Here is a 72,089-nt window from a genome sequence, read left to right on the forward strand (position 1 = left end):
AAATTAAACATTAATAATATAGTGAGATTTTATTTCCCCAAATATCTCCTTGCAAACAATCCATTTAAAAACTGGTTAAAATTAAAATGGAGAGAGTTTTCCAAATTTAACAATGACCATATAGAAAACAGTGAATTATTCTGGGAGACATTTAAGGCAGTAGTAAGAGGAGAAATAAAAGCTTACTTAATCCAAAACAAACGCAGAATGAAAACCAGAGATTTAACACTAGCTCAGCGCCTCCACAATTCCTACAATTTATTTATAAGTGACGCTTCACATAAAAAGCTTTGGGAAAAATATATGGAGAGCAAAAAGGAAAGGGAAGTGTTTTTAACACAAAAAAATGGCTCAGGAAGAATTGAGGACTAGAGCCTTTTTTCAGATATGGGGGAAAAGCAGGGAAATCGCTGGCAAATCTAGTAAAGATTAAAAGAAAAAGACAAATTATTGAATCTCTTAATATCAACAGAGAAAAGTGTACTAATGCCCAGGAAATGAGGAACTATTTAAAAGGCGAGATTAATCAGCAAGCAAAAATGAATTTCTGGGCAAGAATTCAAATCCCTAAGATCTCTAGAGAACAGCTAAATAACATAAATGCAGACACAACACAGAAAGAAATTACTCAAGCAATTAAGTCCTCAGCATTAGATAAGGCATCATGTCCAGATCAGCTGCCCATCGAATTATATAAAATACTCACTGAAGAAATTGTTCCAACGTTACAACACTTGTTTAATAAATACTATATACAAAATAACATGCAATCACATTATTTTAATGCCTCACTAATATCTCTAATTTAAAAAAAAAGATAAAGACCCTTCAGATATAAACGCATATAGACCAATTTCACTATTGAATAGTGACTATAAAATACTTAAGACTATTATTGCACAAAGAATAAAAAGTATTCTGGATCCTTTGATTCATAAGGACCAGGTTGGGTTTATGCAGAAAAGAAATGTAACTTTTAATGTAAGGAGACTACAGTTAATTATTAATTATTATTGGACGAAACTTCAGGAAAAGAATTACAAGATGAATACTGATTTTGCTATAATAACAGTTGACACAGAAAAAGCGTTTGATTCTGTGACGTTGGACCATCTATTCATGACCTTAGCTAAGTTTGGATTTCAGGGAAATATTAATAACTTTATAAATTTGATCTATACAAACCCATCACTATCAATACTAGTGAATGGGATCCCTACTCCAAATTTTTCACTCCAAAAGGGTTCTAGACAAGTGTGTCCATTATCCCCATATTTATTTAACTTAGCTATAGAACCACTAGCAATAGCTTTGAGGAAAGAGCTAGAGGGTATATGGATAGGCCAGAGGAAAAGTACACTACTACTATATGCAGATGACTTATTAGTTTTCATTCGAGATTCAGAAAGAAGTTTTCCAATTTTAAATAATGTTATGGAGGAATTTAGTACTTTTTCGAGGTACAAACCAAATCCTACTAAGTCACAAATTCTATGGTTATATAAAACGAGAAATAGTGTGAAACATACCCATTTTAGAAAGTAAATACAAGTTTTAAATATCTGGGTATTGTACTATCTAAAAATCCCAATGATTGGTACAACATGAATTACCCCCAAGGGTTTGCTAAAATATATAGCGACCTATCACATTGGTCCAAATTCCAGTTGTCTCTCTCGGGCAAGATACATTTGATAAAAAATTTCCCAAAGCTTCTTTATATGATGCAAAACTTACCTTTCTTTATTAAAAACAGGGACCTAACAGAATTTAAAAAATGCCGTTTACAATTTATATGGGGACAGAAAAGGAAAGCAATTGCATATAAAGAGTTGTTTTTCTTAAGATCTGATGGAGGCTTGTCACTGCCAGATATCGAACTTTACAATATTGTCTGTCTAGGGAAAATAGCTTTAGATTGGATAAATGATGAGTACTATACTTCCCCTAGACTAGAAAATCAAATAGTAGCTCCCTATTCATTAAAAGCCCTACTCCATTGCCCAATAAATGAATTGCCTATGAGGGTTTAATACTTACCTGTTTTGAGCAATGTAATAAAGGCCTGGCAAAAAATAATAAAAATGTTGAAACTAAATTTAGCTTTTTCTAAATATCTACCAATCATCGGAAATCCTAATTTTACACCAACTCTCAACTCTAAAAATTTGTATGCGATGGAATCAGTAGGGCTTGATTTATATTCAACAGCTGAAAGAGAAAGATGAGCATAGATGCAATGTCTTTGCAGAATTAAAAAGGGACTTTAATTTGTTAGATAAAGACTTTTTTGGATACCTGCAGATACGCCATCTAATGGGTGAAATTAAGTCCAATTGAGACAGGCTGGGTAGGGATAGAACCAGTGATTAATATATATAAAGCAGGTAATTTCTCTATCTCTTTACTATATAAAACTATGAAGGCATTTCAGGGTCAAGAGAATATTGACCATAGCGGCAAATTGGAAAAATTCCACTAACACGATTCATAAGAGTTTCAAGCTGGCAGAGGAAGCCACAATAGCAACTTGATTAAGAGAATCGCATTTTAAAATAATAAATAAAGCTTACATTACACCATATCTGAAATCAAAATGTAATAACAATGGCAGTTTATATGATAAATGTAGATCTTTATCATTGCCTGTGGAACTGCCCCAAAATTAAAAAAATTCTGGAACAAAACAAAGAATTTTGGATGAATAAAATACTGCAAAGTCGGGGGGGGCGGAGCCAGTGCTCAAAGCAACAAGACATGTTTCTCCTGAGCTCTTGATTCCTGATCAAATAAAATGCCAATTATGAGCAAATTCTAACAAACTTCTGCACGAAATCCCTTTGAGATATGCTCTGGGATAAAGGAGGCATTAAGCCGTATTGACTGCCAAAGCTGATTAGGACGATCTGACAGCTAGATGTGATCTCTACAGGGCGCTACTCGCCATTTTTGAAAACTAAGCCGTCTATCATGGAAATGCACGGAGACTACTTCTCTTCTTAGCCGTTATACTACAGGATAGGCTGTCTATTAAATAGGCTGTATTTTAAGATACATCTGGTCCTACACTGCTTTCCGGGGTGTCAAGCAATCAACAAAGTTGAAAGTGAACTTGGACGCTTAATCGGGAGGCGGCCATCTTAGCCTATAATATGGAGGGGCAGATTGCTAACATGCTTAGCAATTTGCTTTCTACTTTTGATAGCCAGCACAGAGAGCTTGTTGGGGAGCTAAAAGCAGCTACAGACTCTACACACCACAACTCGGCAGCGTATGAAACTGAGAGCATTCCTGTTTCCATAAGCGTACCTCGGCAGGGAAGAGATGTGGCACAAGAAGTAAAAGACCCCTGCATTTTCACCAGCCACGAGAAGGAGAATGGCGCAGACCACAACACTCCTACTAAAGTGAAGAAGACCTCAAAAGCGCCAAGTGCAGAGTTAGCAGGCATTCAGCCTGATCGAAAGTATGGTGCTGATAATTTTGGCGCATCTGCATCCAAATTAGGGAACCAAGTTGGCAATCTAGTGAGCCTGTACGGGCAAGGTAGGCCTGGTTTGTATTCGGCAGTAACGAGCTTGCTGCTGGCTCTGCAACCGCTTGCAAGATTTCACTACGTGGGGAGTGGTATTGGCCGTTTCTGCTGCTCCCCTGCATCTGAGTTCAAACGCTTAAGGATGAAGATGACATTGTATTGCTGGACACTCAGGAACCCAGTTGGAGTGGGCTGAAGTTACAGTGGGACTTAACAAAAGTGTCAGCAAACCCCCGGTAACCTGACTACACAGCTTGCAAAGACTAATTTTTTATCCTGTAGTCATATTTTGTTTTCCACCTATCCTTCATAATTTTGGCTTGACAAGCATATATGTGTTCCTAACTTATGGTTTGTTTAATTTACATGCTGTTACATGCTGGTTAAATCTATCTTAAAGCAGCTATATGCAGTTTCACATTATATACTATGTCACTTGCTATTTTATATCCCTTGTCTGGATGCACTATTCTGGCAGAGCTTTAAAACTACACTTCACGCACGTCCAGTTTAAATTAAAGTTAATACAATTATTAGTGTGTAAGGTTTAACATGCTTGCTAGATTAGCTATGTAAACTGTCTTACAAATATCTGCCGAACATCAACATATTTTTTCTCACTTGGAGCCCTATAGCTCATATGCAGCACTGCCACACTTTGTGGCTGGGTAGCAGGTATACTCTAGACGCAGTTTTTGGATACTCTTATGCTGCTTAAGTTAGCCTTCATTATGGTAGCGTGAGAGTTGTCTCTATGTATAACTATTACGGTTTAAATCGTCCTTACTTTATGTAATAGATACTGCTAAGAAAATTTATTGTATATGTCATTTAGCAGAGACTAGACAGTTATTGGTTTTCTGGTGTTATAGTGTTATGTGATATACCTGTTATAGTAGTACCCTAGGACATATTTGCCTATAGCTTTATTTGGTGTCAATGTTTATGCAAAGTATGGGCTCCCAAGTTATATTTTTATATATCTCTGAGACAGGTTTCGATGTTTACCTATTTATGCATTAGAATAAGCAGACTAAATGATTACTGTCACCTTACATATGGGTATATATCAGTATGTGCCTATTTGTACATGCAGGAGTGCTCAGCTATGTCTCTCTAATCTGACCTACCCAATATCCATCCAAATAGTGTGTAACTATACCACAGAATTCAGAGATACTGGTAGACAAGTCTATTATTGTCTCACTTTCGGGTACTGTGTGTTCAACTATAAGTTTAATGATAAAACTATATATGCTCGGAGTATGGGTTTGATGTGTGATGTCTTATATAGTCATCCATTCAGAGATGTTTAGTCCCTGAGAATCAGTTAGGACTATTTTTCAGTTAAATATGCTTTCATATGCTATTATATATATCTCTATTTCCTAGCCAATAAGCTAGCTATATATATGCCACTATGGTTACCCCTTAAGGTTACCCTACACTATCTCCCTATATTGCACGAGCGGACTGTCAGCGGCCGAGACAGTTTGCTATAGCTTTGGCAGGAACTATTTATGAACAACTCACTGTGGAGCTAGTTACTGACACCCTCCCTACAGAGGCTCTATAGTCTGGGTTCTATTGACATAGTGACTTAACTACTCAACACATACTACATCCATTTACTTGTAATAAAAATTTAGATTTAGGTATTAGCTAACTCCACAGCTCATTCAGCCTGCACAGTTAATATTATTATTATGAATAGACACCCTTGCAGTTAATATTATACACCATTATGTGTTAGTGCTTGTTAACCTTGCTCAATGTACATCTCTCTACGATCAGTAGGTTTATATTTTGTACGCTCACCTTTGTAACCGAGGGGACTAGCATATAATAAAGTTTCTATAGGTTTTATGTTAAATACACGAAGCAATGTCTACTTGCAGAATGGTTATATTAGTTAAGCAGAGGCTCCCAAGTGGCAGATATATGCCACATGTTCACATGACTAATAATTCATAGCTGGGTAACTAGATATATTAGCCCATTTACTTTGCTACATTACCAAGATTAATAGGCCCCTCCAAGTCTCCTACTATACTCCTATATTCCAATGGCTCCGCCCTCCACTCTCTCCCTAATATACATAGCGGTGCTTATCCGCTGAATATCCCCCTTCCCCCACTTATTATGCACGTATTCATGCTCCTTTTGAAGCTTTTAAAAAATTAGTTTTCTGGACATCAGTTATCTATTATTTCCTATACTCTAGGTCCATTGGGCCTAAAACAAAGCTCCTCATAGGCCAGCTACACATGATATACTTTGAAGTTCCTAGCGAGCTAGACTCCTGACCATCAGATAACTATTATTATTCATATCTTTGGCCCATAGGGCCTGAATCTTTGTTCCTAACAGGTCAGTCACATGTGATATATTATTGAAAAATCGAGGTTTCATTAGCCTTTCACCAAGCTATTGTATGATTTCCGAAATTTTTCGGGTAACTATGTTTGTATTTTGTATTTTGTTCCTTTTACAAAATGGTGTATTGTGTTTTATGTACATTCTACGCAAAAACCTCAATAAAAAATTATTAAAAAAAAAAAAAATACTGCAAAGTCCTTTAAAAATTCAGGATATTCATGTCTTTTTTTGATGGAGGATTTCCAAAAACCAATAAATAAAAGATTTGTAAATGAGGTTATACTCAATGGACGGACTTTAATATTAAAATATTGGAAATCTAAAAAAGTTCCTATGCTAGCTGAGCTTATACAGAAAATAAACAGCCAGTTAATTTTCGAGCAATTCGAAATAACTTGATAATGAAAGCAAAATTAAATGCGTTTTTAATAAATGGAAAAGCTTGATCCTCTCGTATCCAAGAGCAACGCAGATACAAGTGATCTCCCCCTTTAAGGGTTCGGTATTTCTAGAAACAGCAATGGAGCGAAAATAATTTCCCTTTTTTTTGTTTTTTTTGTTTTCTTCCCCCCACTTGTTTGTGTGTTGATATTTTAGTTTTAGGTCAAATACACCAAAAGTATAATAAGGAATTATGTGATGTTTATAGTGCATTAAGCATTGACTTAAGAAGACTGAAATGTACCTGTTATTATGTGAACGGAAATAGCAAAACACCCTGCGAGGTGTATTGTAAGCTTAAATGAGATGTCGTGTATCTATAATTTTGGAATATAAATAAAGAAATATAAAAGTAAAAGAAATTATCAAGTTAAAAAGCTGGGAGAAAATTAACAAGCAGTCCAAGCAAGGGTCATTCAATTCTTATTTACAGTGCATTCATCACTGATTAATTTAATGTCCCCTATATAAATAATCAATAAATTACAGCAAGACTAAAATCTTATATTTTTATTTCCATCTTTAAATTATTAAAAAAGTAAGAAACTCAAATACGATTTTGTACTTGTCTTTATTAAGGTTTGGCAGTATTTATGCACAGAAAAAAACCCATTACATAGAAAATGTAAGAAAATCCATGATATCTTCCATTTATTGAAAAATTAGAAATTTTGGAACATTGCAAAAAGATTATAATAAAATAAAGGTAGGAATGATTGTAAGAACATATATAAAAAGTTGAATTGAATTTACAATTATAGATATGCTATTAATCTGGGTAACTATACAGTTATATCTGCAGTTGCTGCCGTCTCATCAATTTTACACTGCTGAGCATTACGCTTAACTCTTCCATAACCTCCTTCTCCCCATTCCTTTCCCCAGCTGTAAAATAAAAACAAGTTAATTTGTATAAATAGAACCAAACCTAGTAGCTAAAGTGTCATAATTATTAAATTATATATATAAATAATAATTATAAATGATAATTTATATTATCTATCTATCTATCTTTCTATCTATCTGTCTATCTGTCTGTTAATATATTTATAAACATTCGGCAAGTCTCACTCTCTGGATTTAAAGCACAACAACGTAGTTTAATGTGAAAGTTTTCGGGGAATTGCGTGAAAACATTCAAATTAAACTGAGTTGCTATGCTTCAAATCCAGAGAGTGTGACTTGCCTAATGTTTATATATATTTATATATTTATTAATATTAATATATATGGCTCCATTTCTTAAGCTCCGATATGAGATTACGAGCGCAGTCAGCTGCAGGATCACAGAGAGTTAAGAAGCAGCATTCATCACTTCTTAACTTAGTTCGCCACCTGGTATGTGGCGTATCTCAATCCCTCAATCCCTCAATCCCTCCCTCATCCCCTGCTTGCACGCGATTTGCTGCTATCTGTAGTGTGCAATTATAAATACGCTGCCCACTAGACGCGATGCTGGGTCTATCTGGGCCTATAGAGTATAAAAGTCTTGGGGATATTGGGGTATTGTAATTTTAGCAGATAGAAAAATAATAACTTACCTATTCCTTATTATCCAATATTCTTCATTTTTAGCCTCATCTTCCCCTTCCTCAGTTCCATAACCAACAATAATTATTGCATGGTTTACTTCTTCAGCACACTTGCCATCATAAATTCCTGAAATAAAAAGTATAATGTTTGTGTCAACATTTTTGAATATATCATTGTTTTAAAAAAATATTTGCAAAATTTTAAAAAAGGCTACTGCCTAGGCTTTCAGAGGTTGGTCAAGTATTACAAAAGTGCAGAACACTTTTTATGATCTTACATTCTGTTTTCTTGATTACCAAATGCATAAAATTACAAACTGTACTAGTTTATGAAGCAACTATATGTGAACTGGCAATGCTAAGCACATTTCATTATAATTTTTTTTTGCTAAAAATTTCTCCAACAGTGGTATAGCTACTCTCTATGATAAGCTTACAACTGAAAGGAAATTAGCTTTTAGGATTATTTTGATCAATTTCAAAAAAATAGAATGATACATATTGTAAAGATTTACTCTATCTGTATTAGTTATGCACATTAATAAAATAAATTTTTATCAATAATTATTGCAGAAATATATTTCAGTCACTAGATGGCGCCATATGTGCAGGTAATCAAATACTAGGTGTTCTGCTGCAGTTATCATTACAGTTTGGTGTAATGTTTTTAGAAGCTATCAGACACCCCAAAAAGTTTATATCAAGTTTTTAAATGCAGCTTTAACTTTCCATGCACACTCTATCAAATACAGTTGTAGAGAAAACATGTGACATATTTAACAACTTTTTAAAGGGATAGAAAGGTAAAAAATGAAATGAGAATAGGTGCATTTCAATTTGAAATATAAACATTTGTGCACTATACTTTCATTAGCAAAAATACTTCTAATAGAAGTTATTACTGTGCACATATGCTGCTAGGGCCTGTGCACCAGTATGCAAGCACAACACAACAGCAGTGGCTTGTATGATACAAATTACGCATTCAGAAGTAATACAAGCCACTGCCAGTTCTCTAAGATGGTGTGGTGTTTGGATTCTGGTGCATGGGTCTTCAAAAGAAAAACTGTAATAATCATTTTTAATAGAAACATTTTTGCTAATGGAAGTATATTGCAATAATGTTTATGTTTCAAATTAAAATGCATCCATGCACATTTAATGTTTGACCTTTCTATCCATTTAAGATTCTCCAATCTTCAGAAAGAAATTACAGGAAAATGGGAAAAATTTAAATAATGAAAGTATAATGAAAATATTTTTTAGCTACATATAATTTAACAGTTACAGTACAATTTCAAAGTGCTTATTGGCATCAAAACTTCAATATAAATAGAAATATCATCTTTCATGGCAAATAAGTAATATAATACACCTTGTTTCTTTCCCTTTTCCATATTTCCTCAAACAAGCCTTATGCATAATCCAAGCATTCTCCCTGCTACCTATGTAGAAATCTGTTCCACAAAATCAACCTCTCTAAAGGAAATGTTTAACCTGCTCACCTTTAAAGTGAATGTCAATTTTGATGATAAAGTGCCCGGTTTTTAAAAATTTGATTAAAAACAGGGACACTTTAATTCATCAAAATTTACATTTCACTCCTGTTGTGAAAAAAACTTACCTTTTACTCTTGACAGCAGCACCAGCTTCTTCCGGTCGTCGCAAGCGATTTCTGTCGTCAGAAATGATGGATAGGTCATCCCCAATCACGGCTTCCCCCCCGGGGGAATCAGTGTCTGATTCAACGCCGTGATTGGAGGAAGCCAGATTCCTAATTTTAGACCCAGGAAGAGGCTTTGCGACGGGTGGAGGAAGCTGGAGCGGCTGTCAAGATTAAAGGTAAGTTTTTTTTTACAACAGGAGTGAAATGTAAATTTTTATGAATTAAAGTGCCCCTGTTTTGAATTGAATTTTTAAAAACCGGGCACTTTAGCATCAAAATTGACATTCACTTTAACTTGACATTATGATACCTAATTCTGGTGTTGATCTCTTCATGCTTTATTACTACTACTACTTTATTACTACTTAATTATACTTGTATTAATTCCCTAAACAAGCTTGGGGCTTTCTACCATATCCACTATGAACATATATTAAGAATGACAAAAAGTCTCCATTGTTTCATTCAAATGACATATATAAAGGTGGTAGTGCATTAAAAAAATGTTGCTCCAAACACAACATAAGTACATTCAAAATTACAGTTACACTCATAAACACTGTCTGATAAAAATGATTCATATAGAAAAAAAGTTATAAGAGCTCAAATGTATATGGTATATGACAAGGTATTTGACTGCAAAGGGCTATTTTGTATATATACATATACATGTCCAAATATGTGTATTTATGTATATGTATACATGTGTGTATTGATGTATTTAAGTGTTTATGTGTTTTACTGTATATGTACTGTACATATTTAACGTTCTAATATTCTTCAGAATGTTCTATATATACAATATTCCTATACCTGTATATATATTCCTGTAGATATATAGGTATAGATATCTCTTTTTATATATATATATATATATATATATATATATATATATATATATATATATATATATACAGTTTTCATAGGTTTAGGTAAATAAAAAAACAGAGGATCTATTTCTGTTTAAACTGGGTGATGGCAAAAATGTCAAAAATGCCCTGGAACTTGGGGCAAAATTTGCACAAAACACTCTGGTTCTTAAATCCATTATTTTTAGAACATCTTAATATCTGAAAAACCAGCAAAAAAATGTAGATGAAATTTTGCATGACATTTGTGATGAATTAGAATAGGCCCCTATGTTTAGTATTGCCAATGTATTGATAAGCAAAGCCCAAAGGAAGTAGAGAAATAGTGTCTCTCTTATTTAAAATGAAGGTGCACATGTATAATAAATGTATGGCATTGCCCATTTTAACTTACCATCACTGTATAACATAAAGTCTTCATGAACAGCAAATAAGGCAGTAACGGGTCCTTCAGTTGACAGAGATATTGCCATATTTTTTTCTCCAGGGAGAACATAGTATTTGGTCACATTCAGTTTTAATGCTTGATTATCGTTATACAGACAAGCTGATTTCTGAAGAACAAATTATTATCACACATTAAACATACTAAAAACCTCATTGTTGTATACTACAGGATTATATCTTTTTAAACAATAACAATTTTAGTGTAGACTGTCCCTTTAAAGCTTGAATGCTGTCTGACACGAGATTTTCAGTGAGCCCTAAAACAAGCGTGGATGTCATACGATGTTATCACGCCTTAGAAGTGCAAAAATAAAAGGGCATTGATTAAACTTGAACAATGTTAGATGTTTAACTCCACTTGTAATCTAACCCATTGTGTGTGCTTTGTTGATAAGCAAAACTGCAATGCAAAACCTTTTTAACTCCCCATGGACTCTAAGTGCACAGGCTTCACAGTGGGTGATTCATGTAATAAACTTCAATTAGAGGTGACAATGACAAACACTGTGGGGGACTTCAATAAGGCTATCCTATAGTAACACAGTAACATAGTAGATGAGGTTGAAAAAAGATAGAAGTCCATTGAGTTATCTATGAACTTGATAAGTTTACACTTTAAGAACATTTTTGGACAGATTTGTGGGGCCTCTGGTTCTTCTCTGCTGTCCATATCTATGTTTCTAGGCTGCCCATACTCACAGGTTATTTTTTAATTCTTGACAACCAGCCAATAGGAAGCTTAACATTGAAAATAGCAGGGTGTGCTCCTGTGCATTTGCCATACACACAACTCTAATGGGATCTTGCCCTACAACTTTGAATTAATTGGGCAGTAAAGCTTTTGGCTGGTTAAATTGTCCTGTTTGTGAAAAAAAAGAAAAAAAAAAAGAAAAGAAAGAAAGCTATACATGGGGGGTTTGCTCATCTACAGGTAATACGCAATGTGCTAACAAAATGTAGCATTTATTGACAATCAAAAGAGGAAGAGGCAAAAACTGAGAGAGATCGGAGCACTTAAAGAACAAATATATCATGCCACCTCTATAAAGGAACAAATATATCATGCCACCTCTATAAAGGAACAAATATATCATGCCACCTCTATAAAGGAACAAATATATCCTGCCACCTCTATAAAGGAACAAATATATCATGCCACCTCTATAAAGGAACAAATATATCATGCCACCTCTATAAAGGAACAAATATATCATGCCACCTCTATAAAGGAACAAATATATCATGCCACCTCTATAAAGGAACAAATGTATCATGCCACCTCTATAAAGGAACAAATATATCATGCCACCTCTATAAAGGAACAAATATATCATGCCACCTCTATAAAGGAACAAATGTATCATGCCACCTCTATAAAGGAACAAATATATCATGCCACCTCTATAAAGGAACAAATATATCATGCCACCTCTAAAAAGGAACAAAAAGAAATAATGAATAAACACAGTGATGTAACTAGTACTAAGCTTATACCACTATAAGGAATACTAGAAAATAAATCATTTCATTATATGGCAAAACACAACACAGTACTAACAATGGTAACTAATTTATGCAGGAATTATTATTTCAGAAGATTAGGTTACACAATACAAATTGCAGAATTTCTGGTTGCATATTAATCATTAGAAAAAGAATAGGCCATAGCAACAATAATATCTTTGGTAAGATTTACATTATATTTACAGGAATGTAGCATAGTTTCTAAAGTACATTTCAACATATTTAGACCTTGGTACATTTATCTTAAAAGGACATGAGAAAAAAAAATAAACTTTTATAATTTAGGTAGAATATACAGGTTCAGATTACAAGTGGCGAGCTAATGATAGCATGTGCGCAATAACTAATATCGATTGACCAGGCTACCATTAGCATGCAACTTTGATATTAAAAGTCCATGGTAAAGCACGCTAACCCGATAATGGTTAGCGAGCCCGACCATGCTAGAGTGCAAGCTATACTTTGAATGGATATCGCCATCTCTCTAACTTGTGCTGATATTACAATTTGAAAGTTATAGTTGGCGCTTGAGAACAAGCTAAAACTGCGCTAGAATATTTAGTGCAGTTTGAGACCTGAAATCTAAGGGTTTAAAAAAAAACTTGCACAAAACGCATAAAAAACACACTAAGGTAAAGTATTACACACATACAGTACATACACTTTAAAATAAAAATATATAATTTAAATATATAAATATAGATGTGTGTGTATATATATATATATATATATATATATATATATATATATATAAATCAAGAACAATCAAAGAAAAACAATAGCTGATATATCATTAGGGGACTTTAAACACTTGTGGACTCCTACTAGTATTGAATCTGACTGTTAACTCTAGATTGTTATTTAAGTATAGAAGCAAGTAAATTCGTACTGTGTACTCCAAACTCTATATATAGAGTGTGGATCTTAACATATCAGATGATAGAAAAAATATCAAAAGATTTTTTTGTATAAAAATATGTATATCAAATATGGAGCTGTCCACATTAAGTCCAGAAAATTAAATATTCAGTCCCAATATATTGCGCTAGTATGTGTGTAATCACAGCGCTATGGAAAGTTCCAAGGTGATGGACCGTAGTGTGAATAAAGTTCCCTTAATGCAACCTCAGGGCCAAGGCACAATCCAGGTGTGCTAAGTAAATAAGCCGTAAGGTACCTTCAGAATTAGCGGACCAAACCAGTTCTTTAGGTAGACATACAGTACTAAACAACTTCCTCCGAAGATCCCAGTTGGGCAAAAGCTCACCAGTTCCGACGGGGGGAGTATGTACCGTCTGTGTCCACGTCTCTCGTCGTCCTCAATGGTCAAGAGCTCTGACGTCAGAATGATGTGCCGCATCGCACATCAGGTACGCTGAGCAGTGTCAGACGTGAGGAATACGTGCAGCGTCGCACGGAAGGTCCGCAGGAACGTACCAGGCGTCCACTGGGTCCCAAAGGTAGAAGGCTCCTAGGTCTGGATGCGGGTTCCAAGTAGCTAACGGTCAAAGCGGTATCTCATCCACTGTATATAAGAAGCAAGAAATCCCCAAAGGAGGGAAACATTGAGGCCGAAGCTACATCCAAGGTCAGTTCAAAGGTCAGTTCAAAACCAGTTTATTGGCAGAGTGCAGGTACAAAGGTGAAGCCAGGACATAAACACCTGACGCGTTTCGCGCATGCTGAAGCGCATGTGTGCATGCGCGAAACGCGTCAGGTGTTTATGTCCTGGCTTCACCTTTGTACCTGCACTCTGCCAATAAACTGGTTTTGAACTGACCTTGGATGTAGCTTCGGCCTCAATGTTTCCCTCCTTTGGGGATTTCTTGCTTCTTATATATATATATATATATATATATATATATATATATATATATATATATATATATATATATATATATATATATATATATATATATATATATATATATATATATATATACAGTATAAATATATATATATATATATATATATACACATACACTTTTGAGTCCTTCCCAGGCATATACCTTGAAACAAATATCACTCTATATATCCTTATCTTTATATATTTATATAGATATAGAAGTAAAGATATATTTTACAAAACATAAAAATAATTCAAGCTCACTGTAGCAATAAACAGCCACTTGTAATGGCTGGTTACTTATCGTGTGCCTGTAAATAGGCAAAATTTGCACGCAATAAATTAACGTTCAACTTGTAATCTAGCCCATAGTGTTCCAATCATGCAATACTCTTCAACCTTCCACAGTATGCTGTCATGGCAAAGGAGATTCATTTAAGAAAATAAATAAACTTGAAGCTTTCTATTTGAATCATGAAAGTTTATCTGTATTATAAATTATTACATTCATTAAAAAAAAAATACAGAAAATGGATATAGGATAAAAGCGTTACATATTTTGCCTTGATCACACTGCAGTTGAAATTAAACAACTGATCAACTGGTAGTACTAGCAATTTCAATAAAGTTTACAAAGATGTTTGTTGTTGTTGCCAGTTATATAGTTTAATACTGCAATATGATCTAACCTTGTATGTTGCATAACAAAATGATAATTGCTTTCACATCAAGACACAGGATAAACAGAAGAATACTGGATAGGAAAGGTGGTACCTTTTCAGTGTACTTATAATTCTTGCCCCTCATGATACCTTTATGGGATACATACTCTAGCGCATTTACAGGTAACCCTCCACAGCAACCATCACTTTTGCCATCACAGTCTATAAGCTGCTGTTCACTCATGCCAAGAAGTTTACCCTTCTTAATGCAATAACGAGATTCAAGCACTCCCACCTGAAAAAAAGTTATCATATTAGTTTTTAAGAACAGACATTTTTTCCCTTTTTTGTATATAATTAAAAAAAAAAATTATAAGAGGTTTAGCAATAGATGAAATACAAGTGACTAATACAGTAATGTATATACTTTTTATGCTGCCCTGGGCACTGGGAAATCTGCTTCCACCCAACATCCTACTACCAAAAAATTATAGTTAAAGGGACACTGTACCCAAAAATTTTCTTTTGTGATTTAGATTGAGCATGAAATTTTAACCAACTTTCTAATTTACTCCTATTATCACATTTTCTTCATTCTCTTGGTATCTTTATTTGAAATGCAAGAATGTAAGTTTAGATGCCGGCCCATTTTTGGTGAACAACCTGGGTTGTCCTTGCTGACTGGTGGATAAATCCATCCACCAATAAAAAAGTGCTGTCCAGAGTACTAAAACAAAAAAAAAGCTTAGATGCCTTCTTTTTCAAATAATGATAGCAAGAGAACGAAGAAAAATTGATAATAGGAGTAAATTAGAAAGTTGCTTAAAATTGCATGCTCTTTCTGAATTACAAAAGAAAAAAATTGGGTACAGTGTCCCTTTAATATTTGCCTCCTATATATTTCATAACTTGACCCCATTTATGCATGCAGGGGTTTATGCAGACCTACTAGACAACCAGGGCTCAGTTATATAGAGAAGTGAAGCTATCATATCCTTAACCCAAAAAAACCTTTTGTCCTAGGCCTAGCTTTCCTAGGACAAAATATGCCCCTGGATTAATCCAAAGATGTTGTTTATGGTAATGTTTCAGAAGTACTCATTAGGTTTGTAATTGTCATTGGTAAAAAAAAAAAGCATCAAATAACCGTTACCGTTGCAAAAGCCCAGCATGATCCACAATAAACTCCTTGGTTTTTTACTTGACTCAGACAGCTTGACTTTCTCCAGTCAACCTCAGCACGGAGATGAGAATTTGTACTGTAACTGTGCACTGGAGCATTTACTGCTGTGAAGGATTTTTCTACTGGACTTGCACAGCTTTTGCGTTTCCTTTCTTCTGAGGTCTGAAACAAGAAAACAATACACAAAATAACATATGATTTTGGGGTAGATTTATTAAGCAGCGGATGCTGCAATTTACCCCCTGTAGTTTCTGGCTCGCCGGAAACAGAAGTGAAATAGAAGAGGTCGTAAGACCGCTGCTCCTTAACTTCTTTGCCACCTCTGAGGTGGCGGACTGCAAACATTCTGATCAGATACGATCGGGATGATTGACACCCCCCGCAAATGTGCAGGGAGCAGCATTGCACAAGCATTTCACTAGAAATGCTTGTGGAATGTTAAATACCGACAGCAATTTAGCGATGTTGGGCGGACATGATTCACTGTAGCGCTCCCAAGTTGTTAAATCGGCCCCATAGTATATTCTCTTATATCTATATTATTACTTTGTGTTTTTGTTTATATGAGCCTATGCATTGCCCGCTACTATACATTTTCTAAAGTAGTGGCTGGTTAATTGATATATGGGGAAGCAAAACAAGAATCTGCATATATTCATATTACACATTAGTGCCTGAGGTTATATAGAATTAATTGAACAATTTGTTAAGTATTTGGTCATCAAAGTTTTAAGAAATAAATCTGCTGCAATTTCGCTAGTCTGTACAAAGCATCAGAACTCACTAGATACAATTATATTTTACATGGATAAACATTTGCTTTTTTGTACTGAGTATACCGCGTATTTCTTAATCTTTCCCTGGTTCAAGGGGTTGTAGGAATATAACTGACTGGCTTCCTGCAGCAGCAGCATGACCCCAAGCTTTGAGAGACATCTGGCATCTTCTAAAGATTTCAGAGCATCTGGACATTTAGGGCTAGATTACAAGCTCGAGGTAGCAATAAGCGCTTATAAAATTAACCAGAGATCCGATCTCTGATTAGTTTTATAAATCTGCCCCAAAAATGGCCCCAAAATACAGTGTAGTGTAGTTTATAAAAAAATAAAGATGGCAGCATCTTTAATTGTTTAATAAAATAACTGCACAAGGCAATATTTGGGGTTAAAGTTGGTGGGGTTAAAAAAAACGGTACTGAAGAGTGCCTTTAAATTGCAGTCTATGGGAACTGTATGTTCCGGTAAATATATATGCTCATATACATAAATATTTATGTGTTAATATGTGTATACACACACATTATATATATTAACACATACATATATACAGGAGGTATGTATATCAGCATGAACATAAATAATTATATTTGCTGCCATCGCTGCGCTAATTACCCCCTTTGCTGGCACTGAAGTTCTGATGCGTTCTCCCATAGGAGCCTGTGGAAGCAAGCTCTTGTGAGTGCAATGCTTCCCAGCGATGCAAACGTGAGGTCGCGTTCACATTGCTGAATACTTGTAATACCAGCGCACATTATCATCAAATCAATATTTAGCGCTCCACTTGTAATCTGGCCCTTATACATTTATACAAATCAACGCATTCCTTACAGTCCAGGACCATGTAACACATATACTCATCTATATAGTCCTTAACTAGCTGGGAATAATTTTTTTTAAATAAAATTTGACAATATACCATATTTTATTAAAGGGACAGTAAAGTCAAAATTATACTTACATGATTTGGAAAGAGCATGTAATTTTAAACCACTTTACAAATTGCTTCTATTATCAAATTTACTTTGTTCCCTAAGTATTTTTTGTTGAAAAGAAAATTTATGTGGGCTCATAGGGCATCTGGAGAGTGCATGTGCCTTTAGCAGTCTATGGCAGCAGTATTTGTATCTTTTTAAAACATTTTTTTTTAAAAATGTTGCAAACACTACTTCCATAGACTTCTAAAGAATCTTAAACAAATAATACCAAGAGAACAAAGAAAATTTGATAAAAGAAGTAAATTGTAAAGTTGTTACATGCTCCATCTAGACCATGAAAGTTAAATTTTGACTTTACTGTCCCTTTAACTTTAATACAGTTGAGCAATACAAACAATGCATATACAATGTATAAAAATAATAACATGAAATCTTATCAAAATTCACATTATTATTATGATCATTATTATTTTATTATTATTATTATTATTAATAGTATTAAAATTAGTAGTATTACTAGCAGTAGTAGTGGTAGTAATAGTGGCTGCATATTAAGCAACACATATAGGCTACTCACTTGTAATTAAACATTTGTTTTCTGAACATATGTTCTATTAAAGGGACATGCAAGTCAAGATGAAACTTTTTCATGATTCAGATATACAACATGGCTTCCATGTAATAAGCAGCAGTAGCTGCTTTGGAGCTCTTGAGTTGCAGGCTTATTCATGTGAGTACGTTTACCTCAAGTTACAAAGCACCGGTGACACCTCTGCTGTTTTTTTTTTTTTTTTTACCTCTCATCTACCATCTAAGATGACAGAGATAAATCACCTCAAATTTGCATGTTCATTGTTCAGGTGTTTGGCATGTGCTACTCTTGCATGATTGGTCATGTGAGATAAACTGCTTAATTTATATATACTGTATATAGTTTATATACTTTTAAACAATAATGTAATTATTAATTAATTGCTATATTATTATTTATCACTACAGAATTAAATGTATTTTACATTCCTATTTATAAACACCTTTTACAAATGGTTTTATATACATTTTAAGTTTTACATTGTTTTTTTTGTTTTGTTAGAAGTTTATTTTAAATAAAGTTGTGCATTTTTTTTTTTATTTGAGATCTACATTTTCTCTTGCCAAAAAGGGTAATTTTGACCCTTTCCACCTAGTAGAGGAAACCAATAACCTTTAATGTCACCATTCTACAAACAGAATGTGATTTAAGGGCTCAGTGTAAGCTGTGCACAAATTCTATATTTGTATATATTTTGTTTGCCAGACAGTGCTGCCTATAATGGTCTAGATACATGTGTGCCCTTGAGCCTACCTCAGTATGCTTTCATGCAAAGACAGTTTTCTACAAAGGATACCAATAAAAATGGGAACTTTGCTAATATATATATATTAAATTGACACTGTATCTAATTCATAAATGTTTAATTTTGACTCACATTTCCCTTTAAACTCCAAAAGCAAAGACAGAAAATAATTCTGAATCAATACTGAGTGATGCAAAAAGTATAAATTGTATGTTTTTTTGTATCTAATCAAACATCTTGGATAATGTGTCAGCAATCTACTAGTTTACCATATCAGCAAAGTGATTCATGGCCAGTCGGTACTTTTTGAGACCTTGGTCAGCCAGCTGGTTGTGTTTCTGCACCTTGTCCCAAGTGGCTTCCCAAGCCTTCCTCCTAAACAGCTCATCATCCAAGCTTACATATGTTTTACCTGAAACAAATACAATTAGGCATTAATGACTGTAAAACTGCGCTTCTCTGTATACACACTATCCTTTAAGCTTACATATGTTTTACCTGAAACAAATACAATTAGGCATTAATGACTGTAAAACTGCGCTTCTCTGTATACACACTATCCTTTAAGCTTACATATGTTTTACCTGAAACAAATACAATTAGGCATTAATTACTGTAAAACTGCGCTTCTCTGTATACACACTATCCTTTAAGCTTACATATGTTTTACCTGAAACAAATACAATTAGGCATTAATGGCTGTAAAACTGCGCTTCTCTGTATACACACTATCCTTTAAGCTTACATATGTTTTACCTGAAACAAATACAATTAGGCATCAATGACTGTAAAACTGCGCTTCTCTGTATACACACTATCCTTTAAGCTTACATTTTTTTTTACACAAAACAAATAAAGGGACAGTAAAGTCAAAATTAAACTTTGGTGATTTAGATACAGCATTACATTTTAAACAACTTTTCAATTTACTTCTATTATCAATTTTGCTTTGTTCTTTTGGTATGCTTTGTTAAATAGTAATACTAAGTAAGCTCAGGAGCGTGCACGTCTTTAGCCATCTGGCACCAATGTTTGCAGCATTGTTTATATCAATGTTGTAAATACATGCAAGCGCTGATTCCATAGAGTGCTAAAGACACGTGCATATTCCTAGGCTCTAACATTTCTATAAACAATGTTGCAAGCACTACTGCCAGACAGCTAAAGAAACATGCACGCTTCTGAGCTCACCTAGGATTACTCTTTAACAAAAGATACCAAGAGGATTAAGCAAAATTTATAATAGAAGTAAATTGGAAGGTTGTTTAAAATGGAATGGTCTTTCCAATCCATTAAAATTTAATTTTGTCTTTACTGTCCTTTTAATGCACACTTTGTATAAATGATAAGGCTCAGCAAGTTTAAAATGTGACCACTAATTGCTGATTAAAAGGGAAGGGGGGGTTGCAAAAAGTCAAATGTAGTGGAACCACTAATAATTACTGGTGTCATAGACCTTCTAATGAAACAACAAGTCATTCAATATCTATCTATCTATCTATCATCTATCTATCTATCATCTATCTATCCATCTATCTATCTATCTATCTATCTATCTATCTATCTATCTATCTATCTATCTATCTATCTATCTATCTATCTATCTATCTATCCATCTTTCTATCTATACAGATATGCATATCGCTTTAACTAGATGTCAAAAGTAAACAGTGCTTTACCATATTTAGATTTCCATGTCTTCCACTCTTGAGTAAGAAAATGTGAGGCTGACACGCAGATGGCAATTGTTGAAACAACAAGAAGCTGTTTATTAAAATTCATCCTGGAATAAATGCTGTAAATAAATATTTCTGAGTGTAAATAGCATAAAACATATGTTTTCATTGCAAACAATTTTCTTTAGACTTTTTATAAATAATGTGTGTGTAAAAACATATTTTATTTATTTACTCTATCGTTTGTACTAAACAATCTATCTGTCTGATAGCTTTACAGGCAGTAATGTACATACATTAACATTTCTCTAGCACCAAATATAACACCATTTTTAGACCTACATTTTCTTGTTTTTCCTGGAAAATGAAGGTGAATACAAAAAATAGTGTGCATAATACAGCACATGTCATAATATTATTTTTCTATTAATTAGAATAAATCATTAGTTTGATACAATAAACATATTGTTAACTAACAACATATGGCACTGACCTGAATAATATGCTTGGAGCAGTCTTCTCTTGAATTATAACAGTTTATTATTGTTCTGTCTATTTATATGTTTTTTTTTTTTTCAGTTATTTGTATGGTTATCAACTACATTTCCACCTTAGAAATCTGATTAGTATTGACAGTTGGACCTATCACATCACTGATAACACTGCAGGGGTAGTTCAGCATTGCTGTGAATATTATTTTGGGTGTTCACCAAAGTAATGAAACCATTTTTTATTCAGTTAAGATAAATTTGTTAATACAATCTTTATATGCAGAACCAAACAACAAAAAAAAACATATGGGGCCAGATTACAAGTGCTCAAACACTTCCAGAAGTAAACTTGTAACGGGCAGGTTAGCAGTGCACGCATATTACAAGTTGAAATGAAATGGTTTGTTTGCACACATGCAAAACCCTAAATGCACTATCTTCTCCCCAAAGCCTTTAATAGAGCACTCTGATTCAACACCAAATTTAAAGGGACAGTCAAGTAAAAAAAAACTGTCATGATTTAAATAGGGATGTCATTTTAAACAACTTTCCAATTTACTTTTATTACCAACTTTGTTCACTTGGTATTCTTAGTTGAAAGCTAAACCTAGGAGGTTCATATGCTAGTTTCTTAGACCTTGAAGGCTGCCTCTAATCTGAAAGCATTTTGACAGTTTTTAACCACTAGAGGGCGTTAGTTCATGTGTTTCACATAGATAACATTGAGCTCAAGCACGTGAAGCTCCTAGGAGTCAGCACTGATTAGCTAAAAATGCATGTCTGTCAAAAGAACTGAAATAAGGGGGCAGTTTGCAAAGGCTTAGATACAAGGTAATCACAGAAGTAAAAAGTATATTATTATAACTAACTGTTTATAAGAAAAAGAGGAACTAAATTGGATTCTGAGAGACAATAGGACTCCAAAAAGGACCTTGTAAAAGTAAATGTATAGTATATGGGTCACTTAAAGGAGCAGTGCTTAAGCATGAGTAACAATTTGTAGTTATCAGGGCATAACCACCAGGGGGTGGGAACGCCCAAAAAAGTATGCTTCTATACACTGATGAAATTACGAATTATGTAGTGAAAGAAAAGGATATCAATAAAAAATTACTTTAATTTATTGTTAATTAAGAGACAGTGGATATTTATAAATATTTTGCTGCCAACTCGCGAAAGTTAAAAAACACTTCTCCTGTGTGTACAAAATAATGTTTATTGTTATATAGCGATATTTCAAGGATACTCAAGTATCAGTCAGTGTTATGAGGGCTATGTAACCTAAATATATAATAGACTAGGGTTTAGCTGGTATGTAAGTAAATTAGCCTTACTTCGGCTTGATAAACCAGACAGGCTAGAGCTATTTAAATCGTATATCTAGAGTTAGTATGCTTAATTCAATTTTCCACAACTGATAGTAAAGTCCTAAAAAATAAATAAAGAGTAACTCAATTCGACTCAAGGTTTCACCAATTCAAATCTTTATTTATTGGGTGACAACTACTGAGGTCACAAGTTTAGATATATATGCAGAGAGAAATAGGAAGTCACAGCTGTGCTGCTAGCAATCCTAGGAATGGTATGTGTAACACAGAGTGAACAGACTCTGATGTATTAAGTGCTTAGACTACGGGATATGTATTAAGTAGAACGTTAAACAAATAAGGTTAAATCATATCATTCTACCAAGTGCCTTGTTACATACAATTAATATAGACGATATTCCAGATATATTATCCCATAAGGTATTATTAGATTTAATAGCATCTATGTGGAATGTAACAGCTTGGAGAATAACTATTGATATTATAGTCAGCAATTATACTAAATATAGATTAAACTGTTTCCAGATTTGGAGTGCTATTTGGTAATGAGGTCAATATGGGGATAAATGTTAGTATAATACAAACAAGTAACAGCTATGTCTGCGCTGTTAATATCAACACTGGGTTTAACGTTTGCCTGCAGAGGGTATATTATTAAAATATAATTAATATCATGCAGATCTTTGTGTTTACCACTGATGTTGCCCCAGTGCTATAATATATACGTTGCCTGTTTGCAGCAGAGTCCACCAATTATATATTGTCTAACACAAGCGGTAGTCTGATCACCGCTAAATAAACAGCTGACTAACTATACTAAATCGTGGCTTATGCTTAAATATCAGGTATGAAGCGAATCTAACAAGTTCTTATAGAGTTGTTATATTTTCTGTTGCATAGCGCAACCAACATTTGTTTGCTCACAAAGTAACGATCATCGTTGTTAGAAACACATTGAATTGAAAACGTGCCAGGCGTAATAAGACAACAAATACGGATATAGTTGCTATAACCCATTCTTCACAGTGAGGCCTTCCCACATCTAAGTCTAGCGAGTAGTTAAGAGTTTTATGGGCTAACGCTGTAACATAAAACTCTTAACTAAAGTGCTAAAAAGTACACTAACACCCATAATGCGAGGTCAGTCCTATTGGCTGATTGCATCATCTTAATTCCGATTGGCTGATAGGATTCTATCAGCCAATCGGAATTCAAGGGACACCATCTTGGATGACGTCACTTAAAGTACCAGTCATTCAGTCGTCAGCCTTCGGATGAAGAGGATGCTCCGAGTCGGATGTCTTGAAGATGGACCCGCTCTGCTCCGGAAGGATGAAGATAGAAGATGCCGCCTGGATGAAGCCTTCTGCCGGTCTGGATGTCCTCTTCTGGCCGGATAGGATGAAGACTTCGGACCCTCTGGAGGACCACTTGTGCCCGGCTGGGTGAAGACGTCTCAAGGTAGGGTGATCTTCAAGGAGGTAGGGTTAGGATTTTTTAAGGGGTGATTGGGTGGGTTTTAGAGTAGGGTTGGGTGTGTGGGTGGTGGGTTTTAATGTTGAGGGGGGGTATTGTATTTTTTTTACAGGTGAAAGAGCTGATTACTTTGGGGCAATGCCCCGCAAAAGGCCCTTTTAAGGGCTATTTGTAATTTAGTATAGGGTAGGGAATTTTATTATTTTGGGGGGCTTTTTTATTTTATTAGGGGGATTAGATTAGGTGTAATTAGTTTAAAATTCTTGTAATTCTTTTTTTATTTTCGGTAATTTAGTGTGTTTTTTTTCCGTTATTTATTTTATTTAATTTAATTGTAATTAATGGTAGGTAGTTTAGGTAGTTTAATTATATTGTAGTGTTAGGTATAATTGTAACTTTGGTTAGAGTTTATTTTTCAGGTAAATTTGTACGTATTTTAACTAGGAAGTTATTAAATAGTTAATAACTATTTAATAACTATTGTACCTAGTTAAAATAAATACAAAGTTGCCTGTAAAATAAATATAAATCCTAAGCTAGCTACAATATAACTATTAGTTATATTGTAGCTATCTTATGGTTTATTTTATAGGTAAGTATTTAGTTTTAAATAGGAATAATTTATTTAATTGTAGTAAATTTATTTAGATGTATTTAAATTATGTTTAAGTTAGGGGGGTGTTAGGGTTAGACTTAGGTTTAGGGGTTAATAAATTTAATATAGTTGCAGCGACGTGGGGGGGGCAGATTAGGGGTTAATAACTATAATGTAGGTGTCGGCGATGTTGGGGGCAGCAGATTAGGGGTTCATAAGTATAATGTAGGTGGCAGCAGTGTGTGGAGCGGCAGATTAGGGGTTAATAATTATAATGTAGGTGTCAGCGATAGTGGGGGCGGCAGATTAGGTATTAATAAGTGTAAGATTAGGGGTGTTTAGACTCGGGGTTCATGTTAGGGTGTTAGGTGCAGACATAAAATTCTTTTCCCCATAGGAAACAATGGGGATGCGTTAGGAGCTCAACGCTGCTTTTTTGCAGGTGTTAGTTTTTCTTTCAGCCAGCTCAGCCCCATTGTTTCCTATGGGGAAATCGTGCACGAGCACGTTTTGCCAGCTTACCGCTACCGTAAGCAGCGCTGGTATTACAGTGAGATGTGGAGCTAAATTTTGCTTGTTAACAACGCACCCCTGTTACCGCAAAACTCGTAATCTCGCCGTAAGTTCGCTATATATTATTTTAAGTTAAACCACAAGGAGAGCAATTAAAATAAAGAAACCCCTGATGCTGCGTTTCTCATACGCTTCCTCAGAGTTATTATAACTGTGTTGGTTATGCAAAACTGGGGAATTGGTAATAAAGGGATTATCTACATTTTTAAGCAACAAAAATTCTGTCCCTTTAACCAAGTGTGCTCAACCCGACGTGAGTTATGAATATTTTACATTCCAGTGATCTTCAAACAGGAGAAAATGTTCTTTTTATTTTTAAGGGCTATATATATATATATATATATATATATCTTATATATATATATATATATATATATATATATATATATATATATATATATATATATATATATATATATAAAATTAATTGTTTGTAAAATATATATCTGTATGAATATAGATATATACAGATATATAGGAATATCTATTATGAAAAAACAAATAACATTTTCCCCTATGTTAAGAATATTGAAATGTAAAATACACATTAAAACACATTCACCTAGATTACAAGTTTTGCCACTTCAGCGTAAAAACCGTAACGCAACCATTACAAGTCTTGTCAGTGAAGCTGTACCGCAAGCATTTTTGCCTGGCTGTAACGCAACGTCAATCCTGCACTCGAAAAAATTATTTTTTTTGCGTGGGATTTCCATAGCGCTGGTATTACAGGTTATGCGGTGATGCTTAAATGCTTGCGATCCAGCCTATATCGTCACGATCCGTTTCGCAATCTGAGACCAGTAGTTATGAGTTTTGCGCAACAAAAATGTTTGACAAAACTCATAACTAAACTGTTACAAAGTACACTAACACCCATAAACTACCTATTAACCCCTAAACCGCCACCCTCCCGCATTTCAAACACTAAATTAAATTTATTAATCCCTAATCTGCCACTCCCGACATCGCTGCCACTTATAAAATTTATTAACCCCTATTCTGCCACTCCCCGACATCACCGCCACTATAATAAAGCTATTAACCCCTATTCCCACGCACCCCAACATCGCCGACACTATAATAAAGCTATTAACCCCTTTTCCGCTGCTGCCAACATCGCCACCACTAAATAAAGTTATTAACCCCTAAACCACTGGCCTCCCAAATCACTGCCACTAAATAAACCTATTAACCCTTAAACCGCCAGCCCCCACATCGCAAAAAAAATAAATTAAACTATTACCCCTAAACCTAACAACCCCCTAACTTTAAATTAAAATTGAAAAATCCCTATATTAAAATAAATAAAAACTTACCTGTGAAATGAAAAAAACCTAAGTTTAAACTAACAATTAACCTAACCACTATTATACTAAAATTAAAATAACTATCAATTAAATAAACTAAATTACACATAAAAAAAACTAACAGTACTAAAAAAATGTAAATCTAAAATTACAAAAAATAAAAAATACTAAATTACAAAAAATAACAAACATTAAATTACAAAAAATAGCAAACACTAAATTATGAAAAATAACAAATGAAATTATCCAAAATAAAAACAATTACACCTAATCTAATAGCCCTATAAAAATAAAAAAGACCCCCAAAATAAAGAACAACCCTAGCTCTGATTTGAATAGCCAATAGAATTTCAGTAGCTCTCATCCATTTGGCTGATTTGAACAGCCTATAGGATTTCAGTAGCTCTCATCCTATTGGCTAATTCGAATTTAATTAATCAAATCAGCCAATAGGAATGCAAGGGATAGTTTACGGGATGTTAAAGGGACATTAAACCCAAACATTTTCTTTCATGATTCAGATAGAAAATACAATTTTAAACAACATTCATATTTACTTCTGTTATCTAATTTTCTTCATTCTTTAGATATCGTTTGTTAAATAAATAGCAATACACATGGGTGAGCCAATCACATGAGGCATCTATGTGCAGCCACCAATCAGAAGCTACTGAGCCTATCTAGATATGCTTTTTAGGCAATAATATCAAGAGAATGAAGCAAATTAGATAATAGAAGTAAATTAGAAAGTTGTTTAAAATGGTATTCTCCATCTGAATTATGAAAGAAAAAATGTGGGTTTAATGTCCCTTTAAGTAGAGCGCTGGTATAGAGAGGATACCACACAACTTACAATATGAAAAGATCCTCCGTTCTTTTCAGGTATAATTTAATGTTGAAGGGGTTAAAGTAAGTGCGCTAAAAGAGCTGAAGGTATCAAATACAATCGGGATCCTTATTGGTTAGCATTTATGTTAACATTTATAAAAAATATCAGTCGTCTTAAAATTAAACTTGTACCGTGGAGGACAATACCTCTATGAAAATAAGTGTAAAATAAATTCAGTGTGAGCAAATATAGAAATGATGAATATCAGTGATATTTGTGGTAGTAAGTGTTAACAGTTAATCTAATAAAAATTAGAGTGATCTAAACCTAAGAAAAATATCCTTCTAAGAGATATCATAGAGATGTCTCTATCTTAAAATAGAGAGACTAGTGTGAAAATAAAAAGACTGGTGTGAAAAAAAAAATAATAATTTCTAATACCTACTGAGTGTGAATACAATTCAATGCAAATATTAATAACTATTGATGAAAATACAATGAAAAAATGTGATAGTATTAGCATCATCCTTAAGTAAATAAGTGCTAAAGGGTTAAAAAATATATATAATAGACACAATATAATGGCAAAGCCTAAAACCCACTAAGAAAATATGGACGAGTGTGCATAATCAAAATCTATTTATTTTTAGAATAAAAAATTAAAAATGGTTAAATATCAAAAGGGGACGTCTCCCCAAAATACAACAGCAATAAAAAATAAAAATACTGGATGAAGGGATCTCTGTATGTAAACAACAAATCACCAGGGACTGTATATCACAAAAGCATAATGTATTACTTTGTTACAAACTCTGATCGTTCACTTTGTTCTTAAGATAGACTTGTAGTCCGGAATAAAGTCTTTTACACAGATGCAATCCAGGCAATTGATACAATTTTAAATGGCTGTGCAAGTACCGTAGATGGTAATTGTTTCAGACAGAATTTATGCCTTAGAGTAGGGGTAATTATAAACTTCCTCTTAGTTTGACACAGTCAGTTTACCTTATTTTCTTGTATGATTTAAATCCTTTACCTTTTAATCTTAGAAGGTCCTCCGGAGCCGATGTTGAAAGGTTATCTCCAGGCTGAATCAGTACGCCGCATGTGTCTTGGCGTCTGACGTCATCGGTATACTTCCCAGTTGTCAAAACAAACTTGCGGCTTGAACGGATGTTATATCCAAATGCAGTTTAGAAGACAAGTTATTACTTTTGAAACTGATGTAGTTACCTGCACCTAGTGCTAATGCACGCAGGGGTAGAATGAGCTCAAACACAAAAAATGTCAAAGTAGCGGAATAACCCGGTTTACCGCAGAAAATAATTAGGATTTCTTAGAATTCAGATGTCATCATCTGTAAGAGTAGCACAGTCACTTAGATCGACGCGTTTCACTCATCAGGGAGCTTTATCAAGATACAGGTGACTGGCAAGGTGTTCTCTTATAAAGGTATCAGTCAGTCCTGATTGGTTATTTCTTAATGGTTTTGTGTTAAGGTGGAATTACAGGTGTTCTGTCAATTCAAGTACCGTACTCTTTATATGTGTCCAGGTTCTTAAGGTGGAAATCTTTTTGTTCAAATCAATAAAGGCATAATATCTTTCGTTCTGGCTTTTTATTCTATTTCTTGTGATTACATTCAAATTATCATTTATTTTCTTCAATGTCTATTTGACAGTCCCACAAAAATAGGATATCCTCCTTTATCATAGCCCCAAATTCATCTTCAAAAAAGTTGCCAATTTAAAAACACTTTTGGCCCCTAGTGAACTTAAAAAAACAAACGGCTAGATTTAGAGTTTTGTTGGTAAGGACCCGCGTAGCTAACGCCGGCTTTTTTTCTGGCCGCACCATAAAAATAACTCTGGTATTGAGAGTCCACATAAAGGCTGCGTTAGGCTCCAAAAAAGGAGTGTAGAGCATATTTAACGCAGCTTCAACTCTCGATACCAGAGTTGCTTACGGACGCGGCCAGCCTCAAAAACGTGCTCGTGCACGATTCCCCATAGGAAACAATGGGGCTGTTTGAGCTGAAATAAAACCTAACACCTGCAAAAAAGCCGCGTTCAGCTCCTAACGCAGCCCCATTGTTTGCTATGGGGAAACACTTCCTACGTCTGCACCTAACACCCTAACATGTACCCCGAGTTTAAACACCCCTAGCCTTACACTTATTAACCCCTAATCTGCCGCCCCCGCTATCGCTGACCCCTGCATATTATTTTTAACCCCTAATCTGCCGCTCCGTAAACCGCCGCAACTTACATTATCCTTATGTACCCCTAATCTGCTGCCCCTAACACCGCCGACCCCTATATTATATTTATTAACCCCTAATCTGCCCCCCACAACGTCGCCTCCACCTGCCTACACTTATTAACCCCTAATCTGCCGAGTGGACTGCACCGCTATCATAATAAAGTTATTAACCCCTAATCCGCCTCACTAACCCTATAATAAATAGTATTAACCCCTAATCTGCCCTCCCTAACATCGCCGACACCTAACTTCAATTATTAACCCCTAATCTGCCGACCGGAGCTCACCGCTATTCTAATAAATGTATTAACCCCTAAAGCTAAGTCTAACCCTAACACTAACACCCCCCTAACTTAAATATAATTTAAATCTAACGAAATTAATTAACTCTTATTAAAAAATTATTCCTATTTAAAGCTAAATACTTACCTGTAAAATAAATCCTAATATATCTACAATATAAATTATAATTATATTATAGCTATTTTAGGATTAATATTTATTTTACAGGTAACTTTGTATTTATTTTAACCAGGTACAATAGCTATTAAATAGTTAAGAACTATTTAATAGCTAAAATAGTTAAAATAATTACAAAATTACCTGTAAAATAAATCCTAACCTAAGTTACAATTAAACCTATCAATATACTATCATTAAATTAATTAAATAAAATACCTACAATTACCTACAATTAAACCTAACACTACACTATCAATACATTAATTAAATACAATACCTACAAATAACTACAATGAAATAAACTAACTAAAGTACAAAAAAATAAAAAAGAACTAAGTTACAAAAAATAAAAAAATAATTACAAACATAAGAAAAATATTACAACAATTTTAAACTAATTACACCTACTCTAAGCCCCCTAATAAAATAACAAAGCCCCCAAAATAAAAAATGCCCTACCCTATTCTAAATTACTAAAGTTCAAAGCTCTTTTACCTTACCAGCCCTGAACAGGGCCCTTTGCGGGGCATGCCCCAAGAAGTTCAGCTCTTTTGCCTGTAAAAAAACCCACATACAATACCCCCCCAACATTACAACCCACCACCCACATACCCCTAATCTAACCCAAATTCCCCTTAAATAAACCTAACACTAAGCCCCTGAAGATCATCCTACCTTGTCTTCACCTCACCGGGTATCACCGATCAGTCCTGGCTCCAAAATCTTCATCCAACCCAAGCGGGGGCTGGCGATCCATCATCGGGTGGCTGAAGAGGTCCACAAGAGGCTCCAAAGTCTTCATCCTATCCAGGAAGAAGAGTAGATCCGGACCGGCAACCATCATCTTCCAAGCGGCATCTTCTATCTTCATCCGATGAGGACCGGCTCCATCCTGAAGACCTCCACCGCGGACCCATCTTCATCCAGCGACGTCCAACTGAAGAATGACGGTTCCTTTAAGGGACGTCATCCAAGATGGCGTCCCTCGAATTCCGATTGGCTGATAGGATTCTATCAGCCAATCGGAATTAAGGTAGGAATATTCTGATTGGCTGATGGAATCAGCCAATCAGAATCAAGATCAATCCGATTGGCTGATCCAATCAGCCAATCAGATTGAGCTCGCATTCTATTGGCTGATCGGAACAGCCAATAGAATGCAAGCTCAATCTGATTGGCTGATTGGATCAGCCAATCGGATTGAACTTGATTTTTGATTGGCTGATTCCATCAGCCAATCAGAATATTCCTACCTTAATTCCGATTGGCTTATAGAATCCTATCAGCCAATCGGAATTCGAGGGACGCCATCTTGGATAACGTCCCTTAAAGGAACCGTCATTTTTCAGTTGGACGTCGCCGGATGAAGATGGGTCCGCGGTGGAGGTCTTCAGGATGGAGCCGGTCCTCATCGGATGAAGATAGAAGATGCCGCTTGGAAGATGATGGTTGCCGGTCCGGATCTACTCTTCTTCCCGGATAGGATGAAGACTTTGGAGCCTCTTTTGGACCTCTTCAGCCACCGGATGATGGATCGCCAGCCCCCGCTTGGGTTGGATGAAGATTTTGGAGCCAGGACCGATCGGTGATACCCGGTGAGGTGAAGACAAGGTAGGATGATCTTCAGGGGCTTAGTGTTAGGTTTATTTAAGAGGGGTTTGGGTTAGATTAGGGGTATGTGGGTGGTGGGTTGTAATGTTGGGGGGGGTATTGTATGTTTTTTTTAAAGGCAAAAGAGCTGAACTTCTTGGGGCATGCCCCGCAAAGGGCCCTGTTCAGGGCTGGTAAGGTAAAAGAGCTTTGAACTTTAGTAATTTAGAATAGGGTAGGGCATTTTTTATTTTGGGGGTCTTTGTTATTTTATTAGGGGGCTTAGCGTAGGTGTAATTAGTTTAAAATTGTTGTAATATTTTTCTTATGTTTTTAAATATTTTTTTATTTTTTGTAACTTAGTTCTTTTTTATTTTTTGTACTTTAGTTAGTTTATTTCATTGTAGTTATTTGTAGGTATTGTATTTAATTAATGTATTGATAGTGTAGTGTTAGGTTTAATTATAGGTAATTGTAGGTATTTTATTTAATTAATTTAATGATAGTATAGTGTTAGGTTTAATTGTAACTTAGGTTAGGATTTATTTTACAGGTAATTTTGTAATTATTTTAACTATTTTAGCTATTAAATAGTTCTTAACTATTTAATAGCTATTGTACCTGGTTAAAATAAATACAAAGTTACCTGTAAAATAAATATTAATTCTAAAATAGCTATAATATAATTATAATTTATATTGTAGCTATATTAGGATTTATTTTACAGGTAAGTATTTAGCTTTAAATAGGAATAATTTATTTAATAAGAGTTAATTAATTTCGTTAGATTTAAATTATATTTAAGTAAGGGGGGTGTTAGTGTTAGGGTTAGACTTAGCTTTAGGGGTTAATACATTTATTAGAATAGCGGTGAGCTCCGGTCGGCAGATTAGGGGTTAATAATTGAAGTTAGGTGTCGGCGATGTTAGGGAGGGCAGATTAGGGGTTAATACTATTTATTATAGGGTTAGTGAGGCGGATTAGGGGTTAATAACTTTATTATGATAGCGGTGCGGTCCGCTTGGCATATTAGGGGTTAATAAGTGTAGGCAGGTGGAGGCGACGTTGAGGGGGGCAGATTAGGGGTTAATAAATATAATATAGGGGTCGGCGGTGTTAGGGTTAGCAGATTAGGGGTACATAAGGATAACGTAGGTGGCGGTCAGCAGATTGGGGGTTAAAAAAATTTAATCGAGTGGCGGCGATGTGGGGGGGCCTCGGTTTAGGGGTACATAGGTAGTTTATGGGTGTTAGTGTACTTTAGAGCACAGTAGTTAAGAGCTTTATGAACCGGCGTTAGCCCAGAAAGCTCTTAACTACTGACTTTTTTCTGCGGCTGGAGTTTTGTCGTTAGAATTCTAACGCTCACTTCAGACACGACTCTAAATACCGGAGTTAGAAAAATCCCATTAAAAAGATAGGATACGCAATTGACGTAAGGGGATCTGCGGTATGGAAAAGTCGCGGCTGAAAAGTGAGCGTTAGACCCTTTTTTGAGTGACTCCAAATACCGGAGGTAGCCTAAAACCAGCGTTAGGAGCCTCTAACGCTGGTTTTCACGGCTACCGCCAAACTCTAAATCTAGGCCAAAGAAAACTATCCTAAAACAAAGAGACCTAACTGGTAAAGACATTATGGGATTTTTCCCTTGCTACTCCTGCAAGGCATGTAGCCACAACAGTAAATTGAAAAATATTAAAATTAACAATGCAATGAGACCTCTCGCCATTCAAGACACTATAAGATGTACCAATAAAAACATAATTTATGTCTTAAAATGCTCCTGTAATCTTTTTTATTTTGGGGAAACCACAAGAATGGTTAGGGACCGTATAAGAGAACATATTGGTAACATTAAAAATGGAAAAGATGACACCCATTTATACAAACATTTCAAATTAATTCATAAAGGTAACACCAAAGATCTAAGATACTGGGCTATAAAAAAAGTACACAGACATTGGAGGGGTGGGAATATAGAGAAGAAATTATTAATAAAAGAAGCTGAACTGATCTATAAGTACGACACTCTATACCCTAAAGGTCTAAACTCTGAACTAGACCTCTCACCATTCCTTTTTGAATAAAGAAGGGTCATATTAACTATATATACAGCTACTAATTTATACTAATATAGCATAGCTAACATAGAATAAAGTAAGATCCTCCAATGGGAGAGATGAGATTAACGAAAAGAATACTTAATTTCACATATGCAACTTTGTAGTTCCAAATTATGTATATATACTCTCTGCCAAAAAGATGTACAATGCTTTTTACATTATTTTTATACTGATAATACTGTAAAGTTTTTATTGGAGAGTATGTTATAGCTATGATAAAGGAGGATATCCTATTTTTGTGGGACTGTCAAATAGACTTTGAAGAAAATAAATGATAAGTTGAATGTAATCACAAGAAATAGTACAAAAAGCCAGAACGAAAGATATTATGCCTTTATTGATTTGAACAAAAATATTTCCACCTTAAGAACCTGGACACATATAAAGAGTACGGTACTTGAATTGACAGAACACCAGCAATTCCACCTTAACACAAAACCATTAAGAAATAAACAATCAGGACTGCCTGATACCTTTATAAGAGCACACCTTGCCAGTTACCTGTATCTTGATAAAGCTCCCTGGTGAGTGAAACGCGTCGATCTAAGTGACTGTGCTACTCTTACAGATAATGACATCTGAATTCTAAGAAATCCTAATTATTTTCTGAGGTAACCCGGGTTATTCCGCTACTTTGACATTTTTGTGTTTGAGCTCATTCTACCCCTGCGTGCATTAACACTAGGTGCACGGAACTACATCAGTTTCAAAAGTAATAACTTATCTTCTAAACTGCATTTGGATATAACATCCGTTCAAGCCGCAAGTTTGTTTTGACAACTGGGAAGTATACCGATGACGTCAGACGCCAAGACACATGCGGCGTACTGATTCAGCCTGGAGATAACCTTTCAACATCGGCTCCGGAGGACCTTCTAAGATTAAAAGGTAAAGGATTTAAATCATACAAGAAAATAAGGTAAACTGACTGTGTCAAACTAAGAGGAAGTTTATAATTACCCCTACTCTAAGGCATAAATTCTGTCTGAAACAATTACCATCTACGGTACTTGCACAGCCATTTAAAATTGTATCAATTGCCTGGATTGCATCTGTGTAAAAGACTTTATTCCGGACTACAAGTCTATCTTAAGAACAAAGTAAACGAGTTCAGAGTTCGTAACAAAGTAATACATTATGCTTTTGTGATATACAGTCCCTGGTGATTTGTTTTTACATACAGAGATCGCTTCATCCAGTATTTTTATTTTTATTGCTGTTGTATTTTGGGGAGACGTCCCCTTTTTATATTTGACCATTTTTAATTTTTTATTCTAAAAATAAATAGATTTTGATTATGCACACTCGTCCATATTTTCTTAGTGGGTTTTAGGCTTTGCCATTATATTGTGTCTATTATATATATTTTTAACCCTTTAGCACTTATTTACTTAAGGATGATGCTAATACTATCACATATTTTTTCATTGTATTTTCATCAATAGTTATTAATATTTGCATTGAATTGTATTCACACTCAGTAGGTATTAGAATTATTTTTTTTTTTTCACACCAGTCTTTTTATTTTCACACTAGTCTCTCTATTTTAAGATAGATACATCTCTATGATATCTCTTAGAAGGATATTTTTCTTAGGTTTAGATCACTCTAATTTTTATTAGATTAACTGTTAACACTTACTACCACAAATATCACTAATATTCATCATTTCTATATTTGCTCACACTGAATTTATTTTACACTTATTTTCATAGAGGTATTGTCCTCCACGGTACAAGCTTAATTTTAAGACGACTGATATTTTTATAAATGTTAACATAAATGCTAAACAAGAAGGATCCAGATTGTATTTGATACCTTCAGCTCTTTTAGCGCACTTACTTTAACCCCTTCAAAGGAATGCAAGGGATGCCATTTTGAAAAGGCTTCCTTGCATTGAAGATTCAGTGTACAGCGGCGACTGTATGAAGAGGATGCTCCGCGCCGGATGTCTTGAAGGATGGATCTGTTCCGCGCCGCCGGGATGAAGATAGAAGATGCCGTCTGGATATATGAAGACATCGCCTGGATGGATGAAGTCCTCGCTGCCTGGATGAAGACTTCTTGCCGCCTGGATGTCCAGATTTCAAAAACTGTAAGTGAATCGTCTGTGGTTAGTGTTAGTTTTTTTAACTTTTTTTGGGTGGGTTTCTTTTTTTAGATTAGGGTTTGGGCTTTCTTTAAAGAGCTAAATGCCCTTTTCAGGGCAATGCAAAAGAGCTAAATGCATTTTTAAGGGCAATGCCCATACCAATGCCCTTTTCAGGGCAATGGGTAGCTTAGGGGGTTGGTTGGTTGGTGGGTTTTACTGTTGGGGAGTCTTTGTATTTTTTTTACAGGGAAAAGAGCTGATTTCTTTAGGGCAATGCCCTACAAAAGGCCCTTTAAAGGGCTATTGGTAGTCTATTGTAGGCTAGGATTTTTTTTTATTGGGGGTTGGCTTTTTATTTTTATTGGGCTATTAGATTAGGTGTAATTGTTTTTATTTTGCATAATTTCATTTGTTATTTTTCGAAATTTAGTGTTTGTGATTTTTTGTAATTTAGTTTATTTTATTTTTTGTAATTTTTGATTTTTTTTTAGTAGTGTTGGTTGTTTTTAATGTGTAATTTAGTTTATTTAATTTGTAGTTATTTTAATTTTATTATAATAGTTGTTAGGTTTATTGTTAGTTTAAACTTAGGTTTTTTTAATTTAACAGGTACGTTTTTATTTATTTTAAGATAGGGAAATTGTAGGGGTTGTTAGATTTAGGGGTTAATAGTTTAATTTAGTTTTTTGCGATGTGGGGGGCTGGTGGTTTATGGGTTAATAGGTTTATTTAGTGGTAGTGATGAGGGAGGCCAGAGCTTTAGGTGTTAATAACTTTATTTAGTGGTGGTGATGTCAGGGAGCAGCGGAATAGGGGTTAATAACTTTATTATAGTGTCGGCGATGTTGGGGTGCACGGAATAGGAGTTAATAACGTTTTTATAGTGGCAAAGATATTGGGAGCAGCAGATTAGGGGTTAATAAGTTTATTTCAGTGTCAGCGATGTCGGGAGTGGCAGATTAGGAGTTAATAACTTTATTTTGGTCTTGGCGATGTGGGGGCAGCAGATTAGGGGTGTTTAGACTTGGGGTTTATGTTAGGGTGTTAGGTTTAAACGTAACCTTTTTCCCCCATAGACATAAATGGAGTTGCATTACAGCGATCGCCAGTCCACGCTTCAGGTGTTATTTTTTTTTCTAACACGCTCTCCCCATTGATGTCAATGGGGAAAGCGTGCACGAGTACTTCAAAGCAGCCCTTGGATTTTGTGCGGTATGGAGTTTCTCGCCACCATATCATACGCACAAGGCGGCTTTTCAAAAACTTGTAATGGCAGCGCTATGGACGGTGAAATAACGCAACTTTTGTTGCATTTGTTTCGCACCCTCTATAGTGCAAAACTTGTAATCTAGGTGATTATTAAAGATTAAAATTGAATAAAAAAGATTTTTTATTTTTAAAGGTATTTGACTGGGAATTTACTATTGGGAGCTAGCTGAGCACATTGGGTGATCCAATGAAAAGAGATATATATTGTACATGCAGCCACCATTAGCATGAGCTGGCATTACAAAGTGGAGATTGCACGCAACCGAAATTTAGCGCTCCACTTGTAATCTAGCCCATAGCATTAAAGCGTTTTTCAAATGTTTCGATTATAATCGCCCTTTAACTTAGCATTTTTAATATGAGAGTTAATAGTCGTAATAGCACTCATTGTACCATTCATTAGTATAGGGCTCGCTAAAAATATTTCAGTGAAATTATAATTCTCTGGTAAACAATTTTTACCATTCACTTGTAATACCAATTTGAGCCTTTTCTTAGCGTGGGTCCGAACACAAGATAATGCACCTTTATTTATCAATGGACTCAGTTTTAGTCTACAGATCTTTAAATCTTATGGTATTTCTGCAGGTCACTCTTCTGTTGGAAACACTCTAGAAGGATGTAACTTTCTTGTCTGTATAATGCTTCATTTTCATTCAGGGTGGTCTGAAATTCTTTCAACACTTTTTAGATATGAAATCAAATTATTTTTCGCTCTCACTTATTTCATAATTTTCCTCACAGTTAGTTGCAACTATTTTCTGTTGCATTTGTTTCTCATCAAACATGAAATATGAAGGTATATGAAAGTCTGCTTCCCGCTGATTCTTACACTCTTCACCACCTCTGTCATGGCGTATTGAAATCACCCTGAGCGCACTTGCTCGGGGTGATCGACAGACACCTTTTTTGCGTGACCATGGTCCGCTGTCTGTTCAATGCCTTGCGATCAGGTTCACAAGTAAAAGCATTGACTTTTACTGGACATATTATGGACATTGGGATAGGCTGCTGACATCGGTTTTCAGTTAAAGCTACTCCATAACTGGTCCCCCTGCTCTGAGGCTGCGGACATCAATCCGCCCGATCCTATACGATCGGGTGGATTGACTTCCCCTGCTAGCGGTCAATTGCCGGCGAATCTGCAGGGGACAGCATTGCAGAAGCAGTTCACAAGAACTGCTTGTGCAATGATAAATGCTGACAGCGTATACTGTTGGCATTTATCTATGTGCGGTGGACATGATAAGCTACATCGTATCATGTCCATCCACACTTTAATAAATCGGCCCCATTGTATTTATTATTTTAGTTTTTTACATTTTTTTTTTCAAAAGCTTTATTGAACATAAAATCACTGCATACAACGCAGAATTAAAACAGTTACATATGCAACAGTGTGGTAACAATGATTCCATATACATGATACATGATACATTTTTTCGACATATATGAGTTGTGGGTATATTTATCGTTCAATGAACAAATTTAGATTGCATAGGTAAGTTATTTAAACTAGGTAAGAGAGAAATTAATTCAATTAAGTGAATGAGAAAATACAATAAACAATTCAAATGGATGTATAAATATATATTCATACATACATGGTTCCTGCAGAGGCGTAAACTGTTGTGTCAGTGATTATCGGGCTCTTGAAATGACCTTCTGTCCAAGTTAAGGTATTAAGAGAAGGCGTCTGGTCTGTCAGCTAAGGGCGGTCAGTGTGAGTTTAAGAAGTGGATGTTCGGGTGGTGGTTTTGAGTGTGGGGGGTGTCTGATTAAGATATTCCTCCCACAAAAAGTATATCGAGTGATAGTTGGCTATTTGTTTGTTACGAGTAAAGCGATATTTTTCTAGTTGGAGAGACTGAGTGGTTGTTTCTCTCCAGACCTGGATAGATGGAAGTGTATTGCATTTCCAGTTTTTGGGAATTAGTCGTTTTGCTGAGTTTGTCATGATAGTCAGTAGAGCTAGTCGGAGTTTGCAAGTTATTTTGGTAAATTTATTAAAGATGAAAAACCAGATGTCGAGCTTGAGACTTAGAGATAGAACTTTTTCGAATTCGACACTGATAGCTTCCCAATATGTTTGGGCTGTTTGGCACGTCCACCAGATGTGTGTGGGGGTGCCAATGTTTTGGCAACCTCTCCAACACTACGGTGAGTGTGTAGGGAAAATGGTGTGAAGCCGGTGGGGTGTGTAGTACCATCTATATAGTAACTTAACATTCATTTCCATTACATATATGGATGAGGAAGATTTTGTCATGCAGGAGAAGATTTTTTGCCATTCCTTATGAGTTTGTGTAATGCCAATCTCTGTTTCCCACTTTTGTGTGTACGAGGGGAGGGACGTGCTGCTCGGCTGCATAAGTAATTGGTATGTAAAAGATAGAAAGCCCCTGTGTAGGGTGTCATAAATGCAGCTGCTTTCGAAACCCGTATGGGAGCCAAAAAGTAGTAGCTTATGTGGGTGTTTGACAAGGAAGTCTGTTAGTTGATGGTATTTAAGCCATTCTATATGTATTTTGTCCAGGATGGGGGCGAGTTCGGTTAAGGGTTTGATTTTCCCGTTTTGAATGACTGTAAGGCAGGGAGAGGAGTTTATAATGTGAGGTGTTTGAGTTGTGTGGGTGGGGAATGGTATTGGAGAATCTTGATTTTCACCAAGGGGTGTTAGTGGAGAGGGTACAGTTGAGATATGGTTATATTGTTTTATGGATGTGTCCCATAATTTTAAAGTTTCTCTAGTGATTGTTGGTAGATATGTAGGTAAGTTTCTTTTTGAGGGATGTAGCCAGCACTTGCTGCCAAGATGTGAAGTATGCGATAACGAGTGTTCTAGAAGAACCCATTCTTTGTGAACTGAATGTCTGCACCAGTGTATTATTCTGGTGTAGAAGCTAGCCAGACTATATTGGATAAGGTTTGGGAGAGTGGCAGTAGCTATCCGAGGTCTTTTGTGTTGCCATATATAGGAGATAAAGGATTTTTGAAGGTTGTGTATTACAGATTTGGGGATTGGGATCGGTAGGGTTTGGAAGAGGTATAGTAATTTGGGGAGAAGAATCATTTTGACTGAATTAATTCTGCCTAACCATGAGAGTGGTTTATTGCTCCAGGAGCGCAGTTTATTTTGGATTGAGTCGGCTATGGCTTTATAATTGGTGTCCAGTGTGACTTGTGTATAGTGGGAGATATACACACTGAGGTATTTTATAGCACGCGGTTGTATGCGAAAGTGTGCAAGTGCTTGTATTGCAGTGATTTCCTCCATCTGTAATCCAAGTGTGAGCAATTCTGATTTGGTAATATTTATTTTGAAGTTTGAAAAATTGCCATACAAGTGTAGTGTTTGAATGAGGGGGGGAGTGAGTTATGGGGTCGTGTTAGTGTGAGAAAAGGTCATCAGCGTATAAGGTAGCTTTATATTCCTGGTGAGCAATTGTGAACCTCTGTATGTCTGTATTGTGTCTAATATGTGATGCTAGAACCTCCATTGCAAGGATAAATAATATAGGGGAGAGGGGGCATCCCTGTCTCGTTCCGTTTGTGATTGAAAATGGTTGGGACAAGGTATCGTTCAACTTTATTTTGGCTTGGGGGCTGTTATAAAGGGAGAATATTTTTCTAGTGAAGATTGAGTCGAAGCCGAATTGTGTAAGTGTCTCCTTCATAAATTGCCATTTTAGCCTATCAAAGGCTTTCTCCGCGTCCATTGAGATGAACACGGAGGGGATATGGTTGTGAACTGCGTGTTCCATTAGTAATAGAATCTTGGTCGTATTATCTTTAGCCTCTCTAAGAGGAGTGAAACCGGCCTGATTAATATGTACAATTGTTGGGAGTATTAAGTTGATGCGGGTGGCCAATATTTTAGCATAAAGTTTGATGTCTATGTTAAAAAGGGAGATTGGGCGAAAGTTAGCGGGCGTTGTAGGGGGTTTACCTGGCTTTGGGATCACTACTACTTGCGCTTCTAGCATGGATTGGGGGAACGGATTAGTTTCCGTTACCTCGTTGAATAGTTGAGTGAGATAAGGGGAGAGTTGAGAAGAGAAGGTGTGATAGTACTTTCCAGTGAAACCATCCGGCCCTGGGCTTTTCCCATTGTTAAGTGATTTTATGGCCGTGAGGAGTTCAGTTTGGGTAATGGGTTTGTTGAGGGTGTTAAGTTGATCAGTTGTTATAGTGGGCAGATGTGCACTGGAGATATAAGAGATCAGGTCTGGGGTAGGGCCTTGAGAGGGTGCATTTCTTTGAATATTATATAGGGTGGAATAATAGTCATGGAAGGATTGTAGAATTTATTTAGTAGTTTTTAGGGTGTGGGGGCAGTTAGGTGTTTGTATTTCGTTAATATAGGATTTCAATCTCTTTTTTTTCAAGGCTCTTGCTAATAACTTGCCTGACCTTTTGCTTTCGTAATAAAACATGCTGTTAGTTTTTGCGCGAAGCGTCTGGTATTCTATTTGTAGGAAGCCGTCTAATGCTTGTTTAGCATTTTGTAAGTCAGTCAGTATATCAGGGTTTGTAGGGGATTGTTTATGGGCCAAGTCCAGTTGGGCAAAGGTATCTAATAGCTCATTATATTGTTGTCGGTGTAGTTTTTGGAAATGAGCCTTTAATTTAATTAATTCGCCCCTGAGCACGCACTTATGTGCTTCCCATATTGTATATTTTTTAGCCGTTGAGGGGATATTCAGTCTAAAATATTCTTCAATGGTGCTAGTGAGTTTCTTAATTGTGTCTGGGTTGTTAAGAAGGGAGTTATCTAATTTCCACATATATGATGTTAGTGGGGTGTTTGTCCATGATATGTTTAGTTTTACAGCTGAATGGTCTGACCATGATGTGGGGGAAATAACGCATCTATTGACTAAGGCTAGGACTGGTTGATTGGTGAAAATGTAGTCTATGCGACTATATGTTCTGTTAGGATGGGAAAAAAAGGTATAGTCTCGGACGTCCTGGTGGATAAAACGCCAGGTGTCGTGGAGGTTAAGGTTTCTCAAACCTGTCCATAATACATTAGTGACCTTTTTTGATATCGCTATTGTGGGATTGGAGCTGTCCTTAGTAGGGTGAATGGGGATATTAAAATCCCCTGCAACAAAGATAGGTCCTTTTGCCATGTCTACAATGCGGTTAAATATTTGTTTAAAGAAAGGGGCTTGCTTTACATTTGGGGCGTAAATATTTACCAGGGTGATAGGTCTGCCATAAAGTAGACCCACTAGGCCAAGAAATCGGCCTTCAGTGTCTCTAGAGGTTTGGATATGGGTGAAGGGAATAGACTTATGCAGTAGAATACTAACTCCACCTCTTTTTGAGGTGTTGGAGCTGTGATAGTGAGTGGTGAATGTTTTCCCAAAATATTTGGATTCCTTGTTTTTCTTAAAATGAGTCTCTTGTAGAAATAAGATGTCTACCTGTCTTTTTGAAAGGTCTAAAAGGGCTTTAGATCGTTTGTGGGGTGAGCTGAGTCCCTTAGCATTTTGTGTGAGAAGGGTTAGTTTACGAGTTTCGTCGTTCTTAATTTTGGGCGACATGGTGTGTTTGCTGGGGTATGTTGTTTGGTTGTGTGTATGAGGTCATATAGAGCCCATTACATATATGTATCTTACAAATGTGTGAGCACATCTCTGCAGGAGAAAAACATTCATGTGACAGGTGATAACTTAAACAGTATCTCATAACAAATGTTATAACATTGTAAACCATGAAAAACATTAACATATTAACAAAAAAAAAAAAACTCTCTGCCTATCATAGGTCATAACTGAGAGTAAGTTGGGGGCAGTACCATAAAGTGCCCTGTAAATTTGACATATTTTAAATGATATTGATTAGGAATCCTGAAGTGGGGAAGGTGAGGTAGGTAGGTCGGAGGGGTGGGTAGGAAGGAGAAAGGATAGGTGGGAAGGGGGAAGAGGATGAGATAGGCATGGTGGGAGAGGGGTTATCTAAGTCTGTCTTTGCTCTCATTCTGATAATAGCAGAAGGTTCTAAATTGCTGAGTTGCGAAAAGACAAGACTAAATAATGATGACCTGTACTTGCCTGTCCCGAGGGGGCAACATTTACCAAAATGTCAATCTATTTATTCAGTATTACTGAATTAGATGTAAAGAGTTCACGAGGGTGAATTTTCAGAGGGGATCAAGCTGGTAGTGGGTTGCCTTCTTGTGGTGGCTTCTTTTGATTTGGCTTTCTTAGGAAGGGCTGTATGCCAGGACTCATTCGGATTGATTCGTCCCTTGGAGATTTGCGAGTTCTGTGGTTCAGGTAGAATTTCCATAGGTGGTTCAAGTCCAAGTGCTGTACAAAAAGTTTGAGTGTCCTCTGGAGTTCTGCAGATCACTCGGGTGTTATTGCTAATGGTCCAAAGATGTGTTGGAAAACCCCATCTGTAGGGGATTCTCTTATTTCTTAACATGGTAGTAAGAGGTGAAAATTCCTTCCTGCGTTGTAAGGTGCGGGTTGATAAGTCCTGGAAGAATTGTAAGACATTACCTCTAAATCTTACAGGCTGAATTTTGCGGGATTGTCGTAAGAGCATTTCTTTTTCTTGAAAGTTCTTTAAACGGATCACAATATCCCGTGGCGGGGCTGAGTCAGGAGGTTTTGGTCTCAAAGTTCTATGAGCTCTAACCCATAGGATATCCTCAGTGTAGGAAGATTCTTTCAGATGTCGAAATAGATCCTGCAAATAAACAGGGAAATCCCTGGGTAAGACTGACTCTGGCACTCCTCTGATACGCATATTTTTGCGCCTGCTTCGATTCTCGAGGTCGTCGAGCTTATCTTGAAGAGAAAGTATGGTCTCCTGTTGAGATGTTACTTGGTCAGTTAGTTGCTGTACATCCTCTTTAATGGTTTCTTGGTTACTTTCAAGAGATTCAACTTGAAAACCTAAGGTGTGAATGTCCTGCTTTAATTCAGCCAGCTCCTCTCTAATACAGGAACGGACTATGTCCGCAATGTTACAAAAATGAAGGAGAGAGCTGGCATTCAGCTGGTAAAGTTCTGTTTGGATGAGATTCCTGTGACAGAGTTTGAGGAGTTTTGTCACCAGTTTTAAGGGAGGCAGGAGAGGTATTCGTTGTGTCTGAACTATGTAAAAAAGAGGACATAAGGCTTGATTTCCCTGTGATAGACTTTGGCATTTTATCGTGTTTGATATTGCGTTTAGTCGCCATGTTGGGCCAGGGATACACGTGGCGTGACTCCTGGGTCTCTTGTGACAAGATTGTCTTATGTCAAGTAACACTTATGAGGTATATGGAGGTGTAAGAACTAGTCCCCAAAACAGGCAAAAGGATCTTGTAATCACTGGCAATAAATAAAAGATGCACAGCAGTGGTATATTGCAGATGAAAGGGTTAAGGTCTGCACTGTAATCACAGCAACAAATTATAGAAAGAATGGCTTGATCTCCAGGCTGGGTTTAAAAGCCAAGCATTGAATGTTACTGAGGATTTATGTTTCAAAAGAGCTGCAGAGTCAGTGGTTAAAGGCAGCAAAACTGTTATTTATTTCCTCTGATGTACATAAGGATATTTGAAGTATTAGAGCTGCAGTTCCTATTTCATTGATTAGGCATGAAAAATAGGTTAGATTGTGCAGCTGGTCTGTATCTGGAGCTGTTCCTGTAATAGGCCTAATCCCTAGGATCAATGTTTAGCTGAGGCCTGCAGAGGCCATGCAGTTGCTGATTATTTATTGTGGCCAGGTTACAGTTAGGGAATGTGCCTGTCTCTGTGTGGATGAGCTGGTATAGTAGGGTATATAAAACTTCTTACCCTGGAGGAAGTGGAGTTCCGGTGTAGGCCCAATCCCCGGGCTAAATTTATTTTCCGGTCCGACTCGAAAATTGGGTGCTATTTTTCAGTCTTGGCGCCCTTCGTTTTAGATTGTGGGCCTTCCTGGGAGCTTGGTTGTGGCCCCTGATGACCAGCAAAGGGGTATATTTGTGGCCTGATGTCAGATGAGGCCTGAATTCGGTCCGGAGTGCTGGGTGTCTCTGGTTCAGGGGGAGATGAAAAGATTATCCCTCTGAGTTGTTGCCACAGGCTTTAAAGGTGCTGGGGAATGTTGTAGGAGAGTTTAGGAGCAAGGATGATGAGGATTCCTTATGATATAAGGGCCTTTACAGCGGAGCTCCGGAGTTATGCTGCCATCTCTGCAGCTGCCGGCTCCGCCCCCCCTATTTATTATTTTATGTTGAAACTTTTGAAACTTTTCACAATAAATTGTGAAAAACACACAATTTAATAAAAAACTAGTATATAAAAACAACCAATGCACAACCATGTGCAATGTGTGTAAATACGCTACACATTGATTGTTTTTATATATACTAATTTTTTAATAAATTGTGTGTTTTTTATCACTTTGTCTGATTTATGCGGTCAGAGCATATTACCGCACACAAGTTGTTTTGCAAGACATTACAACTAGTGGATTTTGTGTTGCTATGTCTACTGTGGAATCGGCTAAAGCCCACGGAAAGAACCTCAACATCATTGTTCCTGTAAGCGGGAGATCAGCGAGCTGGGGCGCTACAAGACCTCAGTCTGTCTTTAACAGCACATTTGAGTGTTGCAGCTCTTGTGAGTACATTAGCTAGGGAACATTGGTTTGGGAGAGAACTGCATAGCAAATTGATATACACAAGGAGGGGCCTCTCTTTTTGTCTTGCAGACTTAATTTCCAGAATTGTTATTGTTTAAAAAGATAGATAATCCCTTAATTAACCAGTCCCCAGTTTTGCGTAACCAACATGGTTATATTATGCACATATATGCGAAAGGGATATCCTCCAAATCACGTTGTTAGTGGCAAAAATATATAGTCAGAGCAGCGGTGAATCAATATAGAGAGAGGCTACAGCGGCAAGCTTCAATGTTAAAATTTGTAGAGCAGGAATGTAAAGCAAAGCAGAGCAAAAAACAAATAGGAGCCAACACAGTCACAAGCTAAACAAGTGCAGCGGTAGTGAACAAACCGCACAACTCACTCTGTCCATAGGCAAGCTCCTCAATCCTCCTACACCAAACAGGTAATTCCAGGGGTTGCGGTGTGTTTCCTGTGCTCCTACTCCCACATCGGGAGTGCTATACTCCTGCACACTCCGGCCCTCCTAGTGCCAAGAATCATTCGGACAAGGCAGCCGCTCGCAGTTGAACTCCTCAGGATATCCAGCGGCATCCAAACACAGCGCACCAAGCTGAGCGTAGCCACGCTCTCGCTGCTAGTGACGTCACTCAGTCTTTCCGGTAGCTAAATCAAGGTCCTCCGTGCTTGTAAGTAAATCGAAAAAAAAGAGTTGCTACCAGTAAGTAGAAAACTAAATTTATTCAAAAAAGTTTAAAAGTACAAGTGTGCTAAAGCAGTAGAGACTGGTCTGACGCGTTTTGGCTTTACAGGTATGCCATACTCATAGACCATAAAGCTTTTATGGTCTATGAGTATGGCATACCTGTAAAGCCGAAACGCGTCAGACCAGTCTCTACTGCTTTAGCACACATGTATTTTTAAACTTTTTTTGAATAAATTTTGTTTTTTACTTACTGGTATCAACTCTTTTTTCCCCGATGGTTATATTATATACTTTTGTATTCAGTGAATAACCTGTATGTATGCCTCTGCAGACTGCCCCCTTATTTCAGTTCTTTTGACAGACTGGCATTTTAGCCAATCAGTGCTGACTGAGTACACAGTTATCTATATAGCACACATGGACTAGTACTGTCTAGCTGTAAAAAATACACTGAGATAAGAGGTGGCCTTCAAGGGCTTAGAAAATAGCTTATGAGTCTACCTATCTATCTATCTATCTATCTATCTATTTATCATCTATCTATCTATCTATCTATCTATCTATCTATCTATCCATTTTCACACATACGCACACACATACATATATTTAAACAAAGCATGATGGGGGGCACTCTTACTTCAGCAGTCACCGGCCAGGGTGTCCAGACAAATACCAGTAAACTCCAATTAACCCAATGGTAACAAGGAAAGGAAAGGCATCCCGCATTGGTCTTCAAAGTGACACAAACATGTTTGTGACATTTAGTGGTACTTAACCTCTTCTTTTCTGCCATTTGGATGATCTGTGAATGATGCCTCCCCTTTCATTGTTACTATTGGGGTGATAGGAGTTTAAGTTCAATTTTATAACTCAGGTGATTTATATGTACTTTCCTGTGAATGATTTTTGCTATATTGATTAAAGATTGATCCAGAGACTCTTTTCACAATGTGGATTTACACACACACACACACACACACACACACACACACACACACACACATATATATATATATAGTGACAGGGTCAGACATCATATATATGTTAGCAGGAGAATGGAGCTCTCTGTGTATTTAGAATGAGAACAGTTCCATTTCAGGTGCTCTCAGCTAGTGCAATCAGCTAGCAAGCAAAAGACTGCTCTGAGAGCAAAGCTTTGTCTCTATCTTCCTCCTGTGAGGAGGAATCACCTGACATACTGCCTGGAGACACAGAGACACAGAGGGAGACAAAGCAGCACTTTAAGTCTTTTCTTTTTTCTATAAAGCAGTTGTTTACTGGGGACAGTTTAGAGGCTCTAGTGAAATAGTTAGGAATTGTTTAGTTAACATCCTGAGTTAGGAGTAGGTGTCTGTTTTGATTTGTTTTGTTTTATGAATCAAAAAGCTATTTATGTATAACCTGCTGTGTAAAAAACACATACTCCTAGATTACGAGTTTGACGTTAACCTTAAAAAGCAGCGTTGAGAGGTCCCAACGCTGCTTTTTAACGCCCGCTGGTATTATGAGTCAGGCAGGAAGGGGTCTACCGCTCACTTTTCTTCCGCGACTCAAGGCTACCACAAATCCCCTTATGTCAATTGCGTATCCTATCTTTTTAATGGGACTTGCCTAACGCTGTTATTACGAGTCTTGGAAGAAGTGAGCGGTAGACCCTCTCCTGTCAAGACTTCTACCACATATAAAAGTCAGTAGTTAAGAGTTTTATGGGCTAACGCCGGAACATAAAGCTCTTAACTAAAGTGCTAAAAAGTACACTAACACCCATAAACTACCTATTAACCCGTAAACCGAGGCCCCCCCACATTGCAAACACTAAAATAAAATTATTTAACCCCTAATCTGCCGACCGGACATTGCCGCCACCTACATCATACCTATGAACCCCTAATCTGCTGCCCCTAACATCGCCAACACCTACATTATATTTATTAACCACTAATCTGCCACCCCCAATGTCGCCGACACCTACCTACACTTTATTATAGTGGCGGCGACGTTGGCGGCGGAAGATTAGGGGTTAATAAAGTTAATATAGTTGCGGCGACGTTGGGGGGGCAGATTAGGGGTTAATAGCTATAATGTAGGTGTCGGCGATGTTGGGGGCAGCAGATTAGGGATTTATAAGTATAATGTAGGTGGCGGCGGTGTCCGGAGCAGCAGATTAGGGATTAATAGTATAATGCAGGTGGCGACGATGTCGGGGGCGGCAGATTAGGGGTTAATAAGTGTAAGATTAGGGGTGTTTAGACTCGGGGTTCATGTTAGGGTGTTAGGTGCAGACATATTTTTTCTTTCCCCATAGGAAACAATGGGGCTGCTTTAGAAGCTGGACGCTGCTTTTTTGCAGGTGTTAGTTTTTTTTCCAGCCAGCTCAGCCCCATTGTTTCCTATGGGGAAATCGGGCACAAGCACGTTTAGCCAGCTTACCGCTACCGTAAGCAACACTGGTATTGAGGTGAGATGTGGAGCTAAATTCTGCTCAACGCTCACCTTTTTGCGGCTAACGCCAGGTTTAAAAAAACCTGTAATACCAGCGTTGGCTTAAGGGAGCGGTGGGAAAAAAAGGAGCGTTAGAGCCGCAAGCCTTACCGACAAAAACTCGTAATCTAGCCGATATTTTGTTTTGAATCAAATGGACTATTCCTTCTTGTTAAAGCCAAAAGCTTGGCCACCTTGTCACACCCCTCACATTTTTGTAAATATATTATTATATCTTTTGTGACAACACTGAAGAAATTACACTTTGCTACAATGTAAAGTAGTGAGTGTACATACAGCCTGTATAACAGTGTCAATTTGCTGTCCCCTTAAAATAACTCAACACACAGCCATTAATGTCTAAACCGTTGGCAACAAAAGTGAGTACATCCCTAAGTGGAAATGTCCAAATTGGGCCCAATTAGCCATTTTCCCTCCCCGGAGTCATGTGACTTGTAAGTTTTACAAGGTCTCAGGTGTGAATGGGGAGCAGGTGTGTTAAATTTGGTGTTATCACTCTTACACTCTCTCATACTGGTCACTGGAAGTTCAACATGGCACCTCATGGCAAAGAACTCTCTGAGGATCTGAAAAAAAATGTTGCTCTACATAAAGATGATTGCCAAGACCCTGAAACTGAGCTGCAGCACGGTGGGCAAGACCATACAGCGGTTTCACAGGACAGGTTCCACTCAGAACAGGCCTCACCATGGTCGACCAAAGAAGTTGAGTGCACGTGCTCAGCGTCATATACAGAGGTTGTCTTTGGGAAATAGACGTATGAGTGCTGCCAGCATTGCTACAGAGGTTGAAAGGGTGGGGGGTCAGCCTGTCAGTGCTCAGACCATACGCCTCACACTGCATCAAATTAGTCTGCATGGCTTTCACCCCAGAAGGAAGCCTCTTCTAAAGATTATGCACAAGAAAGCCCGCAAACAGTTTGCTGAAGACAAGCAGACTAAGGACATGGATTACCATGTCCTGTGGTCCGATGAGACGAAGATAAACTTATTTGGTTCAGAAGGTGTCAAGCGTGTGTGGCAGCGACCAAGTGAGGCGTACAAAGACAAGTTTGTTTTGCCTACAGTCAAGCATGGTTGTGGGAATGTCATGGTCTGGGGCTGCATGAGTGCTGCTGGCACTGGGGAGCTACAGTTCATTGAGGGAACCATGAATGCCAACATGTACTGTGACGTACTGAAGCAGAGCATGATCCCCTTCCTTCGGAGACTGGGCCGCAGTGCAGTATTCCAACATGATAGCGACCCCAAACACACCTCACACCAAGATGACCACTGCCTTGCTAAAGAAGCTGAGGGTAAATGTGATGGACTGGCCAAGCATGTCTCCAGACCTAAACCCTGTGGAGACATCCAACACCTGACATTTCTCTGACGGTTGGAGACTCTATTCTCAACACCTCGCCTCAGGTCTGCTGTCTTGGGGTCACACTTTACTTAGAACTCACATTCAACCCACATATACAAGCGCTTACCAAATCCTGCCATACACACCTTTGCAATATTTCCAGAATTTGTCTCTTCCTTACTCAAAAAAACTACAAAAATAATAATTCATTCCCTCATTTTGTCACACATTGATTATTGCAATCTACTTCTAAATGGCCTTCCAAAACACTGCCTCTCCTCCCTCCAATCTATTATGAATGCTTCTGCTAGACTCATCCATCTAAGTCGACGATCTACATCAGCTGCTCTGCTCTGCCAGTCTCTACACTGGCTCCCCATATACTCCAGAATACAATTTAAAGTTTTAACCCTAACTTACAAAGCACTCAGCAGTCTAACTCCCAACTATATTTCTTCTCTTATCGTAAAATATTCCCCACTTTTGTACTGTACAGTCCATGAGTCAAATAAAAAACATATCACGTAAAGCAGTGTTTAAATAATCCCCAAATCTGCAGCTACTTGCTAGTTTCTTTAAACTGATCACATAAGTTTTAATGTCCTCATGCTGCAATTGCTTGCGTGTGTAAAACTTAAAGCGTTCTGATATCTCTAGAGGCTTAGGTAGGTAGTGGTCAGATAACAGGCAGATCAGGTCAGACAGAGGTTTAGCATTAGGTTTATCTGGTGAGAGAATGTCCCTTAATGTAGTGTAAGCTGCTGAGCCTATAGTTGTCAGAAACACAGCCACTTGCTTATCAGCTCCTATGTTATTTGCTGTACAATATAGCTCAAACTGTTCAACCCATGTGTCCCATCTGTCTGTGTCTGTTGCAAACACAGGTAAGGTGCCAATAAGTGCCATTATAGGGTCAGACCACAGATCCTCGTCGCCAGCTGTTATGTTCTCTGTGTAGTCAGGATTAGAACATTCAGTTGTGTGCTGTTACCTTGTGTCTAAATGATAATAATAATAAACCACCATCCCCCCACATCGCAAACACTAAATAAAAGTATTAACCTCTAGACCATCCACAACGCAAACTAACTAAATAAACTATTAACCCCTAAACCGCCATCCCCCCACAATGCAAAGTAATAAACATCTAAACTCCATAACCTAACACCCCCTAACTTAACCCCAATTAAAATAACCATAAATAAATTTAAAACTATCCTAACTACCTTTAAAAAATAAAAACTTACCTGTAAAATTAAATTAAAATCTAAACTTACCCTAAAAAAACTAACATTACTCAAAAAAAAATGAGATTACAATAAATAAAAAACCTACCCTTTATAAAAATAAAAAACCTAACTTTTTCCCTAGTAAAACCTAAGGTTACAAAAAATAACAAACGAAATTACTAAAAATAAAAAATTATTCCTATTCTAAAACCCCTTAAAAAAATAAAAGCCACTCCAATATAAAAAAAACTATTCTAAAAATAAACTACCAATAGCCCTTAACCCCTTAATGACAGAGGACTTACCAGGTACGTCATGGAAAAACATTCCCTTAATGACAATTGACGTACCTGGTACGTCCTCTGTTGTTAGAAGCGCTGGAAGCGATCATGATCGCTTCCAGCTGCTTACAAGGGATTGTAGTGATGCCTCAATATTGAGGCATCACTGCAATCCCTTATTTTACCCACCGATGCAGAAAGGGCCACTCTGTGGCCCTCCCTGCATCGGACTATAGTCATCTCACATTCGTTGGTGGGTGGGAGCAGCTTCTGGGAGGACCGCTAGGTATATGCTCCCGATCGGTATCAGTCTTCAGTAGTTCCTGCAATATCGGCGGTTGCGGTGGGGGGGGGAGCGGGGGCGGGTGTGCGCGCATGCACGCAAAATATGACCGGAAGAAATATATAATTAATGCAGATGCCTGGGGTCCTGGGGATCTTCTTTGAGTAGAAAGGGATCTGGGAGGGGGAGGGATGTAGATTATTAAGGGGGGCCCAGCTACACTACAGAAAACATTTTTCATCTAAAAAGTAAAAAAAACCCTATTTTTGGGGGCAAATTGGGTACTGGCAGACAGCTGCCAGTACCCAAGATGGCGGCAAATAGGTAGAGGGGGAGGGTTAGAAAGATGTATGGGGGGATCAGGGAGGTTGTGGGGTAAGGGGGGATGCAGACTGCAGACAGTATGAAAAAATAAATAAAAAAAAATAAAAAATGATTTTTATTTCAGTACTGGCAGACTTTCTGCCAGTACTTAAGATGGCGGTGACAATTGTGAGGTGGGGGAGGGAAGAGAGCTGTTTGAGGGAGGTCAGGGGGGGATCAGGGGGTGGGATGTGTCAGGTGGGAGGCTGATCTCTACACTAAAGCTAAAAATTAACCCTACAAGCTACCTAATTAACCCCTTAACTGCTGGGCACATTACAAGTGTGGTGCGCAGCAGCATTTAACGGCCTTATTATTACCAAAAAGCAACGCCAAAGCCATATATGTCTGCTATTTCTGAACAAAGGGGATCCCAGAAAAACATTTACAACCATTTGTGCCATAATTACACAAGCTGTTTGTAAATAATTTCAGTGAGAAACCTAAAATTGTGAAAAATGTAACAGTTTTTTTTTATTTGATTGTATTTGGCGGTGAAATGGTGGCATGAAATATACCAAAATGGGCCTAGATCAATACTTTGGGATGTCTACTAAAAAAAAATATATACATGTCAAGGGATATTCAGGGATTCCTGAAAGATATCAGTGTTCCAATGTAACTAGCGCTAATTTAAAAAAAAAAATGGTTTGGAAATAGTGCTATTTGTATTTATGGCCCTATAACTTGCAAAAAAAAAAAAGAACATGTAAACATTGGGTATTTCTAAACTCAGGACAAAATTTAGAAACTATTTAGCATGGGTGTTTTTTGGTGGTTGTAGATGTGTAACAGATTTTGGGGGTCAAAGTTAGAAAAAGTATGTTTTTTTCCATTTTTTCCTCATATTTTGTATTTTTTTTTTACAGTAAATTATAAGATATGATGGAAATTATGGTATCTTTAGAAAGTCCATTTAATGGCGAGAAAAACGGTATATAATATGTGTGGGTACAGTAAATGAGTAAGAGGAAAATTACAGCTAAACACAAACACTGCAGAAATTTAAAAATAGCCATTGTCATTAAGGGTAAGAAAATTGAAAAATGGTCCGGTCATTAAGGGGTTAAAAGGGCCTTTTTTAGGGAATTGCCTAAAGCAAAAAGCTGTTTTGCATAAAAAATACAATAAACCCCCTAATATTAAAACCCCCAACCCCCAAAATAAAAAAAAAACTAACTAAAGAAACCCCTAACCTACCCATTGCCCAGAAAAAGGAATTTGGATGGGCCTTGCCCTTAAAATGGCATTCAGCTCTTTTTCTGCCCATATAAAATAAAATACAGTAAAACCTAATTTTAAAAAACAAATCCCACCCAAATATATTTAAAAAAGTCTAACCCCAAAATTCATCCATCGCAGTCCATCTTCTATCTTCATCCCGGTGCTGGCAGCGAGGTCAGCGGAGACACGGCGGCAATATTGGTCCTCCTCTTCAATCCATCGACACAAAGGTCCTCTTCATGCGGCCTCCAGCCGCACACTGAAGATTGAATGCAAGGTACCCCTTTTATATAGGGGTGCCCTTGCTTTCCTATTAGCTGACTTGAATCTTCAAATTCAAATCAGCCAATAGGAGGAACGGGGTGAGATTTGTTTTTAGATTAGGGGTTTTTCTATTTTATTTAGGCAGAAAAAGAGCTGAATGTGCTTTTAAGGGCAATGCCCATCCAAATGCCCTTATCGGGGTAATGGGTAGTTTATTTATTTTTTTAGTTAGTTTTGTGTAGGAGCTTATGTACTAGAGTAGCATAGGGTAACAGTCTGTTGTGGAGACATAAAGGGTCATTAAACACCTCAATATATTAATACAAATGATTTAATTTTATGTAGTAAAACAATGTTGCAATATACTTTCATTATTTATTTTGTTCTCCTTTCCTGTAATTTATTTCTGGATATTGTAGGTTTTCCAATTCATGTTAAACATGGACATGCAGACACAGCTATATTGCACACAGTCATTGGTTGCACACTTTAGTAAGCCATTTATAACCATTCCTAAATGACCTCAGCAGAAAATGTAACCTAAGGGTTACGATGGGATTGTGTTTGCTAGCGAGTAGGGTGTTTGTTTGTTTTTCTCACTTTTTTTGCTCCATTGACTTCTATGGCGTGTGATAACTTTTTACCCTCAACTTGTAATACGAGTTCTACCCAATGCGCGCAAAATGTTTACTTCTAGTGCAGTCAGCGCGCCAGGGTAAATGAGAATAGTGCTTCACTTGTAATCTGGCCCTTAGTGTTTAATGTCCCTTTAAATAATGCAATGAACTAACTTATGTAAGTTATTACATTTGTGCTGCTTCAAAGTCTTACTATTCAAAGGCCTGTTATCCTTTCTGCACTGAGAGATAGAGACATTCTCCTTTATGAACTGTCTCATCAATATTTTTGTTTTTCCCTCTGTATCACCAAATTGTGCGGTAAACACGTTGTGTAAAATGGGTCCTTACCGCTATTTCCATAGTGCCAGCATTACAAATCATAAAACTTTCTTTTGTTTTGCGATATGGTGCGGTAAACTGCATACCGCACAAAATCCAAGTTCTGACTTGATCAAATCAGCCAATAGGATATAAGCAGCTCTCATCCTATTGGCTGATTTGAATTTTTTAGCCAATAGGAATGCAAGGGTACCCCAGTGTGTGGTGGACGATCGCATGAAGAGGACCTCCACATCGCTGATGACTGCCGCCGCCAACAAGGACCACTCCTCCGGATCCACTCATCAGAAGACCACTCTGCACCTCCGGCAAGAAGAAAGAAGATGGCCCGCAATGAATGAAGATGGATTTGCCTGGATGAAGACTTTTCGCCGCCTGGAAAAAGATGGATGGCCGGACTTCAGTAATGGTGAGTACCTATTTTGGGGTTAGTGACAGTGTTAGTTTTTTGTTTTTTTGGGGTGGATTTTTTTTTTAGATTAGGGCTTTTTTATTTTTATGGGCAGTAAAAGAGATGATTGCCCTTTTAAGGGCAATGCCCATACAAATGCCTCTTTAGGGGCAATGGGTAGATTCGGTTTTTTAAGTTAGGTGTTTTTTATTTTGGGGGGTTGGGTGTTGTAAGTTTAGGGGGGACTTTGTATTTTTTTTTTAAAAAGAGCTCATATCTTTAGGCAATGTCCTACAAAAGGCCCTTTTAAGGGCTATTGGTAGTTTATTGTTAGATTAGAGTTTTTGCTATTTTGGGGTGTCATTTTTGTTTTTATGGGGGTATTAGATTAGGAATAACTTTTTTTATTTTGGATAATTTTGTTTGTTATTTTCTGTAATGTTTATTTTTTTATTTTTTGTAATCTTAGCTATTTATTTTTATTTTTTGTAATGCTAGGTTTGTTTTTAATATAATTTTTTATTTTGTGTAATTTTAGATTTTTATTATTTTCTGTAATGTTAGTTTTTTTTGTAGTTTAAGCTTAGTTTTTTTTTTCTCTTCAAAGGTAAGTTTTTTAAAATGTATTTTAAGGTAGTTAGTATATTCTAACCTTATTTTAAAGTTAAGGGGTGGTAGGTTAAGGGGTTAATAGTTTAATATAGGTAGTCATGAAGTGGGGGGATGGTGTTTTAGGGGTTAATAGGTTAATTTTAGTAGTCACAATGTGGCGGGATGGTGGTTTAGGGGTTAATATGTTAATTTTAGTAGTCATGATGTGGGGGGATGGGGTTTTAGGGGGTAATAGGTTAATTTTAGTAGTTGTGATGTGGGGGGAGGGCAGTTTAGGGGTTAATAGGTTGATTTTAGTAGTTGCGATGTGGGGGGACAGCATTTTAGAGGTTAACAGCTTTATTTATTAGTTGCAATGCTGGGGGATTACGGATTAGGGGTTAATAGTGTAGTTTATAGGTGTTAGTGTACTTTGCAACATATTTTTTTTTTTTGTTTAAATGATTTTTATTGAAAATTGGTACATTGAAAATGAACAAGATATTTAATTTCAGTTACTTAACAATAGTATCATGGCAGTTCACTATAAAGACAGTCATCGTTAATGATTAATCCAATTTCCATGGGTATTTTTGAGATTTTGTGAAGGAAGAAGTGAGTCACAACATATCATTGGAAGATATAAAAGAATATAGAGGGTGAAAGTAGGCAAGGGTTAGGGAAATGGGGGTTAGAAGGGGGAATAGAGGGGGAGATAGTGTCCCATCTGGTCTATCCTCTCTATAGTCAAGGGAAGGGGTGTAGTTGTAGCTTTTAAAAGTTTCAGGTATAGAATGTCGAATGAACTGTTTAAGTGTGATCATCATAAGAACCCTGATCCCATATAAATTGAATATTGCAGATCATGTCTTGTTTACCTAGGTAACAGTAATGCATCCTTTCTAGCGTGAGGACATGATCTACTTCAGATTTCCATTGGGCAATGGTCGGTATCTCACATGTCTTCCATTTCCTAGGGATTAAGCGTTTAGCACAGGAGAGCATTAAGAGAAGTAGCTTCCTGCGGTAAGCGCAAGCGATTTTAGGGATGAGATTAAGAATTATAATTGATGGGGAAAGTGTGATAGCTACACCCAGAACATTGGCTATGTGTCCTTCTACTTGGTTCCAGAAGGTGTGTAGGAGGGGGCACGGCCACCATATGTGTGTGAGGGTACCCTCCTCCCCGCATCGTCTCCAGCAACTGGAGGAGGCAGTAGGGTATATGATCCTCAGGCGCTGAGGGGTTAGGTACCACCGAGCTAGTATTTTGTAATTCAATTCAGATATGGTCAAGGATAGAGAGGTAGAGTGTGCGTATCGAAAGCATTGTCTCCAGGTCTCAGTATCTAGGTCACTTTGGAGTTCAACTGCCCACTTTGTTAGATATGTGGGTCGTTTTTCGGGGAAAGAGCCCCTGAGCATTTTGTACGCTAGAGAGAGGTGTGCTCTATTTATATTCGGGTTGATACATAACTGTTCAAAAGTGGTCAGGGGTCTAAGTATCATTTCTTTGTGCGGGCAGTGGTTGATCGCATGTCTGATCTGTAGATAAGAGTACCAACGGTGGAAAGGTGGGCCTAGTTCTTCATTAAGGGTAAGTCTGTCTTTGACTCCCGAGGTGTCGGTCAATAAGTAAATTGGTAGGGACCTATGAAGTCTATTAGTTGGGTTATGAGTGTATAGGTTGTGTTTGAGAAAGAGGTGATTTCGAAGGAGGGGGGTCAGGGGGGAAAGTATGGTAGAAATTCCCTTTGTGTGAGTGACTACGTCATCCCACACATCTAGGGTGGTTTTGATATAATCATTGTCTTGTATAATGCGGGGTCTGGACTCTTTAGGAATCCAGGGGAGGTCTCTCATGGGGTCAGCCTGTGCTAGATGGCCCTCCATCTGTATCCATAGCTTCGAGGGGTTGGCATGGTTCCAAGCTATAACTCTGGCTAAATGTGCGGCTTTATAGTAATTAGTAAGATTGGGGACACCAAGGCCTCCATCTTCTTTACTCAAATACATGGTGTGCTGAGCTATCCTCGGGCGTTTATATGACCATATAAAGGAGTTAATCATTTTTTGTTGTGTTAAGAGAAAGGGCTTCGGTAAGGGCAGAGGGAGGGCCTGGAACAAGTATAAGTATCTGGGGACTATCATCATCTTCACCGTGTTGATCCGCCCTAGCCATGATAAGTGTCCCTGTCTATGCCAGTTCTCTAGCGAGGATTTAACGCTCGTTTGGAGGTTGATAAAGTTATCTGGAAAGAGTGTGTGTGTATCTTTGGAGATTATCAAGCCTAAATATTTAAGTTTATCTGATAATGTGAACTTTGTTTGTCGCGTAATAAACTGCATTTCTTGAGAGGTTAGATTTATCGGCAATAGACCCGATTTCTCCATGTTGATGGAGAAGTTGGAAACCTGCTTGTATGCGTCTAAGATTTGTATGAGAGCGGGAAGGGAGGTGGTTGGGGATTGTAAAGTGAAAATCACGTCGTCCGCGAACAGGAGGCATTTTTGGGTAGTGTCTCCGAATTTTAGGCCTTGTATATGATGACAGTGTCTAATTTGCAGTGCCAGTATTTCAACTGTAATAGCGAATAATAAGGGTGAGAGCGGGCACCCTTGACGCGTGCCATTGGAAATGGGGAAAGGCTGGGATAGATTATTGTTGATTTTAATTTTTGCGCTCGGGTTGTGATAAAGGGCCTTTATTCTGGAAATGAAGAGCTCGGAAAAGCCGAACTTTGACAGGGTGGACCACATAAATTGCCAGTCCACCCTGTCAAATGCCTTCTCAGCATCCGTCAAAAGCAAGGTTAGGGGCGAACGGGTAAGATGGGCTTGTTGGAGTGAGTGAAGTAACCTGGTGGTATTGTCCTTCGCCTCTCTCCCCCTAATGAAGCCCACCTGATCAGGATGGACTATGTTGGGCAATATTTCATTCATGCGGTTGGCTAAAATTTTGGCATATATTTTCATATCAATATTTATAAGGGAAATTGGTCTATAATTGCTGACCACATCATTGGGTTTGCCCGGTTTGGGTATCACCGTGATTACTGCTTCTAGGAGGGAGCTGGGCAGAACAGCACCTTGATCTATGTCGTTAAAGAGTGTCAGGAGCTGGGGGTTTATGTGTTCTTGTAGGAGCTGATAAAATTTAGATGTGAGGCCGTCTGGGCCTGGGGATTTGCCATTCGGCAAGGACTTAATAACTAAATTGATGTCTCTTAGGGTGATGGGAGAGTCTAAGAATTGTTTGTCAACTTCTGTGATAGAGGTTGTAAGGACGGTGTTCAAGTATGTTTCTATTTTCTCTTTCTTATCTTGTGGTGTGGAGTCTGCTAGATTATATAGTTGCTTATAGTAGGAAGCAAATGAGTTAATAATTTCTTCATTTTTGTGGGTTGCCTCTCCAGATGGGTGGCGGATTGTCTTAATGAAATTGGAGAGCCTTTGTTTTTTAAGGGACCTGGCCAGTAGGCGACCTGATTTGTTACTTTCTATGAAAAACTTAGATTTGGAGGTTAACGCCCTCATGTGGGCTTTTTGGATCAGAAATTTATTTAGGGCTTCTCTAGCGTCATTTAATTTGGAGAGCTTGGTCGCGGAGGATGGGTCTGCCCTAAGAGTAGTTTCACAGGTAGTTAATTCGTCAGATAGTGAAGTGAACTGGGCACTGTGAATCTTGCGTTGTGTGGCGGTGTGTTTTATTATTACCCCTCTTATAAAACATTTATATGCCTCCCAGTTGTTCGCGGGTGTCGTGTCCTCGGGTTTGTTTAGGGCGAAAAATTCGGCCGAGTGTTTTTTAATGTCATCGACTGTTGCTTGGTTAGTCAGTATATGGTCATTGAGTCTCCAGTTGAATGTAGTATGTGGTTTGCTAGTCCATTTTAATTCTGTAGATACCATACTATGATCAGACCAAGAGGTGTGTGTGATTCTAGAGTGTACAAGGGCAGAAAGCAGAGCCTGATCACACAGTATGTAATCCAACCTGGAATACGTGTGTTGTGGATGCGAGAAAAAGGTGTAATCTTTTCTATTAGTGTGTACTACTCGCCAGGTATCAAATAAGTTAATAGTTCGTAAGGCTGCGCAGTTAGAGTTGAGAGTATTATTGCGTAGATAGGATTTTCCACTGGAGGTGTCTAATATTGGGTTCATGGGAAAATTAAAATCTCCGCCTGCAATGACGGGTCCCTTAGCTAGGTCTAGTATCTTGTTAACTAGGGTTTTAAAGAAGTTGGGGGTGGGTCTGTTTGGTGCATAGGTGTTTACCAATGTGACCGGGGTGCCGTAACATAGGCCAACAAGAATTAGGATCCTACCCTCAGTGTCTGTGTATTTCTGTAGTAGTTCGAATGGGAAGCCGCGTCTAAATGATATGCCGACCCCATTTTTCCTATTTGTACCAGAACTACAATAGTGTTGGTCGAAATATCTTTTGGATAAAGTAGGTTCGTGGTTTTTCTTAAAGTGTGTTTCCTGAGTCATAATGACGTCAATTTTTCGTTTGTAAAAATCATGGAACGCTATAGAGCGTTTTTCGGGTGAGAGGAAGCCCTTAACATTCTGGGTGGCTATGTGTAATGTTTCTTCTTTGTGGCGTACTGTAGAAGACATCATAATGTCAAGTGTCTAGCACTATCCCACTGTTCGGTATGTGGGGACCAGATGGGACACTAAGTAGGAGAGGGAGAGGGTATCTACTGTTAGTGTTGGAGAAGAGGCGTATCAATAGGAAGGTTGGTCAGTAGGAGTCAGAGGGGATGGGAAAGGGGAAGAGAGAAGTTATGACTTTAAAAACAGTATTAGAGTAAATAACAATATTTATAACAGTATTAATTCAATCAACAGTAATGTAAAATACAAGTCTTGCGCTGAGGGGAGAGGGAAGAAAATTATGCAATAGAATCTCAGCTCTTAACCTGTAACTTTGATCTCGGGGGCCGTCTTTACAGGCCGGGTATCCGAGTAGAGTAAGGTAATGTGTAAGTCGACTAATTCTAGGTGGCGTTGTTCTAACAAGTAGGGACTCATAGCTCCTCTACAATGCCTTGTTTCAGAGAAGCCCGGTCAGTTTTATTGTGTCCTGTCTAGTGGAGTGTGGGGATTAGTAGAGGATGTTATGTGGGATCCCTATACTGTTAGTTGAAGTGTAGTCATTGTTCAGAGATGTTGGAGGGTATACGTGCTGTCCATGTTACTAGGATTGAGTCAGATGATGTGAAGTCATGGACATTTAAATAGTTAGTGTGTCGTGGTGCCATTTGATCTCAGTAAAGTCCCAGGTTATGTACAGGAGACTATATAAAATCTAAGGAGGGATCTCTCTATGAGGGCCTGATGTATATGTTCAGTTTCGAGGTCCTAAGGAGGGGGATGGGTGGGTCTATTAGTATGGTTAAGTTGAGATGAGATATTGTCTTGTGGCACGTTAAGAGTTCAGAAGCGATGTGACAACGTATGCAGGGAAATGTAAAATATCAGTGCAGATATAACATATCAAACTCAGAGAATAACATAACATAATACAACAAAATTCGTCTTAATATGAGGCATAGCACAATATAAACAGAGTACAGTGCCCCTGAGTCCATGGTGTCTCTTTGGTTCAAAAGGCCTGTTCAGTGTCGCCGTGTTCTGTCTGGTGGGTTGTGAGGGTTAGTTAAGGGAGTTGTGTGGAATTCTTATACTGTTGAGATGTGTTTATTTTTCAGAGATGGTGAGAGGTACACATACTGTCTGAGTTATTGGGGTTGAGTCTGAAGTCAGCAAGTCACGGGCGTTTAGGTAATCAATATATTGTGTCACCACTTAACCTCAGCAAGGACCCAGGTTGTGTAATGGAGAGTGGATAAAGTTGTAACGGAGTCTCTCTATGAGAGCCATATGTATATGATCAGTGCTGAGGACCTAGGGAGGGGGGTGGTTGGGTCTGTTGGTATGGTCAAGTGTGTGGTAGAGGGGAGATAATGTCTAGTGACAAGTTTAGAGTTCAGTAGCAGTATGCCAACATTTGTAGGGAAACATAAAACATCAGAACACTTATAACATATCAAGCTCTGTGAATAGCATAACATAACAGAATGGAGCTTATCTTAATATGGAACATAGCTCTAAACCAGAAGATTATATTGCCTTTAAGCGGTTAAAGTACCATAGTCTATATGTAATGGGCATCCCATGCCTGGAAATCAGGGCCTAGCCAGGAAAGAAAAAAAAAGGCATATATAGGCAAACAGTACATTGCATTGCATTTACTCATCTGATGGGGTCTGAGTCCATGGTGCCTGAGTTGGTGGAAGATATTTGTCTTCTCTTGGTCTGATTAGAGTCGGTGTCTGGGTCTGGTCTCCGCTGGGATTTGAAGCCTGTTGAACCATCTTGAGGTCTTTGAGACGATTGATGGTTTGTTGTGTCAGGTGATGAAATTTTTAAAATGTTGTAGAATCTGTGAATGTCAGAGGGAGAAGAGCATTCCGTCTTCTTCCCGTTTTTCATCACTATTACTGAGGTAGGAAATCCCCATCTGTATGGAATGTGAAGTGAACGGAGATGTGCTGTTAGGGGTTGGAAGTCCCGCCTCTTCTGCAGTGTTCTGAGTGATAGGTCCTGATAGATTTGGATTCGATGACCTTGGAAATGTATAATTTGTTTTTTCCTGGCAGTATTATATATTTCCTCTTTTTGACAGTAATTTTGGAAATGTACCACAATGTCTCTTGGAGGGGAGTCATCTGGGGGCTTCGGACGTAGTGCTCTATGAGCTCTGTCTAGTGGAATGTCTAGGTTTTCAGGGGAGTTTTCTCTAAGTATGTCTGCAAATAGAGCCTGGAGAAAGTCTCGTATATCAATGTTTAATACTGACTCTGGTATCCCCCTGAAGCGAAGATTTCCCCTTCTGGTGCGATTTTCCAAATCGTCAATTTTGTCTTCGAGTTCTGAAATATGACGGTCTTGTTGAGTTTGACTCGTAGAGAGGTGTGCTAGTTTTTGTGCTACCACAAACTCATGCTCTTCTAAAGTGTCAACCCTGTGGCTCAGGTCACTGATCTCTTTCTTCAGATCAGCGCATTCCTCTTTGATGCATGTCTTAACCTGCTCAATTAGAGTTACAATAGCTTTATATGTTATTGGTGTGTCCTCCTCTTGGGCCATAGTTGTGGGTGCCGCTTCAATGATTGTAGGCGGACTATTGACTTGCTCTTCTTCTATAGTGTCCGAGATGGACTCTGTTGTTTTGGTCATGGACGGCTGGTCTGTCTGCTTAAAGAAAGCATGAACTGCTGGCTGGGTAGATTGTTGCAGCTTTTGCGGTTTATCTTGACGAGTGTTCTTTCTTTGTGACATAGTGTCTGGAAGTGGTGTTAGGGCACTTGATTTAACTGAAAGTGTCGCCACACACTGCACCCCCTAGGAGTTTTACCCTCACAGGGCGATCACGGTGAAGGGCAGATGGGGTATGACCCGTCACCCCGTGGTGTGGCGGGAAAGGGAGCGGGGGTACGTGTGTGAGGCGCACAATGATCAGGGACCCAGAGTCAGGAGTACATGTGCTTAAGTTATTTGTCTGCAGCCGTGAGATTCATACAGTCTGTGTACATCATTAGTACTGAGGAAATGGTCTGGGGCTCTGATGTTTAATGTCCAATTCAATACAAGCAGTGTAGTACAGCAACAAACCGGAGAATAGTGCTCGTGAAGACAGGGGCTCTGCCAGGCTCCCCTAACATCTATGATACAAGAAATTTTGTCCACAGCACTATAATATCAATTATTTTTATTTTCTGTTAAACATACAGATATAAAATGCGACGTTTCGAGTGTTGCCACTCTTACTCATGCTAATACATTGTATCATTTGAAACACATTTAAAGCCCTCAGTTTCGCGCCAACCACTACATTCAGTGGCTCTGCTGCCATCTACTGACCAACAAAAATATAACAGTTAAAAACATTACTTTGTTATATAAACTAAGTATTAGTATCTGTTTGCACTTAATTACTTTATGCATTCTAAATTTATGCAGTCCTGTTTATAATCAATTATGCATACTTTGAACAATAGCCATACAATAATATGAACAAATTTAGACAGAATAAACTTTTGATAGAATAAATTTTACAATACATTTCATGATATGTTTCATACAAGATAATTAATTATTGATATTTCATTACAGAAAAATTGACCAATCATAGTCTCTATTGAGACCATTAGGTTCCATACATCCTAGTTCATATATCCAGTACATTTCTTTTTCCTTCAATATTTTTTCCCGATTACTACCATTTCTCTGGGGACCCACACTGTCTATGACTTGCCATCGTAATTGGCTTATCTGGTGTCCACATTTCAAGAAATGAAAGGACACTGGGGCTTCAAGATTTTTGCACCGAATATTTGAACGGTGCTGGCATATTCTGTCCCTAACCATACGAGTAGTTTCCCCTATGTAGATTAGGGAACAATTACATTTTATGAGGTAGATAACATACTTTGACTCACATGTATGGTGTTCTCTTATCTCATATTTTTTCCCTGTTCTTGGATGGAAAAAATATCTGCCTTTGATTATAGAATGGCAGCTCATACAGCCTAGACAAGGAAATGTTCCTTTATTTTTATTTCCTAGGAGTGTTTGTCTTGCTTGTTTCTTGGGCCCTACATCTGTACTAGTGAGTTGGTCTCTTAGGTTTTTTACTCTCCTATAGGCCATTAACGGGGGTTTTTTGAAAAGCTCAATTCCCTTATTGCACTCTTTTAATATTGAAAGATTTATCTTTAAAAAATAAAAGCATGTTTAATCCATCTTCCAATAATCACAGTGTTAATACATTCATTAAGCTGGTTTGTAATGATATAGAGAAATTGAAATGTAAGGATGAAAGAAGAATTCTAAAGAAACAATATAAGAACAAAGCTGGAGGGTTTAATCTAACTAAAGGTGAACATAAGGCCATAAAGGAATTGAGAAGTAAATCTAGAGAGCTGACTATTAAAAAAGCGGATAAAGGCGGGGCCACCATAGTGTTAGATAGAGCATATTATATAAATGAAATTGAGGACCAACTTAAAGATAAGGAGACATATCAGAAACTAAATTATAACCCTGTGAGTAAAATTCAGAAAGAAATTGAATCAACATTGAATAAGGCTTTTGAGAACAAATTAATAGATAAGAAATTGAGGGATTATTTGTTTAATAAAGAGCCAAAGAATCCAGTGTTCTATACTGTACCCAAAGTACATAAGAATTTAACTGCACCACCAGGGAGGCCCATAGTCTCTAGTGTAAATTCTGCTTTAACCAATATCTCAACATTTCTGGATAAAATATTACAGCCAGAGGTGAAACAGATATCATCGTATTTAAAAGATACAGGAGACTTCATGAATAAAGCTAAAGAATTATGTCTAGAATCAGACAAATTTTTGCTTTATACAATGGATGTAAAGAGCCTCTACACGGCTATCAAGCACGAAACAGGAATTGGCATAATTAAAAAAGTATGTAAAGTAAATAAGAAATGCTCAGATCTGCAAGTAGAATTTATTGAGAATTTATTAAGGCTTATCCTCTATTGGAATCATTTTTTATTCCAAGATGACTGGTACATTCAAGTAAAAGGGACAGCCATGGGGACCAACGTTGCTCCATCATATGCCAACCTATTTATGAGTGAAATTGAAGAAAGAATAGTGTATGAAAATGAGAAATTCCGTCTATATGGCGCCACCTGGTGGAGATTTATAGACGATGTGTTTGGCATATGGTGGGGCAGCGTGGAGTCCCTTATGGAGTTCGTTAATGAAATAAATGGAGCAGTCAAAGGATTAGAATTTTCTATAGAATGGAGTGAAGAATCAGTAACATTCTTAGACACTAGAGTGACCAAAGAGGGAAATAGGCTAGTATTTGATCTGTATAAAAAAGATACAGATAGAAATACATTATTAAGCTATGATAGTTTCCATCCAAGAGGGTTAATAAATTCACTCCCAAAGAGTCAGTTGCTCAGGGTGGACAGGATTGTGACTAAACCAGAAATTAAACAAACAAGAATGAAGGAAATGCAGAAAAAATTCCTAGACAGAGGGTATCCTAATACACTAATTGAAAAGCATACCAACAATATGATAAACAAAGGGAAAAACTTAAGAGAAAGGGATAAAGAAGATAAGTTGATATTGGTCACTCAATTTAACCCTAATAGTGAAGAAATTAAACGTATCGTAACAAAGCATTGGCACATATTAAAAGAGTGCAATAAGGGAATTGAGCTTTTCAAAAAACCCCCGTTAATGGCCTATAGGAGAGTAAAAAACCTAAGAGACCAACTCACTAGTACAGATGTAGGGCCCAAGAAACAAGCAAGACAAACACTCCTAGGAAATAAAAATAAAGGAACATTTCCTTGTCTAGGCTGTATGAGCTGCCATTCTATAATCAAAGGCAGATATTTTTTCCATCCAAGAACAGGGAAAAAATATGAGATAAGAGAACACCATACATGTGAGTCAAAGTATGTTATCTACCTCATAAAATGTAATTGTTCCCTAATCTACATAGGGGAAACTACTCGTATGGTTAGGGACAGAATATGCCAGCACCGTTCAAATATTCGGTGCAAAAATCTTGAAGCCCCAGTGTCCTTTCATTTCTTGAAATGTGGACACCAGATAAGCCAATTACGATGGCAAGTCATAGACAGTGTGGGTCCCCAGAGAAATGGTAGTAATCGGGAAAAAATATTGAAGGAAAAAGAAATGTACTGGATATATGAACTAGGATGTATGGAACCTAATGGTCTCAATAGAGACTATGATTGGTCAATTTTTCTGTAATGAAATATCAATAATTAATTATCTTGTATGAAACATATCATGAAATGTATTGTAAAATTTATTCTATCAAAAGTTTATTCTGTCTAAATTTGTTCATATTATTGTATGGCTATTGTTCAAAGTATGCATAATTGATTATAAACAGGACTGCATAAATTTAGAATGCATAAAGTAATTAAGTGCAAACAGATACTAATACTTAGTTTATATAACAAAGTAATGTTTTTAACTGTTATATTTTTGTTGGTCAGTAGATGGCAGCAGAGCCACTGAATGTAGTGGTTGGCGCGAAACTGAGGGCTTTAAATGTGTTTCAAATGATACAATGTATTAGCATGAGTAAGAGTGGCAACACTCGAAACGTCGCATTTTATATCTGTATGTTTAACAGTAAATAAAAATAATTGATATTATAGTGCTGTGGACAAAATTTCTTGTATCATGATGTTTAATGTCCAAAAGGGTAGGTTAGGCCCCAACCATACTCCTGAAAAGATTGTCCACTTATTGAGAAATGTACAGAAACTTTTATTAGGCTGTGGCTGTGTGCGTTAGTGAAGCAGCGCATACAGAAGTATGGCGGTGTGCAGGGTAACCTTCTCCCATCTGACGCACAAGGAGCTGCGCATGTAGCATTAAACACAACGTTAATAATTAGGGTGGCTTAGGTATATGAGAAATACAAGTAGGTTCTGATGTGTCTCCTAATTTGGGGTATTTAATGGTGTTCCACGTGGCTTTAAGGTTGGAGAGGGAGCCTTCTGGAAAAGAGCGTTTATATATAGGTGATGTTTCTGTACGTTAGTGTTCAAAGTAGTGCAGCAGCTAGAGGATTATAGCAGTTTCGAGCCCCACGTGTGCATCACATTCAGTGTGTTAAAGTGGCTTCTGAGTTGTTGAGTTGGAAGCGTGTGTCCCCGGAGATGATTTGCGGTTAGGGCAAAATAAAGCATGTAGGTCTTACCGGGTGTTGTAAAGCGAGGTCCGGTCTTAGGGAGATATCACAAGCTGCAGCGTTAGAGGTGCAGAGTGGTATGAGCTGCGAGAGAAGTTTCCAATGCGAGCAGCAAGTACTGATCCTGATCCTGCTTGTTCCGGTCTATGTACTGCTAGGTCCGGGTTTCAGGAGTATCACTTGTTGCGGTGAAGGCCGCAAGCCTGAGAGGTCACTGCGACAGCGTACACTATGAGGAGCAGAACCATTGAGTCCCCAATCTGGTTCTCAGGTGTTAGGAATATCTTGTAGTTATTGTGGGCTTATTACTTGAGTGTTAAGTCGTGTTTAAAAGCATTAGTACCCGGCCCGCATTCAGAGCCTCAGTGAAGTGCGGCCATTGTGCTCGGCTGCTCGCTCCGCCCCTCTGCAACATATTTTTTATGTTTTTTTTAAACTTCTTTGTTTCTCAAAATCCATAACAGCAATTGGCAACCAAGCACCCACTAAAATGGCCCCTGCTCAGCAATAGGCTCCCAGGCACCTACAAAAGTGGCCCTGCTCTCCAATACACCCAAGAAAAGTGGCTCCAGCTCCCCAAAAATCACTCAAGCCCCCTGGGAAGTGGTTCCTTCTAACCAAAACTCACGCCCCTGCTCACATTAGGCATCCAGGCACCCCAGGAATGTGACTTTTGTTCACAAATAGGTGCCCAGACACTCCAGAAAAAAAATTGCCTCTGCTCACCAAGACATACCCAAGGCACCCCAGAAAAATGCCACTCTGCTCCCCAGGAAATTGCACCCCAGGAAAGTGCCCCCTGCTTTTCAATAGGCTCCCAGGCACTCCATGAAAGTGTCTCCCACTAGCCAATAGGTGCCCAGGCACCCTGGGAAAGTGGTCCCTGCTCACTAATAAATGCAACAGCCCTGACGAAGCCGTTTAAGGTGAAACGATCGTTGGCTTCAACAAACTAAGTCTACTTTTCCTAGTGGTTTTGAGAGGAGGACTCTTTCCTAACATCATGTATGCTGAGAAACCTGACTGGTCTAATACACGCCTCTTTCCATTACGTCTGCATATTGGCCCGTGCACTGTGATCAGTAGAGCTGTGTGGAAGTACTCCTGCCCCTCGGTTGTTTGGCATTGCGGCGGCTCACCCCACTTTCAGCCAGCAACAATTAGGGGAGGGTTCACATTGACACAGTACTATCGGAGCCAGTGGTTATGAGGCACGGTAACAACTAGAATCCCTACAGGATCCTGTGAGCTTTGTGCTCAATTTCTCCATCACTTTGATGCTTAGTGCATTGTTTTCCAGGAGCTGCTAAACAATGGAACATTATACCGGTGGGGATATCACCCTAGACTTAACAAGGACACTGCATCGGCAGCACAGGAACAGTATCGTATGTGATTTGGAGCTTCCCATTGGCTGTTTCAGCCACTTTGTATCTCTTTTATTTTTTGGTTGGATCTTTCCCTTGATACATTTGGTGGCTATAGTATCATAATATTAGTATGCTTCTTATGGACTACTGTCTCTGAGTGTTATGCCAGGAAGTTGTATGAATTTTTGTTTGTTTTGTAACTTATTTTTGTTGTTAATATGCACTATCACTAATAATAAATTAGATAATTTGGCATTGAGGTTGATATTGACTATATACTTTGGCAGAGTTCTTGGTGATGTGAGTGACAGTTGTTCTTATAACACTGCTACTCTTCATGTTTTTACACTGTTATTCTTGTAGCAAGAGTGATAATTATAAGTGCATTTTTACCTCTTCTTTTTCCTTCACCCTGGGAAAGTGGCCCCTGCTCACTAATAAATGCAGAGGAAACCTTGGAAAGTGGACCTTTTTCAACAATAGGCACCCAAGCACCCTGTGAAAGTGACCCCTGCTCACCAATAAATGCACAGGCACCCTGGGAAAGTGGTCTTTGCTCACCAAAAATACTCCTAGGCACCCCGGAAAAGTATCACCTGCTCACCAAAACTCATTTAAGCACTCTGGGAAAGTACCCCTTGTTTGCCAATAGGCAACCAGGCACCCTGGAAAAGTGGCCTCTGCTCACCAATAGGTGCCAAGACTTCCTAGGAAAGTGGCACCTGCTCACAAATAGGCACACAGGCATGCTGAGAATCTGGCCCCTGCTCGCCAACAACCTCATACACAACCTGGAAATAGTGGCTCACCAAAACACACCCAAGCACCCTTGGAAAGTGGCCCCTGCTCACCAACTGGCACACAGGCATCCTGGGAAAGTGGTCCATGCTTCGAATAGGCACACAGGCAACCTGGGGAAGTGGTCCCTGCTCATCAACAGGCTTCCAGGCTTCTCAGGAAAGTGGCTCCTGCCTATCAAAACATGCCCAAACATGCCTAGGCAACGTGGAAATATTGGCCCCTGCTCAACAAAACGCACCCAGGGAAAGTGGCCCCTGCTCACCAGTAGGCACCCCAAAACTTCAGAAAAATTGTCCCTGCTCGCCAAAAGGTGCCCAGGCAATAATAAGCAAAAAATATATATTATATATTTATATATATTTATATATTATATATTTTTCTATATGCTGATGCTTGGTTTTCTAGTATTGATTAAACACAGTTCTCATCATTATTGTTATTATTATCATAATTCATTTGTAGAGAGCCACCATTTTACATTCCTATGTTCTTCACACAGATTTTTTTTTAAAATGTTTTTATTATTAAAGATATATTTCTATATATCTATTAATGTTAATGTAACATATATATCTATATAACTATATGAATAGATAGACAGGTATGTGTGTGTGTGTATATATATATATATATATATATATATATATATATATATATATACATACATAATGTGTGTGTGTGTTTTATTAAATATAACATATTGACGTACGTGAAGAACATTTAAATGTGAAACATTAATAACTCCTGCCTCTCCATTGAAGTATATGGCAGAATAAGTTAGCGTGGTCGCAATATCCGAAATCCTCAAGTAAGTGTTCGCCGGGTTTCACTTGCACACAAATTTTTTACTTTGAACTTGTAATATGCATGCTACCCAACCCACGCAAAAAGCTTACTTCTAGCAAAATTTACGTTCCAGCAGGAGTCCAAAATAGCGCCCACTTGTAATCTAGCCCAACATATGTATAGTTAGATTTAATAAATATATTGTAAACTGAGGCCAAATGGCACTGACCTTAATAATATGTGTTGAAAAGGATTCACATGAGTTATAAACAGACAAACGTGGATCTCTCTATTCATATGAATATATCAATTATATTGTAGCACTAAACATCTGAATCTATTACAATGCTGATAACATCGCCTGCGTTGTTCACAAAAGCTATAACATTATTATGAAGGTAAACAATGTTAGAAAATGTAAGAATATTGAAAATTTTAATACATTTTTTTAGTTTAACTGTATGTTTAGGATTATTACTATTATTTCTTGAATAAAAAACATTAGTAAAACTATTTTTACAAAATGATAGCAATTTGTTAATTTAGAATGTATCTTAAATGGACCTAAAAGTATAAAAAAGAAATATTGAAGGAAAATGGGGATAGGGCTATACTTAAAGGGAAACAAAAAAAATGCTTGTATGTGTTTAATTATTGCACTGTAGCTTGAATATAACTATGGGGCAATCTCCAATCTTTCTGAAATCCTTGTTTTATATAAAAAACTGGATCAGCCATTTTTTTTATTTATCTAAATGATCACACTCTGAGTCAAACACAGTCAAGGTTTTTAACTCACATAAAAATTAAAAAGCATTTCATCCTGAACTGAAATTGGTTAATAGAGTCCATTTGTATGTTTTACAATTAGATAGAGTGGTTTCTGATAAGTATTAAATAATCCGAACCCCATGGTCATGGCTAGATTATGGGCGGAGCACTAACTATAGCGAGTGAGCTTTAACATAGAGATACATACATACACATGTCTAAATATGTATCTGTATGTGTGTGTGTATATGTGCATATATATATATATATATATATATATATATATATATATCAGGGCTCAAAATTTCAAGGCCAAAGCTAGTAGCCAACCCAAAATGTTACTCGCCACTTTTGATCCCATTCCCCCCCTTTGCATATGTTTAGCCAATGAACAGTCATTTTTTAATATTGTTTTTGTTTTATATCATAAGTTAAATAATGCTACAAACAGTAATAAATTAACAAAATAAGTGCATAGCAGTTAGCAACATCAACTAGGGTTCTGGGGAAGAAAACAGCTGGACAGAAAAATCAAGTTGTTGAACTGAGAGAAAGCAGAGAGTATTTACATTAATTTGAGG

The 72,089-nt window shown here is 37.4% G+C and overlaps 1 protein-coding gene across 2 annotated transcripts; it reads right to left on the minus strand.

The window, feature by feature from the left end:
* Window positions 1–6,907: 6,907 nt before the first annotated feature.
* LOC128665146 (uncharacterized) lies at window positions 6,908–21,331 on the minus strand. 2 transcript variants are annotated; one of them, XM_053719886.1, is made up of 8 exons: window positions 21,305–21,331; window positions 20,815–20,918; window positions 19,405–19,547; window positions 16,055–16,246; window positions 15,014–15,196; window positions 10,817–10,976; window positions 7,897–8,014; window positions 6,908–7,240 (listed from the first exon to the last, which is right to left on the minus strand). In XM_053719886.1, the coding sequence occupies exons 2-8, from the start codon at window positions 20,915–20,917 to the stop codon at window positions 7,138–7,140; spliced, it is 1,002 nt and encodes a 333-aa protein (XP_053575861.1). In that variant the 5' UTR covers window position 20,918; window positions 21,305–21,331; the 3' UTR covers window positions 6,908–7,137. The 2 variants fall into 2 exon arrangements, with proteins under 2 accessions (XP_053575861.1, XP_053575860.1); XM_053719885.1 differs by having other exon boundaries at window positions 20,815–20,930; window positions 21,305–21,325.
* Window positions 21,332–72,089: the final 50,758 nt, after the last annotated feature.

The sequence above is a fragment of the Bombina bombina genome, chromosome 6, assembly GCF_027579735.1.
Source record: "Bombina bombina isolate aBomBom1 chromosome 6, aBomBom1.pri, whole genome shotgun sequence".
In the NCBI taxonomy this organism is placed as follows: Eukaryota; Metazoa; Chordata; class Amphibia; order Anura; family Bombinatoridae; genus Bombina; species Bombina bombina.

Bases quoted from the DNA above. Each gene is read 5' to 3' on its own strand.
- LOC128665146 (XM_053719886.1), bottom strand. From the start codon at position 20,917: ATGAATTTTAATAAACAGCTTCTTGTTGTTTCAACAATTGCCATCTGC. The intron at 15,197-16,054 runs GTAACGGTTATT...ACTTTTTTTCAG, and splicing joins CATGCTGGGCTTTTGCAACG to GTGGGAGTGCTTGAATCTCG. The intron at 10,977-15,013 runs GTACCACCTTTC...TTTGTTCTTCAG, and splicing joins ATTATAAGTACACTGAAAAG to AAATCAGCTTGTCTGTATAA.